The sequence below is a fragment of the Ambystoma mexicanum genome, chromosome 8 (genome assembly GCF_040938575.1).
Source record: "Ambystoma mexicanum isolate Mex_15411 chromosome 8, UKY_AmexF1_1, whole genome shotgun sequence".
Taxonomy (NCBI): domain Eukaryota; kingdom Metazoa; phylum Chordata; class Amphibia; order Caudata; family Ambystomatidae; genus Ambystoma; species Ambystoma mexicanum.
The window spans coordinates 717043236-717115324 of NC_090929.1; the positions used below are offsets into that span (position 1 = coordinate 717043236).

Below are 72089 nucleotides of genomic sequence, written 5' to 3' on the forward strand. Positions count from 1 at the left end.
CAGTTCCCTTAGTAGAACTTGATGGAACAATGTGGTTCGTTTCTCCTCAGGCCAACCAGTTTCAATGACAAGTCTGTTGAAGGTTGCAATACATGTTAACACATCTTGGCTGCTTTGGCGGAGAGATAGGAGCTTGTTGTCCAGGGCATGGCCCTGGGTGTGTCGGGCGAATAGCTTCTCCATTTCCTGTTGAAACCCTCTGAAATCCCGTGGGAGTGGCTCATCCTGGCTCACTAATGGTACTGACCAATCTGTGGCAGTGCTACCCAGGTATGATAGTACGAAAGCAACCCGCGAATGATCGTTAGGAAAGGATCCAGGTCTGCAAAGGAAATGGAGGCGGCACTGGTTCATGAACACTGGATATCTTTTTGGGTCCCCAATGAAACGTTCCGGTGGTGCTTCCTTGCTTCCTTGCAACGGGACCTGGCCAGCCTGCGTCTGAAGTAATTGCCCAGCTAACTCATCGGTTCGATCCTTGTTAACTATCAACTTCCTCCTAAGGGCGTTGGTTTCTTGCCGGGTGGAGTGCACCTTGGCCCGTAATTCCCCCAATAACTGGGCTCGCTGGTCAATCTCTGACGTTTCCATGACGCCCAGGTGAATGTTTAATTGAAACTTCGCGTTATGTTACGCTCACCTGATATCCACGGGGGCACCACACGAAGCTGGATGGGCGGCTGTACGTTTTTTTCGTGGCTTTCTCTGCTTCGTTATTTGCCTGGTGGGGGTAACGCCTATGGCAGGAGAATGGAGTAATTAGGTTTGGGTCCGTGGTGGGTGAACTCCCACCTCCCTCTGACCCCGAATTCCCTTCCCCTAGGGTTATTTCTCACATTGGGTTTATATGCATAGAGCTCTTCGTCCTGCTTCTCTGTGCAGGGGCGTGCTCTGAGTGCGGGCGTTCCGTTGGACCTAGTTTCTTCACTGATCTGTGGGCCCATGTATCGGGTCCAGACCGGCTGTGACTCTGACTCTTCTTGCTGTCTTCAGGTGGGTTATTGTTTCTTTTCAGTTTCTAATCTGTCCCTTTCTCCTCCTTCCGTTTTTGTCCTTTTTTTCGATGTTGCCTTTTTCCAACTATGCAGTCTCTCTAATAATGTCTTTTGTTTTCGCAGGGATGGTTGCGGTTAGAGTTCTTGACAAGGTGCCAGATGAAGACGAGCTTGCAGCGCCGGGCGGCAAAGATTACAGGTAAGTGTTGATGCGCAACGCGCAGCGCTGTTATTGGATTATTTGCGAGTGTTGCTAACATGTGTTCTCTCTCCTCTTTCTCACCCATACAGGTTTCTGTGATGTTCCGGAGTGGTGAGCGAGCTAAGCGTGGAATGGTTCCAGGATCTGCTGCTTACCCAGGTAAGTGTTGTTAGTAATGCTGTCCTTGTTTCTTCCACCTTTGCAGGTTGCGGTGAGGTTCCGAGATGGCGACCGAGTGAAGCTCAGAATGGCTTCAGGATCCGCTGCTTACCCAGGTAAGTGTTGTTAGTAATGCTGTTCTTGTTTCTTCCAGGTCGGTGATGGCATCCAGATCGATGGCTTCAGGATTGGGCCAGAGATAAGCAGGTAAGCAGGAGCTGGACACGGTGAGCGTTAAGCTGCAGGAGTGCATAATAAGGTGAAGCGTGTGTTCCAGCTTGGGCGTGGTTTATTTAGCCAACCACACCTGAAGGCCCGACCACACGCAAAACACTGGTCTGCATAGTTTAGTTCTAGGAACAGAACTGTGTTACAGGCCTCCATGTTGGGTTTAGACCCATGACTGATACAGAGCCTGGCGACAGAGGCGCTAGGACTGACTCCAAGTGTTCTTATTACAGTGTTTAAAGGCCCTTGGGGCCACTTTTAAGGGCTGTAGTCCCAGTGTTGCCGGAGGGCTGTTATGCTTGAGGGGGTCAGGGGCATGAATCGTGACATCGGCACCGTTACTACCAGTGCCAGTGATTCAGCCATTTATCTGCCAGTAAGGGCTGGAACTCTTGGCAGGCCGGGCATGCCGCTTAATCGCTGCACCCACTAGAAAACTTGTGTTTCCCCAGTCTGGAAAAAATGCTGGTTCCAGAATTACCAGCATTTTATCCAGACCGGGGAACTCCTAATGAGCCCTTATGTCCTTCTCAAATGTTGTTATCTCTTCTTCCCAGAATCCGCCACCAAACATCAAAGCCTGCTAACTAGAAGTTGCCAGCATTTAAAAACAATTGCTATATGGTTTTTACTCAGGTAGGAACTTGCCTGCCCTGCCCTTTTTTGCACACTATGCCAGAATGACCTGCTGGCATGTTGGTTGCAAGCATGAAATAGCGATGTGTCACCAGACTTTTAAAATTCGATACTGACAGTGAAATGGCACCACTCAGTGGCAATGTTTCAGGGAGATAGGTGAAACAGCACACACACTGATATTTGTCCAAAGTAGGGCACTATGAAATTGAATACATATTGATGCAGTGTTGAAACTACCAGACGGATGGAATAAGCATGAGTGACATTTTGGTTAAGATCAGTGTGGAGTTTATCTGAACGGTTTGTGGTCCCGGGGTCCCCATTGCTTTGAATGTTATCCATAAGACCTTGGGTCACTTGACTATCCTACAGTTTGTGTCATTACATTAATTTTACCTAACTACAGTTAGATCAATTGAAACACAGAGTGGTCGTAAATTAAAGTTGATACCAGTGTACTAGGGGACCTTTGCCAAACGTAGTTCCAGGAAAGAAAAATCGGACATCTTCAGGTTTCTCACAGCACCCACTTAGCGTTTGCTGCAGCCTGGATGCCTGGAAACAATAATGATGAAAAAAAGTAGATGCTTTGACATTCACATACTGGATCACGGTGCTGAGCATTTGCAAGTTGCTTAGGTCTCTCTAGATCACCCTATTGAATACACTAGGGGACTCGCAATACGCTTGTGGTAAACAAGTTTCAAACCGGGTCCTGCGATATGTTAACGTGGTGAGATACTGTGAATCTGGATGCAATGGGATGGAAAAGAATGCATTCTTCAAATTAATAACTGTAAAGCACATCACTTCTCTAGGGTTGTTCCATAACATATTGGCTGGATTTAGAAGTGGAAACTCTGCTACCACTAGGTTGTTCAAGGGGCAGAGATCTTGAATACATCTCCACACCCCTCCTTTTGCTTTCTTAACAGAGTAAATGGCCATGTTACATGGGGATTCTGACATTTTTATTGTGCTCTGTCGGCATAGTGCAAGGAGTGTGTCATATATACCCTTGTCTGCTTCATGTGATGTGTATTGCTTAACCCGGGGCAGCAGTACACCTTCCTTCAATTTTATTCAAACTTTCCCTGCTTCTTTCAACAACCCTACATCATGCGGCCCACTGGTCTATAGTACCTTTGGTACTTGTTTCAAATCATCCCGCAAGTAAGTTGATGCCGTGCTCACTATCGGCATCCTCTGGGGGACCTGCCCTTCTAATATGTTTATCTGGAATCAGATGTAAATCTGAAATACCATCTCCCCTCCTCCTTATCCTCTGAAAACAGCATGTCGTCTGTCAACTCTGTTAGTAATATGGGGGCGCTGTTACACAGCAGACCAAGATGGCCGCTGCCTGAAAGCTCTGGCAACAGCTGGAATAAATATTTGCTTAATATCCTACCCCTCTAACTCCCGTTCCCTGGCGACAGTCGAAGTGGAGAAACGAGCATACTGGGCTCCACCAGGTGAATCTTCATAGCAAACCGCCACCACCTCGGGAGACTACGACAGAGAAGTGCAGAGCTGCAGCGCTTGGCCGGAGTGAGCAGGGAAGGGGCAGCCCACCTCATGGAAAGGGGCCGCGGAGTGTGCAGTAGCCTGCTCACACTGATACTCTGGGAAACCACTCAGCTTAGAGCCCCGGAGCAGTGGAAGGAAGCCTTGTAGCTTGGGGGCAGCGGAGCATGCCTGCAGGGCCGACTGAGATTGCAAAGAGAGCTCTGCTACATTATACGAGGCCCGCCCCGAAACCCTCTGCTGCAACGGGACAACCTGGAGAGAGAACCACCCGCCCCGGAATGACAAACAGACCCCTCTGGTGAGCCCAGGATTAGCACTAGCGTGGTGGAGCGACAGAGAAGCCTGTCCCCGGACCTCGGGTCCTGTAACAGGCCGTGAACACACCTCTGCAGGCTGGCACGCAACCTGGAGGGAGATCGGCCTCCTCCTCTTTAGGCTGCTCAGACACCTGGGGATGCGGTCGCCCAGGGCATCCCATGCATACTTAAACTGACAACAGCAGAAGATTAAATGCTGGAGTAGATCTGCCCCCTGGGTGCAGTGCTCTTGGTGACAACCTACCGGAGATTGCAGATAGCACTGTCCTGAGACCGGGGGAATACTCTGGCAAACGGAGGCGAGGTGGGTGTCTGATCTGCTCTCGCCATTGTGCAGGGAGCTAAAGACTGCAGGGGAAAGGTGGCACTGTAAAGGCATCACAAAGCATGGCCGGATAGACTGCAACTGTACACCGGGCTGGTACAATAATGTTGCCCCCGATTTATATGACAGATCTACCCTACCCTAATCTGTATTCTGTAAACTGTCTTATTCCACTTCAGACCTCACACTCCCACTTTGTGCCTTTTTACAGCATCGACCCTACACCGCCTCTCCACGACAGGTGCTCTGACTGCATTACAGGTGCCTAAGAATGCTCTGACCTTATTCAAGTCCTGTAGTTTTCCATGCAACCCGATACTGTACAACACTCTGAGGCACTATCTCTGTATTATTCCTAGAGTCTCTGAAGACTCCAAATTTCACTAGTCAAACGTGCAACAGGTACAGCAAATGTTTTGGTTCACTTACCCATTGTATTGCTGTAATCTCCAGTCATGCACTTCATGAAGGGGAGCTCCAGGGATCGGCGCCACATGTTACTGGTTTGTCCTGCTCCCCACAATACCAGTGCTCATCTAGCTCCCTCACACTGTGTCAGGCATTCCAGGCACTCGGCACTCAGACACAAATAATACACATGGCTAGAAGCTGGGTGAAAAGCGCTGTAATGTTAACACACACCAGTGCTTAGGAGGGCTGCATTTGTCTCTGCTCCCCCAGGGTCATACTTATGTACAATGCAAAAGCTACATATTATTCTCCTCCCATTAGCCGTACATATCATAACAACAGGTCATTTCGCCGGGGGAATAAAGTACATTTCATAACATCAGATTTTCTTTGCATGGCAGCCTCTTAGCACTCTTGGGACTTGAGCCAGCAGCTTCAGAACTGTCGACTTCTCGAGGAGGGAGGACTGTTCTCATGCCATCTCTGAGGCCTGCGGCATTCCACAGATGAGCTGCTGTTCTCTGCGACATTGCTTTCAGTTGTTAGGCCAGTCCTTTGGCAAGGCCAGTCCATTCCTTGTCCGATGCATCTCAAACAAACCAAAAGAGAGTGCAGAATCAGAAATGTACCATGTAACACAGTGTGTCATGGAAGACCAAAAATAGTCCTGTGAGTACTTCTGACCCTGAACCCCATATGATGAGAAAATCAGAGAGTTAGACTTGCAGAAAATAATCTTTGAAAGGGATCATCTCGCCCACCTAGCTGAAAGAGAAAATCAAAAGATTCAGCCTAGGAAGGGCATTCTAAAAATGTCCACATATACAGATGAATGGGTGGATTCCCCCAGACTAGCTGGAAGGAGGAATATTACACATTGGTAACAGTCTGAAGAAGAGACTGTTGTGATGAATCTGGTGATATCATCCCCCTTTCCCTGGGTAAAACTCCCCTTATGTGGCCAAGGAATGGCAGAAACCACCTGACACTGACCCTGGGGGTGGCTATTTGCTGGCAGACCACCTGGGGGAGACAGTCAACAGGGAGGGGGAGAGGAGTCAAGACATGAGACAGGGTATTTTCCTTCCACCCCAAGAACCTATAACCCCCCCTTCCTTTTAAGGATACTGCCTTAATCCCTTATGCCATTCTGGTTTACTGTGACAGTGTCCCACAATATCCTGCAAAAGATGATGACAGAACTTTTACACATCTCACATTAAGGGAAATGACACAAATGACACAGGTGAAGCAGAGGACTGTAAGAGTGAAGGTCACTCGGGTGACCCGAAGTGAGCAGTCTAGTGTTTTAACTATTTTGATTTGTGCAAGTCAGCTTCCTTTACCATCGTGGGAGTTTAAATTCCATACAGCTGGAAGCCAGGGAGAAACCCTCCCTGGAGCTGACTGGGGAGATGGTAAATGGTGTGCAGAGCGGTACGGGAGCAGCAGGCAAGAGAACGACGGTGTCCTCATCCGAGATGGAACCCCAAGGGCTTTGAATGGAATTGACGAGAAGGAAGTCCAGCCCAAAGACTCCTAACCAGACTGATGAGCCGGGAAAACAACAGGAGACTGAGCTGTTGTAGGAACGCATTGCCAGCAAGGAGATAAGCCATCCCAGGCTTCACACCGGCAGCGCAGGAAAATGCAGCTGGCAGACACTGAGGCCCGGAGAAAGGAGCAAGAGAAGCCTCAGAAGCACAAAGCCAAAGTGAGCTTCATTCTAGTGGGGGGGGGGCACAAAAGCACCCAACCACTCTCAAGGAAAGCCGCCCAAACTCAGAGGAAGGTGGAGAACGGACCCAAACTCCAAGTAAGGCAGAGGCCGGACCCGAATAAAATCAGGCAAATCCAGGAGAAGGCCAACCGGCTTGTGAGATCATGGTGAAGGAATGGTGCACTGGGGAAATATGTGAAGAGATTGAAAGAAGTGGTACAGGAGTGGGGAGTGAGACATCCCTATATGTATTTAGAGTTAATCTTCATGGTTGTCATGTGCCTCTACAGTGCAGGGACATGATGGTCCCTATTGCAATGCTGGAAGCATTGCCACATCCAACATGGTGGCCGCAGTTGGCCGCACTGCCATTCCCAACATGGCGGACGCAGGTTACTGCGACTCATTTCTTCTTCCGGAAACAATTTGGCAATCTTGCCGATATCAGGTCAGCAGTGCCATGGATACTTAAGTTGCAACTTCAGGTTTTGTTGCCCTGACGCTACTTTTTAGTTTTTGGCTCCTTATGCTGTGCCTTCTGTGCATGTTCCTGCATTCCCGTTTCTTCCTTGATTCTGCTTTGTTTGCCTAGCTCCTAAGCTTACCTCCCTGTTGTCTGATAATGCTTGAGAGCTTCTTCCAGGCTCCACTCCACCTTACTGCACTCCAGAGCTTCTTCCAGCCATCGCTCTGCCTTTCAGCATCCTGAGCCTCCTCAGTTCTTCTCTGTATTTCCTGCTGTGCCCTGCAGCGCTCCTGTGCCTCTTCAGAGTGTCATCCTGCTTCCAGCCTTTTTCTGTGCCTAGTTTCCTACTACTACAACCCTTTCACATTTGTTCTCTAAGTCCAGTACCAGTCCTTCACTTCTGGAAGCCTATCTTTGTTGATCCCGTCTATCATCCACAATATCACTGTGGAGAAGGATTTTCTTCCCCAAGAGGGTTTCCCTTCCCGAGGCTTCCCAGAGTCTCTCACCCCGAGTGCTGAAGAGACAGGAGGGTCTCAGGCTCTCAGTGGAGGTCATTCACATTTAAGCAAGGCTAAAGACACGGTCAATTCCTAGGTACGTTCAATCGCTGATAATGATCCCAATACTTGGGAAAGTAGAGAATACATGTACATCAGTAAGACATGGAACCTGGGGAAAACACATGCCCCCGTGGTTCACAAAGTGACTTAACAATGCAGAAGTTCTGGAAGGAGAGTATACCAGGTGTTTTGCAAGTCTGGGACCTGCACCCAAATTGTATCAAGGAACTTTATCAGAGAATCTGGCAGAATAGTACACCAGCTTTTTTGCAAGTCTGGGATCGACACATAATTGTACTACGGAACTATGTGAGAGAACCTGGCAGGAGAATATACCAGGTGTTTTGCGAGTCTGGGACCCACACCCAAACTGTATCAAGAACTATATGAGAGAACCTGGCAGGAGAGTATAACAAGTGTTTTGCAAGTCTGGTATGCACACCCAAATTGTACTAAGGAACTATATGAGATAACCTGACAGGAGAGTATAACCAGTGTTTTGCAAGTCAGGGTCCCACACCCAAATTGTATCAAGGAACTCCATGAGAGAACCTGGCAGGAGAGTATACCAGGTGTGTTTTGAGTCAGCAAATCACAAGGAAGATTCATGCCCTTAGGATTTTGAATTGCATTTTTGGTACTTTGAAAAGAGAATCCCAAGGAAGATTCATGTTCTTAGGATTTTGAATTACATTGAATGTGGAAAAGACTTGGGGAAGGCAGTCATTTCCCCTGGAGTGGATTGCAACATGAAGAGAAGGGGGTTATCCTCTTAGGCTATAATGAACTTGGTTATTTTTTTGAACTTTTGTTTTGGGGAAGAGAACCTTGAAGGGAGTCATTCCCTGGATGGAAATGTTAACATGTGTGTTTATTGGGGAACGATTTCCTTCTGAGGTTATCACCTCAGATCGACTCCGTGAACTCAGTCCTCTGGACCTTGACTAAATGGCTCGTCAAACTAAAGAAAAGCACAAATTATATGAGCCTGAATGGCACCTGCCATCTTACTGACCGGCATACCGATCAATTGGAATTGCACTTTCAGAATAATCAAGCCGCAGAAATCACCATCATCTCTATAGGAGAACAAACTGCTGATGGGAACTCTTCTCAGCTCTTGAAAATAAACCTTCCTCCCATTTGCAAGTGGCATTCCACATTGGAAGGGGACACTTTGAAATTTTATACCGAAAAAGGAAGATGAAAAACCAGCTCAAAGTTTGACCAACATTCAGAAAAAGGGTGAAAACGTGTCTTTCCCCATTCAGATAAATGAGTGGGAGTAGCCAGTACTCACCAGAGTATGCCTGAATAATGGAAAAAGCTTAATCAGCAAAGGATTATTCAGGAAACTCCAAAAAGATCAGACCATTCCCACATTTTAATTGATTGATAAATGGAAGTGGACCTGGAAACACGGAATTCTAAACATTTCGTGCCTAGCAAGTCTAGGCTATTTCCTTTGGAAAAACTATTGTAGAACACCATTGTTGGGTCATTAGAGCTGTCCCCTTCACTTTTATTTGGGTAGTGACATTCTAAATCAATTTGCAATTGGTCAAGATTTGATCAATAACAACGTATGGTCATGACTGGGGGTAACCCCATCGACTTTGACAATGCCGATGAGCATTGTGGTCAACTCAATTACTGCCTTATGAAGTTGAAATTCAATTGGGAGAAGAGGTTATCATCCCAGGACAGGTACAACAATTAACAATTCCACTCAAAATAAAGCGAGGACAGAACCTCAAATATAAGGATGCCCATATAAACTTGAACTCTTACATCCAACATCAATGTTTACATCGATATCTGACACTATGAGTGGATCTACAACACAACACCATTCGAGAATTGGTGGATACCAGTGACCCTCAAAGTATCACTTTGCCCACGGCTACCTCTATTGGAATGGCGGTTGATGCCCAACAACTATTCCAGTGATTTAGGTAATTAATCAGGCTAATTCCTCACTACTGTTTCAACATCAGTGATGGTATTCCTCCAGAAACGATCTTTACCCATCGTGGCCGGAATTTCTTGGTGTACACTTTATGCCTTATGGGGTGCAAGAGGTAACCTGTAACATCAGGAAGGACGAGGTGGTATTAAGAGTTAATTATAACTACCTTGAATCCATGTAACATAATGTCCAGGTGAACACCATAAAAAGAGATCTCTCCCCCCAATTGGAGGATACCGCAGAAATTGCCAAGCCTGAGGACTTTCCAGGTTTCAGGCAGATGGCCGAAGAACGGCTCAATCTCGCTGATGCCTGTGATCCTGAGGTGCAAAGATAGAAGCTGAAACAGGTGTTCCTGAACTTCCAGGTTATATTTTCAGTAGCTTAATTTGACTGCAGACTTACAGCCATCCATTCAACCACCATAGCCACAGTCCCACAGATGGCTCCAGTATTTGTTAAACAATACCGTTTAACGGCGTCCATGGAGTCACCCACAGAGATGATTAAGCATTTGGAATCCCGTGGGATAATTTGCCCAATCCACAGTACCTTTAACAACATTGTACTGGGGATACTAAAACCCAATGGACAATGGAGATTATGTGCAGACCTGAGGGAGTTGAACAAACGGGTCCACATGTCTAGATGGCCCCTTTCCTACATCGATCAAGAGCTGGCACAGATACAATGGTCAAAAGTGTGCACACCCATTGATTTGACCAACTGTTACTGCACGGTACCCGTGAATACAAGATTTCCTTTATCTTTGTGAGGCAGCAATACACATGATCCCAAAAAACCATTGGATAGATAAACGCCAGAAATTAGCTCAATATCTTCTTGCATAATGCTATGCCTATTTTGGGCGAAAGGGGAAACCTGGCCTATGTAGATGATCAAGAGCTCAACTGTGGAAGAACATATTGCAGAAATTCGCTATGCTGTGGCCAAGTTGAAGAAAGTCGGAGCAAAACTATTCTTTCAGAAAGCACAGTGGTATAAAACCTGAGTGAACTTCTTAGGGCATGAAATCACCTCTGAGGGCCTCAACTGCCAAGCAAAGAAAGTGGAAGCCTTATTGAAATTAAAAGGCCCTACTGTGCTGTGAGAACTGAGAAGCCTTCTTAGACTCACTCATTATATTCGAAATGTCATTGAAGACTACGCAGATGTCACTCAGCCCTTGGTCCATTTATGAAAGGCCAGAGTCAAGTGCAAGTGGGGTCTGGAACAATACAAGGCAGTTAAACAACTGAAAAGAAACCTTCCCAAGCTCCTTGTTTGGCTTACCCCATCAAGAATAAGGAGTATTTCTGAAGACTGGGTATTCAGATACCTGCCTAACAGCGGTATTGTACTAAAAGCACCACAAGTTAACAAAGTTATTTCGTACACGAGCAAAACCTTATAATTCCACGACTGTGAAAAGGCACTCCTTGCAATGGTATTGGCATTGAAAAACTACCATCCGTTTATCCCGGTGGAGCACATCTTTGTAGAGATTCCTCTCCAAACCTTGCATACTTACAAAGTAACAGGATGGATATGGGCAGGGAATGTAAGTAATACCAGAAGTACCTCCTGCATGCTGTCCATGCAAGGCTTTTCCTGTGGAGGTCAGATATGGCCAAAACAAGAAGAGTCCTCTGGCGCAAGAATTGGCTGACTTGAATGACTGTGCTCTAGAAAACTGTCTTGATGACAAACGTCTAATGACCAAAGACAATATGGAAGTGTACCTAACTTTGCCACACGAGGTCTACGAAGAAGTTAATTGTCAGGGGATACCCACAGTTTATGTGGATGGGTCCTCCTACCATGGTGACAATAACAGTGAAAAAGAGCTAGTGGCTGGCATTGATAAAGCCTGGGTGAATGATACCTCAGAGCCCTCTTCTGGTTACAAAATAGGACCTCAAAGTAGTCAGGGGTCAGAGTTGATGGCCGTACATCAAGCCATCCTATCAACACATTGAAGACCCTGTGAGTTTTCCTCTAACAGAATCGGATTATACCGGTAAAGAGGATCTCTGGGTTTTGATGAAATTTTCCAAAAGGTTCCGAATCCAAGATGGTTTGTTGGTAAAGAGATCCTTATTAGGATGTGACCAGTGGGTGGTTCTTACCTCCTTGCGAAGCCTGATATTGAATCATGCCCATAAAATGGCCACTGCCATTCAAAGGGGTTTTTATGCGACATTGGAAATCTTGTGAGAGGTTGCATACTGGCCACACATGGGCCAGGACCTCTACATATATTTGAAGGGGTGTCTCGTGTGTGCAGAATTTCAGCCAGCTTTCCCTACACACAGAGCTCCTCTACAAAAAGGGGAATGACACTGCCTTGATCAGATTTGCAAGTCGATTTCATCGGGCCAGTGATTTGCTCCTCTAGAGGAAACAAGTACATGTTGACTGTAACATGCTTGTTTACAAAGTGGGTAGAATGTCTTCTTGTCCCCAATTGTAAGGCAAAGACAGCTGCCATGCTAATAATCAACCACATCTTCTCTAGTTTCAGCTTCCCGTAAAGGATTGAGTCAGACCTAGGAAGTCATTTTACCAGAGAGGTGATGACCAAGATTTGGGAGATTCTGTGGGTAAAAGAAAACTCCACATCGCCTACCACCTGACATCGAGTGGAGGGGACGAGAGAAACAATAAAACAATTGTTAGCATACTGAAGAGGTTTGTGGCTGACTCTGGACCCAGTTGGGACATTCAATTACTGCTTGTCCTGATGGCTATTAGGTCTACACCATTTTCTGCACAAAAATGTCTCCACTTGAGTTTATGACCAGATGAAAAATTATGTTAACTAATCATCTGCTCTATAGAACTCAGGAGCAGACGTTGATAAATGCGTCCACCACTCATGAGTACATTGAGAACCTAAGAAAGCACCTCAGCACGCATTTGCTTATGCGCAGCACAGTATAGAGAAGTTGGCAGAAGGAATTAAATGGTACTAAGACTCAAAAAACCACAAAAAAGGAGTACTAGGTAGGTGACAAGGATTACCTGTACAATTTCCAGAGAAACCAGGCCAAGGAATGGAAATGTCTTCCATCTTGACATGGTAGCTTTGAAATTGTGGACAAAATATCACCTGCCTATAAGAGCAGCATCCCAAAAGGAGAAAAGACGGAAGAGAAATAGGTCCATATCAATCAGTTAAAAACCTGGCACTCCAAATTAGCTTTTTTTAGTGACTGAGGAGTCCACTGAAGTTAGAACTGAGGAACCATCCGAGGAATGAAGATAAGATCAAAACCCTGTATGGAAACTAAAATATATAACAGATAATTAAATTCAAATGATAATTTAGAATTCATGATTATCAATGAATATTATCTGTGAAAAAAGCGATATGAATGTCTTGTTCTGAAATGTCATCAGCGAAATGGAGATTTAAACAAAAATACTTAACTCTTTTTACTCCTCGCTTTAGAACAATAACTCCTCTTCCTTCCAGCCTGAGGACCAGATGAAGCAGAGTCATGGTAGGACCCCTGGGACCCTGGAAAGGAACAAAGTGGAAAAGAGGGAGGGATTCCCTTCCATACCCTTGGAACCCAAAATCAGAAGGTGGGGACCAGATTGCCCACCCCCTGAGGAAGAAAATAGCGGGGTGTGCACCATCAAAGAATTTGATTTGTGATAACAAAAAAAAAACACTCTCCCCTACCCTTTCACACCAGCTATGTTGTAAGAATAAAGGACAGGGGGGGATCTGCGGGTTCAATATGGCACAAAAACATAGGGAAACTGAATTTGGCTGACTGGTGCCTACAAATGCAGAAATACTGTCTTGGATCGTGAAAAAAAAAACATACAGATGACTCTCAAACTGAAAAGGCAGCATTTCATTCTATTGCTACACATCAAAAAGCTGTTACAGAGCAGGAAGGAGTATAAACATGAAATGGCCACTGTGTGGAAATGACAAAGAGCTACAATTATAGGCACTTATCAAAAAAAGAAAGCTACAATGGAAAAATAGAAATAAACACATTCTGCAGCTGAGATAGAAAGGTGTGCATTTTGCAGCCTAGGACAATGAACACATGGAAAACAAAGCTCCACTGCGAGAGTAATCAGAATATATTTCAGGATGTAAAGATAAACATTGATGGCAAGAGGCGATTACATTACATAAAAGGTCTCGTGGGTGAAGAAATTGGAAAATGTAAAAACACCAGCTTTCTGAGCATGAGAAAACACTGTGTTCAGCCCAAAATGTAATTGTCTCAGGAGATTAACAGACCCAGGGCTGCACACCTCTTCCCTATCTTCTATCTATCTTAAACTTTGTTTGACACCACAGCAGTGAACAGGAACAAATTTATGGTGGGTTGGGGCTGGCAACTGGACAAATAAAGGCAGCCCTTAATGGGTTGAACTCTTAAAAATACATGGATTTAAATTCGATTTGTGGTGTGGGCCAAGACCTAAATAATAAGTGATGGGTTACAGAAAATGACCCATGAGCCTGGAGGCGGAGCTTGCCTCGCTGCTCTCATAGATAAACAACAGATAACCCATTATTTCTGGGACAAAGAATGTTAATGGATCAATTGCAGGCAGAATCAACAAAGAAGATGGTCCAGATCCCATGTTAAGTGGGAAATGAAATGCGATGTGCAATCAAAGTCAAAATATTCCTGTATGTCTAGTGATTGCCATAAGTTTAGATAGATGATCATATTTTGTTGAATTTCTCAGTAACCATACATTGCACAGAAATCATTCAAATATCACTCTAAAGGTTATAAAGAGACAGTGCTGTTAACACAACTCCCATAATTATTTGAACTTGATAACTAAAGTTACAACCTAAAATGTGTTTCTAGTTTCCAAGAAAATGCCACAAAGCAGAGAATTTGGGAGATGGCACCTTAGTGAATTAGTTAACAGTTTGTAAAAATGTGTGATACTGATTTTTATAATTTCTGAGTAAATAACAAAACACTCATTCAAACATGTAACCTCGTGCAGTCACAGGGCTCGTTGCTCATTTCAATAAGTTCTGGCATGATAAGAAGAACCCAAGTGTGTGTGTGTGTGTGTGTGTGTGTGTATATATATATATATATATATATATATATATATATATATTTATATTACACAGCCACGGAAGAGGGCGTGTAGTTATGGTTAAGTTGCTGTTTCCATGGGAAGAGCACTTTTTGGGCGGCTTATAACTTTGCTCTCCCTGGACGAATCCTCACCAAACTTTGCAAAGAAAGTATATGTTCCACTCTGAATTTTCTTTGCAAAGTTTGGTGAGGTTTGGTCTAGGGGGGCAAAGTTATAGGGGGGATCCCAAAATTTATTTTTTTACCATAGACTGAATAGCGAAAAAACTATTCTCACGCCAACAGCCCAAACCACTGGACGGATTTTCACCAAATGTGCAGCAGGAGCAGTGGCTTGGTCCCGAAAGCCTGCTTTTGTAAATTTGGTGAAAATCCGTCCAGTAGTTTTTAAAAAAAATGAACAAAAAGTAGGTCACAAAAAAAGAGTGATATCTATGTTCGGTCCGCGAACACACTTCCCTGTTCGCTCCGCGGACAGTATCCCGATTGGCTAGTCGGTGTGCGTCATGTCTGCGGACATGTGGCATGTCTGCCGATTGGATGGTGAAGAGCATGGCGTGGGTGAGATTTTTGGAAACGCCTGCTATCTTGTATCCGTGGACGTCCGCGAACAGCGCAGTGACAAATGGTGGGGAAATACAATTTTGGCAAGTGTGTTGGCTTGTAAGACTGTTTGGGGATGGTGGGGGAGTAAGAGATGGTTCAAATATTGTATCTATTTAGGTAGTAGGCACCGCTGTTGTGTTCGTTGTGTCCGCTGACAGCCGCGCTGTCCTTGATGTCTGCAATCGACCCCGATGGGGATGTCCTAAGGACACTATTCCTGTTCGTACTGTTCGCAGGCAAGTTGAAACTGTTCCCTGAACACACACGGTGTCCGGGATGTCCGTAATTAAATGAAAATGGAGGTGTCCTAAGGACACTATACCTGTCTGTACTGTTCGCAGGCAAGGTGAAACTGTTCTAAGAACACACATGGTGTCCGGGGTGTCCGTAATTAAATGAAAATGGAGGTGTCCTAAGGACACTATACCTGTCCGTACTGTTCACAGGCAAGTTGAAACTGTTTTAAGAACACACATGGTGTCTGGGATGTCCGCAAAAAAACAAAAATGGAGGTGTCCTAAGGACACTATACCTGTCTGTACTGTTCGCAGGCAAGTTGAAACTGTTCTAAGAACACGCATGGTGTCCGTGGTCATTAAAAAGGATATATGCATAGTTAAAATGTTTGATTCTATGGGTGTGATCTATGGGTGTATGTGGTGGTTGTGGACAGGGCCTAGAGTCTTGGGTGCACCCAAGACCAAAGTTCAAGACCAAAGTTATAAGTACCGAAGTTATAGTCAGTAATCAAATGAAAATGGAGGTGTCTCAAGGACACTATACCTGTCTGTACTGTTTGCAGGCAGGTTCAAACTGTTCTAAGAACATACACGGTGTCCGGGATGTTCGTAATTAAATGAAAATAGAGGTGTTCTAAGGACATTATACCTGTCCGTACTTTATGCAGGCTAGTTGAAACTGTTCTAAGAACACACATGGTGTCCGGGATGTCCGTAATGAAACGAAAATGGAGGTGTCCTAAGGACACTATACCTTTTCGTACTGTTCGCAGGGAAGTTGAATGCGTTCTAAGAACACACACGGTGTCCGGGATGTACGTAATGAAACAAAAATGGAGGTGTCCTAAAGACAGTATACCTGTCCGTATTGTTCGCAGGTAAGTTGAAACTGTTCTAAGAACACGCACGGTGTCCGGGATATTTGCAATTAAACACAAATGGAGGTATTCTAGGGATAATATACCTGTCCGTACTGTTTGCAGGCAAGTTGAAGCTGTTCTAAGAACAACCACGGTGTCCGCGGACATAAAAAATGCGCATATGGCATAGTTAAAATGTTTGATTATATGGGTGTGATCTATGGGTATGATATGCTGCGGTGGTTGTGGCCAAGGCCTAGAGTGTTGGGTGCATGGCTGAAGGTCATGCACCCAAGATCAAAGTTCAAGACCAAAGTTATAAGTACCGAAGAAGTTATAAGTACCGAAGTTATAAGCTAGCATGGGTGTGATGTTGTGGTGGTTGTGGCCAGGACCTACGCAAGACCAAAGTTATAAGTATCGAAGTTATAAGCTTTCATGGGTGTGATATGCTGCGCTGGTTGTGGCCAGGTCCTAGAGTCTTGGGTGCATGGGCCATGCATTCAAGACTGAAGTTATATGCACTGTTTGTTTTAGTTGTTGTGTTATGGAGCAGTATTTATGAGTTGTACTTATTGTAATAAACTTACTGTTTGGTTTGGTAACTGCAGTACATATATTCTTTGTCAATTTCTGTGATAAAAGAAAAGATCATGTTAGTATTGGTAGTTTGTAAGGATTTATAGCATTGAATAATAGACCTTGTTTATTCATTTTGACCCTCATATTTAGTAGATTACAAACCAGTTTACTGTGCTATTTTCTCATTTTCTGTTTTTTTTTTTCAAATAATTGGGTCTGTGGGGAAAAAAAATCCATGTCGGATTAAAAAAAAAACTTTTTTTGTTATGCTAAATTCTTCAGCGTGCACTTGTTGTTTCTGGCTAATGTTCTATCTCTTGGTTTGTTACATATTTTTGGAGCAGTTAGATACTTGTTGGTGTAGTCTAACTATTTTTCGTTCTTGTTATAATTTAGTTGTATTTATTTATCTGTTTGGTTGTTATAGAATCTTGGGGCAGTTAGATATCTGTTGGCGTATTCTAACAGTTTATAGTTTTTTAATTGAAGTTTTGTTAATGCTTAAGTACAGATTAGTTATAAAATTTTGATTTTAAAAAGATTAAAGAAGTGTTTGTAAGATTTGCTGGTAATCTGCTTTAGAATAATAGTACGATTATTACATTCAAACCCCATACACATTTCTTTTTAATATATGCAGTGTAGTGACCTGCATTGGTTGTGCCTCATGTTTGTTAGATAAAAAACCCTTTTTTTGTTATGCTACAGTCTATTTGTTTGTTTTTACTGTTCACTTGTTGTTTTTGACTAATGTTCTATCTGTTGGCTTGGTGCACATTTTTGGAGTAATTAGATACCTGTTGGCGTATTCTAACTGTTTATTTTTTGTTATAATTTCGTGGTATTGATTTATCTGGTTGGTTGCTGCAAAATCTTGGGGCAGTTAGATACCTGTTGGCGTCTTCTAACTGTTTGTTTCTTGTTATAATTTAGTGGTATTTATTTATCTGTTTGGTTAAAGAATCTTGGTGCAGTTAGATACCTGTTGGCGTATTCTATTTTGTACAAGTTGCTGAAATGGAACAGATTCACAATTAGGTATGGATACATACACGAAGCACTCATTAGGGATTTGTTCCTGTGTCATATTGTTGCAGAGAGTGCATGTATGTTTCCACATGTATGAAATCTGGGAGATTTCATTAATAGGTATGTTTTTGTTTTCCAGTACTTGTAGTAAGTACATTAGAAATTCTTGTGTCTCTTCTTGTGAGTTTATAGTGAATTTCACCGTTCCAGCACAGTAGTCCAATTCTTGTCTTATTCCATGAACATTATATGTGTTTTCAGGATTGTTTGTTGCGTTTCTATGAAGTACTAACATTTGCAAACACAATTGGTCTGTACTGTCTAAGTAAATATTCTCAACATTTGGTGGTAATTAAAATAGAATATTCATTGCTACATTTGCATAGCAACTTACACCAGTTATATTTGAAAATTTGAATGGACCAGATAGGTCTGTGTCCAAGTCATTTTTTCTGAGTTTTTATTGCTTCTTTGAAGAAGTACCTGAGTTACTTTGAGTGATAGGTTCTTCTTTGGTTGTGGTAATTGATGAAATATTAGTTTCGTTTTGTCTCTTTGGAGGATTTGAAGTGAGATTCTGTTGCATTTCTGTTTGAATTATTTTTCTTTTACAGTGTTTTCTTTTTTGTGGACCAGGATATGTTTTTAGATGGGGGGTGTATAGAGAATGTAGTCTATTGTATTCTAAAATGCAAGGAATACCAGCGTTTACTTTATTTGTATCAAAGTTGATTAGAAATAGACCGTCAAGTGTACGTAAGCGTGATAGTGCTACGTAGCTTATGCCTTCTTTAAAGACTGTGTTACCAATATCTATCAACGCTTTGTCTAGGGTAAGACCTTTGTGATTTATGAACGGTGACTGTGTATGCTAGAGTTAGAGAAAATTGTTCTTTGCTTACATACATGTCTTCGAAGAGAAGGAATCGAGCTGTTGAGCGGCCTATCCTTTTTATTTCTGAAAGTTTGTCAAAGAGAATATTGACAAACTGAATGTTATTGTCACGTGGGTATGTTTGAAAGCCAACAACTGTACCCAGTGCTCCATTAACTAGTCCTTGCTCCATGTCAAGGTTACGTTTAAGCATTACTCTACAGTTTAAGGATAATTTTAATATTTTTTCCAAACCAGCTGTTGTTGGAGATAGAATTTTCTAAGGTATTTAGTCTTGTTGTGGCTTGTTCACACAGAGGTAGTGTCATACCATGTACGTCTAGTTTGTCTGTTGTGGAAATTTCAATTATTGGTTGCATTTCTTTTTTCAACATTGTTTCATTGAATTTGGAACAGCTTGCAAGAGTTGGCATTAAGGCCATGCAATTGATATTGTGTGCTAAGTGTTCTATAACATCATTAGCACATAAGTTATGCCCATAAAGTGCATGGATGTGCTGGGTTTTTAATATTGCTTGTGCTTCTTGAGATAGTACACCATCTCTAATACCTTTTAAAATGTTGGCGTAGGTGAGTTCTGTAGACTGTCGCATGTTTTCTGTTCATTCTCTGTATTGGAAAAGTTGCCAAAGGTTGACATTTCCTATGCTACCAATAGTTTTCCGGCAGAGTTTGTGTCCTAAGGTTTTAAAAATTGGTTCACCTTTTGCTCGTGTCAATTGAAAAAGATCCCCGAAAACAATAATGTGTTTTCCTCCAAAGAGCTCTTCATAGTTTGTTTTAAGTACTTCTTGTAATCTGAGGTGAATCAAAGCCAACATTAGGCTGGAGACCATGCTCACTTAATCTATTAGTAGCATTTTCATTTGTTTTAACACTCTGCATAGTTCCATTGCAGCTTCTGTAGAAAGTTTGTAATATTCTAATTTGTTTTGGTGTTCTACTGGTAGGAGTAGTAATCGATGTAAAGCGACATCGCCTATGTTGTAGGCAGCTAAACCTGTGGGGCCAGTTACAACAGCTGACAGTTTGTTGTTTGTCAATTGTTGAAGGAACTTGCTTATGATTTTGATTAAGAATGTTTGGCCTGAACAAGCTTCACCACTGACGTATAAGAGTATAGGTTGGTAATTTTGGCAGGTACATTCTTTATTTTCATGTTGTACACCATGTGCAATTTCTTTTGTTACTTCTTGAAAAATGCTATGCTGCTCATTGTTTAGTTTTGATTGTAGTGTACCTAAGTCTTCTGTATCCTCATACTGACACATGGCGCTTTCTACTTCTGTCATAGCTAATTCTGCCTCATTTGCTATTAGTGGCTGTCCCAGTGGTTCTTGGCTTCCTGTTACAGAAGGTTCATTAGTGTCAGGAGTGTACTTATCTAGTTGAGCCTTGAGTTCTTCTTCGTGTTGCTATTCATTGTGCAACATTGTTTTGTACTGTGTAAAGTTTACATCGGTGATAGTGCTTTGATTTGCTTTGAAAGCGTCTTCATAGGAGTCATAGTTATCTAGTATTTCTTCTTCTTTTCTCCATGGTTTAACAAGTTGTAGCAGGGACATGTAATATAGTTCTTTATGTTGAGGAGTTTCTAATGACAATTTGATATGATTAATTAAACTTGGTTTGGTAAGTTTTACTAAGCTGCCTTCACAATTTGTAACACTGTATCTACCTTTTTTTTCATCGTGTTTTATATTATTTTTGTATGTGAAGTTTTGGGCTATGTGGTATAGACACATGGATTCCAAAGTGGTACTTCTGTTTGGGTAGTATGTGTCTATTAAATTGTTTTTCAAAATGTCTTGGCTGTTCAGATCATTTTTGGCTATTGTTTCTATGTCGTCGTATGATTTGAGAACTCTTTTTCTAGATTTAGCAAGACCAAGACTTAGCCATACTATATTTTCAGATTTTCCATACAAAGCAGTACCAGTTAAACAATCTGCAGCTTCATAGCAGCCACATTCTCTATGGGAGAGCATTTTTATGCCCAAGCTGTACAATTTCTGAGACAGTGTTTTGTCTGATGACAGGTCATTCCAGAGGTCTTGAAGCTCTGGTTTTTCTGCTTTTGTTAAGTAGGCTGTAACATATCGTGCAACTGCAGTGGAATTGTCTGCAATGTACTGCACATCTATGTTTGCATTCCACAATAGGGCAATGATTGCATTATAATCATTGATATATTTTGCTTCTTCTGTTCTTTTTATGTAATATGTATTTTTAGGTGATTTACCTTTAACACTATGGCCCTCATTACAACTCAGGCGTTAAGGGTTTAACGGCGCCGTCAGCGCCGTTAACCCTTAACGCCTGATTACAAGTGTCCCTTTGCGGGTTGGTGTTTAACGCCTGCTTTTAGCAGGCGTTAAAAATCCAACCCGCAAAGGGACTTTGGAGCTAATTACGGCACCGTAATTTACGGTGCCGTAATTAGCGCCTTCCCCATTCCCATTATGCCCTATGGGGGCAAAAATGGGAATGGGGAAGGGGCCATGGTGAATGGGGAATTACCGCCCCGCCAACCTTGGAATGGGGCTGTAATTCCGCCATCCACCATGGCGGAATCGTAACCTTAGCGGCATGGACCATGGTGCTAATAGCACCATGGTCCTCCGCCAAAGTTGTAATGAGGGCCAATGTCTAACTGAAGACATGAAGTTGTTCACTTCACCTGTTTTTGTAACTGGTCTAAGGAAACCAAAACACCATTTGGTGTAGTATTTCCCTTTGTTTTTGTATTTGCAACAGAAATATTTGCCGCATTTGTGTCTTTGAAATTGTACAATTTGTGCATGAAGGTCACTATTTGTTGCTTCTGATGGAATTTCACAAGTGACATATTTTTCGATAAACTGTAACACAGTGGCATCACTGTCTTGACCAAATTTAGGAGCATCTTCAATTCATAAAAGCATGTAGATATGTGGTGCTCCTCTGGCTTGGTATTCTTTTCTCCAAAAGAAGTGTTGCACTTCTCCGAGGGGAGGAACAGTTTTATTACAAATAAAGTGTAGTATAGCAATGAAGCGGTGATGGAAATATCTTGAAACATTAACAGGATCTAGAGAGCAAAGTTCTCCAGGTGTTAGTATATCTATGTTTGTTTTGTTTTTGTTTGATATGCGTAGGAAATCATGTAGATCTTCCCATGCATATTATACACAACTTAATGTAACAAACCAAGTGGGTGGGCCAAGGTTTCTTATCATGCAACGTACATCTCTGTGAAGTCGGAACCAGTACTGTTTCGTACCACGCATGTTTGCTAACAGATTTGTAATGCTTGATTGTAAAACTTCATCTTTTTCTTGCACTTTTTGTAGTAATTGCGAAGCTGACATATTTTGAAAGTGGGTTCCTGATTTTAACGTGTGTGCAACTCCGTAACATAGAGTTGCTAGTTCACTTTCAAAGAGTAGGTGGAATATGTATTCCACATGTTTTCTAAATCTGGGATCTTCAGAATACATTCGTAATGAGTGGTATTCTGATGCTGTTATCTGAGTGGGTCTATCATCGTACCTTCCTCCTTTGCCAGTAGGAAAGAGTAAAGGAAAAGCACATGCTTCTATACCTTTTTCCCATATGCTGATTGGTGATCCTTTTGTTTGTCACATTTGGTACGTTTCTAATGCATCATCTATGGTGTCTTTAGAGTGTAATGGATGAATTGTATAATGGTCTAAAATATTGGATTCTGTAGCAGGATCTAGAAGTTCATATTGACCAGTTTCTGGTGACTCTTGTATTATTTCAGTTGTTTCTCTCAAGTTTTCTTCAATATTTATTTCTTTGTAGTATTCATTATTGTCTTTTAGATATTGCAAGAGTTGTCTAACTTGTGAATCTACCAGTTGTTGCCAAAATGTTTTGTCTTGTGTAAGTACACCATTTACTAAGACAATTAAAGATTGTTCTTTTGGACGTTGCACTCTCAGAGTGTGCACATTTTCTTTTAGATCTAATGGTAAATATACTACTTTCCCGTGAATGCCTTCTACCAATTCAGAGGCAGGTAATTTTGCTGTTTTTGGTTGAAGGCGTATTATTGCTTGGAATGGGTGTACTGTTTGAATTATGATGCTCTCATATAAATTGAGTTGTTGCAGGGGTTTTGGTAGACGGAATAATTCCAAATTATTTGTGATAGCACGTGAAGGAGTTTGATTGTTGTCAAGTTTTGTAGTGCAGTGATTGCAAAGTGTTAAGGGGTCAGTTGTTTCATATTTGTTTTCTGCTATAAGGAAGAGAGCTAATTCAAACTATTTGGAATATTCGTGGTCTTCTAGTTTGTATGTTATGTCTATAGTTTTTGTGTCACTTTTATAAAAAGTTCTGTGGCAACTTCAGCGGATGTACTTTTGAATTTTAGTATTTATTTTTTGTATGTGTTGTAGAAGGTTGCCATGTACAGAATTGTTGCTAGTCTGTTGTAAAGCTATTGCATTTTGTAAGTGGTTTTCACTTCCAAAATATTTACTCTGGATATGGTTGATGGCTGTACCATGTAGAAGATTGTTATTTAAATTGGCTAGTGCTAAAGCAGGACCTTTAGCATAGTACAGTTTATAGACTAGATTTCTTATAGTTGAATGATATGTTGATATCATTTTGATATGATGGAAGCTGCTTTTGCAAATAGGTCCTGAAATGCAGGCCAATGAATGTCCTTGCAGTCCTGTGTATTTGCCCACTGGACAGGTATCCATATTTTGCAGCAGTTTTATTTTGATTTTGTCTTTGCCTTTCACATATTGATTGAGGAACTGGCGTAAAGATTTGAAAGATTTTTGGGAAATGTTACACATTGCCGTGCATGACCATTTGTATACTGGACGTTCTGGTTCAGTCAAATGGAGAACTGATTCTGAGTTCTCTGGGGATATTTTTGTAAGCAGTATTTCTTGTTCCATTATGGTATTATTACGTTTTTCATAACCTCATCCACTGCTATGGATGGCAATTGTGTTTGTTTGAATTTGTTTGTATGCTTCTTCATTGAAATATGGTTCTGTGCTTGGGGTGTGACTCCATTCACCTCCACAGATATTTAAGAAGTTATTTTTGTTGACATTCCGTTTATTGAGAAGCTTTTTTTGTAATTTAGTACTTAGTTTTGTTAGTGGTTTCATTCTGTTTAACACTAAAATAAATAACTTTCTTTTGAGAAGGATTGCACTGTCTATCAAAGCTTCTAAGATTAATTTTCTACGGTAGTTTTTAAGAGTTGTGCATGATTTGTCTCCTGATTTTATAAGATTCTGAAGGACTCTGAGGCAGAACGTTTTTGGAAATATACTTTTTTTGATATGGTCACTACCTGCTATATCAAGATTTATAGGAGCAGTTTTAGCAGTAGTGGTACCTGAATTTCTGTTAATCATTTTCTGTTTTCTTTTACATTTTGATAGAGGAGGCATTTTGATAGAGGAGTTTTTGTACTGGAAGATTGTTTAGTTTTGCTAAATGACTGTATTACCTGTTTTGTTTGAACTTTTTGTACAAACTCTACTAGAGATGGATGCTTATTTTGGACATTTTTATTTTCATTTGCTCTATTTCTGCGTTGCTTTCTGCAGACTTGCTTTCTGGTAGGCATTCTGTGGGGTCTGTTGAAACAAAAAAATATATGGTATGGGTTGAGCTGTTGTGCAATGTATGTGTGCTGTATGCATGAGTGCGTGTGTATGATTGTAAATATGTATTTGGTGGTGTGTGATTGTGCATTGAGCAGCTATAATTAGTTGGGAAGGCTACTCTTCTATTTGTGTGTTACTATACTGCGGTTCAGATGACAGTAGAAAGTGAGATAGTGGTGAGGATAAGTACTAATAGTAAATCAAATGGTATAAAATTAAAACTATTCTTTGTTTTGTAATACTAATATTCTAGTGGCTGAGTTATGTTATTTGTGTTCTGAAAAACAGGGATTTGTATGCCATTCTGTTTAATAATCCCTGTTTAATAAATGGTGATTTGTGGGTAGAATGGTACACAAATCTTCGTTTTTCTGGTGCACAAATTACATGAATCACCCGCACAGTGTGTTTGAGTAATATATTTTAATAACAAGACGATAAATATAACAAGTAAAATTATACAGTAACAGTGGAAGCAATTTAAAATTGAGAATCAGACCAGCAATTTAAAATTGAGAATCAGACCAAGAAAACAGTAAATAGACCAATTAAACTGAAAGGAAGAAGGTGAGTAGTGCAGCAGAAGTGAGAGGGAAGGGTGGGGAAGAGGAGGAGGAGGGAAACGGATGGGGTTAAAGGTGAGAATGGGGGAGAGGGAAGGGGAGGGAGATGATTAAGGAGATAAGGCAAAGAGGGAGGGGCAAGAATGTGGGAGGGGTTTCATGTTAGGGGATGGAGAAGGAGAGATTTGAGGAAAGTGTAAAATGAGGAAAAGGTAGAAATAGAGCGGAGTGAGAGAGGTAAGGAGTTCCAGTGCAGGGGGGGCTAGGAGATGAAAGAATCGGAAATGGGGTATGGAACAAGGGGAAGGAGGAACAGTGAGAAGAAAGTGGTCAGCAGAGTGAAGGGAGTTGTGAGGGAGTGTAAAAAGAGAGGAGAGAGGAGAGATAAGGGGGAGCAAATTTGTGGAGAGATTTAAAGGCTAGGCAGAGAAAGTAAGGTAGTATTGGACTTACTATTTCTTTGTGGATTGAGAAGGTTTCTTTGTAGTTGGTGTTTGTAGTTCAGATGCTGCTGTTTTCCAGGAGAGTGGTCTTCACTGCAATTGTAAAAGAAAGAAGTTAGTAATTTTGTGTGTTTATAGCAGTGATGTTAATTGAGAGATTCATTTTTATGTCTTTGTAGTAGTATTCTTGTTTGATTTTTGAACATAGTGTATGCATGCAGTTTCATTTGACTATGTACAGCCTTTATATTTTATTTGCAATATTTTAGTTGAACATGCTTTGCAAATGAGTAGAATATTAACTGTATGAAACTCACTTGGTTTTTTAAAGCTGTATTATAGGATGTTTGGAGAAAGAAGAAATAATGATATATTTATTTTGCAATTTTTATAAGGTAAATGGCAGAAAAGCATGGAATATATGCATTTGTGAAGGTGTGGGTAATAAATCAGAAGGATGTGATTTACAGGTATTGTTGTTATTGCAGCTGGGAGCTTTTCAATTATAGTGTCTATGTGTGTGAGTGTTTGAAGAGGCATGACCTTTTACTGGCTGTGTATAATTTTATAATACACTTCTAAGTGTTTTTCCACAATTATATAGTTATTTCTCCCATCTTCTAATATTATAATTTTTTAGTTAGGTGTGTGTGTAAAAATAAAATTAGATAGCAGGTTTGGAAGTGACAGTTGATTATATCAGATGGGAAAAATGACAGTAAGTTCATTTTATAGGTTCTACAGTTTAAGTGGCAGTTACTCTGTTTATATGCATTTAATAGAGTTGTACATGTACTGTGCAGAAAATATGCATACCTGTAGTTTGTATTCATGCATGTGGATATGCATGCAGCTGCAAGTAGAAATCTTGGAGACTTGTAGAGCAGTGTTTGTATTAGGTGCTTTTCAAAGATATGAGACTTGTACTCAGAGTGATCAACAGTGCATTTGAAGTGCTGAACTCTGATGATGGAGTTAGATGTAGAGGTCTTGGATGTGATTGGTGGATGGTTGTGTAACTGGTTAGCTGTATCCAATCAGGGAATGCACAGTGAAGTGGAAATGGTAGAAGGGCTGTCCAAGTTACGATATGTCCGCGGACATGGCGGTAATCCGCAGACATCGCGTATTACATAGGGGAATTTGGGGTGGAGAGGCATGTAAATGAGAGTGAGCAGAGCAATTGATTAGTTAGCAGAGTTTAGTGGGTGTATTGTGTAAGGAGAGAGTTTGTCAGAAAGTCTTTTCCCTGAGAGAAGAACAGTGAGCTGTGGCTGTGTGTTTCAGAAAACAGATTGTGTGGATTTTGGGAGACTCATGGATACATTGATTGAAGGTGCATGCAGAACGCTGTGGAGTAGCTGCAGATCTTGGATTCCCTCATGTGGAAGTGCACTGGCATGGAGTGCGTAGAATGAAGTGGCTAGACTTGCTACCTCTCTGTGCTAGTTTGGAGACAGAGATTCATCCAGACATAGGGCCTGATCACGACTTGGGTGTTACCGCCGGCAGTATAACCGCCGGCGGTAATAGCCCTACCGCCGAACTCCCTGGTGCTAATAGCGCCAGATCACGAGTTCAGCGGTAAAGTAATTCCCCATTCCCCATTGAGCCCATTCGGGAATGCCCCATTCCCCATTGGGCTCAATGGGGAAATTTCGCGCTCTTACCGTCGGTGGATTTCCCGCCAGCGGTAATAGCGTGAAATTTCGGCGGATTTCCCCCCAGCTAAGAGCTGGGCCGAAAGCCGCCGGAGTCCTGATTTGGCGGACCCTTAAATCTGGCGGTATTAGCGCTACCGCCGGATTTAAGGGTTACCGCCAAAGTCGTGATCAGGCCCAAAATTATAATTCATTGTGGAGGGAACAGTTTGGGACATGTGTCAGGAATTTCTTTGCAATTTTTGATGAAAGAAGGACTTGGGAAGGTCATGGACATGTTTCCAAATTCCCAAGTAATTTTTTCTCGTATTGCGCAGAGACAAATGAGGCTGCGTTCTTCTTCATTTGGTCCACAAATGGAGAAAGCGAGGCACAATGTCAATAAGGCTGTTTGTGCCTTTCTAAGAGATGCTGGCATGTCCTCTTTTGACAATGAAAATATTATGTTTCGTAGCACATACATTTTTCGCAGAGATCTTACTTATGCTGGTAATCAGATTTTTCTGAGAAATGTACAACATGCATTGCATCCTTTTGTGGAATTACAGCCATCTTTTTTGCAGTATGTGTTGACTATTTCAAGTTTTTCAAATACAAAAAACACAACCAAAAGGCTGTTTTCAGAGCCACCACTTCCTTCCAGAGAAAAGGTCAATGATTTTGATAGGGCAGCACCCCAACATTTTTGATGTTCGCGAACTGTCCCCGCACTTCAAAAAAATGCACAGGGCCCTGCTCCATTTATTAGTCACTTCAATTTTTAGACTGTGAAGGGCGGCTCTGAAAAGAGTCTTTTTTTTATTTTTGTTTTATATTTATTTTGGTTTTTTACACACGACACACTAGGAGAGGAGGGGAAAGGATGGTAAGGGGGGATACCAACCACAGGGATAAGAAAGGGCAGTTGGAGAGAGGAAGATGTAGGGTGGGCTTTACTTAGGTAGGTAGCAGGTCTTCTAGTGCTCTGAGACCACAGTCTCAAAAGCATTTCAAAGTCTCCCCCCCTGCAGAGTACTGCGTCGCAGTACATACACAAAACTGTGACCCTCGAAAGGTAAGGGTCATCAGGATTGTGAATGGCCTGTGAGGCAGCTGGAGGGATGCGCTCTCCCACAGGAGTGTCTCTTGTGGTGAGAGGAGTGAAAACGGAGGATGAAGTAGAGGAACTCAACCTACTACGCTTGTCGCAAGGTACAATGCGAATGGCCCCACCGTGAAACGACCATAGTTGCTTCATAGTAGTCATACCAAAGCTGTATGAACCAAGTCTCCCGTGACTCAGCACCATTTTCCACTGGTGCAGGTGACTTTGTTCGCACGCGCCTTGGGTACGTTACCATGAATGGTAAATAACCGCCACACTCAAGACTCACGGCGAGTGCTGGTAGTAGGGACTTCCACTACCTCATCCTCGTTATCCTCTTCATCCTCCTCTACATCCTCATGCCTGTTCCCCTCTTCAGGCCCTTGGGGAGGTGGTGGTGGTGGAGGGGGAGGGGGTGGTGCTGAGGCAGATATAGCACCAGGTGGCAGTAGAGGAGCCATGGAGGCCCTCAGGTTTCAGAAAAATCTGGAAGATTGGCAGCCAAAGTACACCGTGTTCTGTAAGATAGCCAGAAACACAATGAGGATGAGCTCTGGGGTGTGGCCTTTTATAGGGTGTGGGTGCGCGGTTCACGGACACCCGCCCTGTCCGTGGACAGGTCGAACATCCCAAAAAGGCTCAAAAAGTTCCAAAAAGTATGTAGAGAGTCAGGGTGATTGTCTGGGACATGTGCTATGGTGAATGTGTAAAAGAGGACGAGATATCCACCGATGGGTCCATAGGTCTGTGCTCACCCTCTTGTACTTGTAAGACAAGATAGCTGCACCATGTGAGGGATGGGGGTGCAGGATTCACTTACTCCAACACGACTCAATAATGAGGCAAAGGGAAGTCTGTTTAATGACAAGTACATCAAACAGGGAAGCAGTTGGGAATCAGCATTGTTGCGACCACCTGTCTCGCTCCAACTTCCTCGAACTTCAGTTGAACAACAATTTTTATACACAAAACTCCTCATCACTGATGTCTAATTCTAAAAAAACTTGTCATGCAATATAATTGGTTAGGAAAGGTAACTTAAATATAGGTGCTATATCTGTATATGATAATGGAGCATGCGGTTTGGATAACTCTTATTGGGTGGGCGTCTACACCCCTCCCTCTACATCACACGTGATAGATGTCACTACAAGTACGACAGCTCATTGGATCTACAATATATAGGACCCTAGATAACTTGGTCCATTGTGATTGGGCAGGTTACACCCCTAGACATAAATTTCCTCTTTTAATCAGCAGCATGCAGAATGGACACCCAGGTGCCTGGTGTCCCAAGTTTCACCCTGCCTCCCTTCCATCAATCAGTATCTTGGGTCTATGTGTCAATTAGTTGGCTGGGCATGGCCTCAAAACTGTAGCCTCTTATCTGGGGAAGTTATGGCACCCTTGGATCTTGGTGACATCAGGCGTTGGTAATTCTTTGCGCCTGTCTTGGTCACATGCCTGTTCACCATTAATCTGCTTCAGTTTCCAGCTTTTAGTGTATTTAATTCTGTTTTCGGCCTCGCCACCTGCATGGGCCTCCCTTATCTTGACCTTCATGGGGCAGGCTGGTATGCTCTGAAGTTTCGATTCCTGTTAGCTGACGCTCTTCTCCCCTTCTCTGGTTGACCTCGATTTCCCAGGCATGAGCTGCTCTTCATTGAGTTTCAAGTCCTCTCCTTCTCCTGGCTTTGGCTGGGATATGAACCAGGCCTGTTAGGCCTCTGGCCCCCTGGGCATACTTCTGCTTTTACAAAATGGAGTTGCACTTGTATAGCGTGCCTTATTGATGTAGATATAGTTGGCGCTTGCTGCTCTATTCTTCTACTATGCATTGCAAGCAGTCTTGTTTTCTTAGCTTCTTGCGTTCCAAGCCCATTTACACACGTTTAACCGGTTGGTTACTTCCATCTTGTCTCATAGCAACGTTTCCTCACGTTTTAATATGGTCTCTTTCTTGTGTCCATTACATCTATTTTCATAGCTACTCATACTGGCGTGCTATCTTCCATTGCTGCTTTTCGTTCATTCGCGAGTCTGTCCAGGCCCTTGTGTCATTTCCACTGGCCTTCCATTACAGCTCTTTGGGTCTCTTCATGGACTGTCTGTAGGTACTCTTCATTTAGTCTCAGCTGCGGGTACGGCTATCTGATAGGGTGCTGTGCTGCCCAGGGCTGTCTGGTTATGGGCGCTTCTACCAGTATGGATCTTCTGATGTACACTGGGCAGAGTCCCAGTGCAGATCTTTGTAGGTTCATCTGCTCCTCACACGTCACATACCTTGGCGAGTCCGTTCCTGGTACCTCAAAATGAGGGGCAGGGGTGCAGGCCATGTCTGGGACCTCTACAAATGTTTACTATAAAATACTGTGGATAGCCCGAAAATGCACTTTTAAAATGTTCGGGGACCCGGACAGTGCCCGCAATTCAGAGCAACCATAACTCGTGCCACCACTGTGCACTGCTAAGACTAACACCAAGGACATCAAAGATGACATCACAAATCTCATTGATGACATCACTGAGTATGGTTGCTTAGCTTACCATAACTTTTGAATTTCAGGGGTTTTTCGGTTTTACTTGGAACCATAATGTCCCTTTAACAAAGTTTTTTTTACTCAATTTCATAGGTTTTTAGTAGCACAACTTAACCATAACGTCCCTTTAACAAAGTATTTTTACTGAATATATATATATATATATATTTATCAATATATGCGACCTTCAAGATAAAAACATGTTACAGGCTACAATGTAAAGTGCAAGTGCATTAGATCATAAACGTATCACTCTCGCAGCATTGGATAGGCAGAAAAGTTTCGTAATCATAAAGTGCTAGTGCAAAATACAATATTGGAGCTTGTGGAAAATGTAAAGGCAATTTACAATGAAAAAAGCAATATCAAAAACCAAAAATTTCAGAGTACAGATACAATCGTGTATTCCCAAAATTCAAACCCCCTAAACATCAAAAAAAAGGGCAGGACAGCCACCATAGACCAACTGAACAATAACAAAAAGTTGGATAACATAAAAAATGCAAATTAAATAAATCAACCAATTCCAGGCCAGGGCGGAAAATCCAAGTGAACAAAAGGAGAAGCAGTATACAGTGGCAAGGAACCAGGATCAAATAACACGGAGCAAGAGAAAAGGAGAGGTGTGTGTAGGCGCACAAAGAAACAAAATAATTAAGTTCCCAAAAAGGTATGTAACTCCTCATCCACATTATGCCCATTGGGATACTTAGTGTCAAAGTCCAGGATAAACCTGGTTTCCAGTTGTCTCAATTTCAGAGTGCGATCACCTCCCCTCGGGCCAATCGGTACATGAGCCACAGCAATAAATGTAAGCAAATGAACATCACTGTCGTGTTCCTGCCTGAAATCTTTGGCCATGGGATACGTTGGGTCAAAGTTCTTAATAGCTCTGAGATGCTGTAAAATATGGAGCTTAAGTACACATGTAGTGGATCCCACGTACCATTTCCGGCAGGGACATGTTAAAACATACACTACAAACGGAGTCTCACAGTTAATAAAATGTTTCAACCTAAATTCCATACCAGTGATTGGATGTACAAAAGATTTACAAATAGTGGCATGAGGGCAGGCTTTACACTTTTGACACTTGGTAAAACCCTTGGGTAAGGCGAGTAGCCAATTGGTCCTGGTGGAATTTTTCTGGACAGGAGACAAATAACTGGAAACCAGTCTATCCTTTAACAAATGTGCCTGTTTTTAGGTTAATGTGGGACACTTGGGGAGTAATGGGCCAAGATCTTTGTCCAACCTGAGGATATGCCAATGTTTCGCAACAATCTTACGGACATCATATGAGGCTTTGTTAAATGTAACAATAAAGCGAGGTTCATCCTGATCCTTATTTTTCCTCCTACTGGCAGAACCATGTAGTAACACTTCCCTTGAAAGTGACCGTGCTTTGGAGAAAGCCATTTCAATAATCTTTTTTTGGTACCACTGAAGTAAAAAGTCAGCGGCAGCCAACCTGCAGCAGCGATCAAACTCTTCAATGTCTGTGCAGTTGCGCCGAAAGTGAATAAATTCACCATAAGGGATACTGTTCTTGCAGGAGAGCGGATGGCAACTCGTTGCATGTAAAGGAAGGCCAGTGTTGGTGGGTTTTTTGTGTAGGGAAGTATGAATGCCTAGGTTGTCCAATCTTACATTAACATCCAAATAAACAATTTGAGTATAGCTGTGGCATTCAGTGAATCTCAAATTCACAACATTGTTGTTAATGCTATCCACAAAAGATCCCCCACTCATTCTCATTACCCTTCCAAAAGATAAAAATATCATCGATGTACCGCCACCAACCAATAACCTGTGTAGAAAAACTAACTGAAAGTAGCTCAGACAAGAAAGTAGCCTCCAACCACCCCATGGTGAGGTTAGCATAAGATGGCGCGAAGGTACTGCCCATAGCAGTACCCCTGACCTGGTGATAAAAGGAACCCTCGAAAAGAAATACATTGTTAGTTAAACAGAACAAAAGCACATCCAAAATCATACCACTTTGCCCCAAGTAATTCAAAGAACGAGTGTCCAAAAAATGTTTGCAGGCTACCTATCCAGTTGTGTGATCTATAGATGTATAAAGAGAGACAACATCTAGGGTAGCTAACATTAAATCCTCCTCCCAAGTTATATCTGAAATGTGACTCAAAAATTCCTTGGTATCATGTATATACGAGGGCAGGACTGACACCAACGGGGACAGGGTCTCATCTATAAATTGGGCCATAGGTTCAAGGAGAGAACCACATAAAGTTATAATAGGCCTGCCTGGTGGATGGATCAAGGACTTATGAGTTTTAGGCAAAAAATATATAGTGGGAATGGTATGACTCACAGGCACAAGAAACTTCGCAAGCTCATCCTCAATAAGGCCTTTCTCGGCCCATTTGGTACATACGGCGGTGAGCTCCAACTGTATTTCGACAAAAGGATTCTTAGGAAGCCTGGAATAACAGCACTGATCCCGTAACTGACAATTAGCCTCAGCCACATAACATTCCCTGTCCTGAATAACGATATTAGAACCCTTATCGGCAGGTTTTATCACAATGTTGGGCAAATTCTGCAATTCATTAAGGGCCGATCGTTGTGGGATGGTAAGATTCTGTTTGTTGTTAAAGGGTTTTTTGCAAAGTTTACGAAAATCATTAACACACAAATCATGAAATGCCTCAATACATCCCCCCACCGAAAATTGAGGGTTGAACCTGGACTTATTTTTCAATTTAGTACGTATATCCCAGTTGGGATCAATGTCAAAGTCAACTGGATCAAATGTAGAGGGATAAAACAATTCATTCTGAAGACAGGACAAGTTAGTCAAGGTAGAGATGTCAGAAATGCGAATGTCAGTTCGGCCAAGCCGAGGCACAGATGGTTTGACTTGCGGGGGATTGAAGGAGAAGAATTTTTTTAGTCTGACTTTCCGTAGAAATTTGTCAAAGTCCAGACGTGACTGGACATAGTCAAACTGAGTGGTAGGACAGAAATTCAAGCCCAACGAAAGCAATGATGCTTGTGAGCCCGTGAGGGTGTGGGTGGACATATTGACAATTTGATGAAAATTCATATTGTCTGTTGTTGCTATTTCGCTCCAGCGCGCATCGACCTGCCCTGTTGATGTACATCTGAGCCGCTTCCCACGACAGCCTCAACGGGTTTTTTTCCTTTTGACAATTTCTGTTCGTTTCCTCTCCCTCTTCCTCTTCCTCTGTTCTTTCCACGGCGTCTGCCCCTCTTTTGTTTTTTTCCGTCTTGACATAAAAGTCTCATTTCGTCTAAAAAAATTTGTTTGATAGGCATTTCGTCATTTTCTGAAACAGAGACATCAGATTCTGAAGAAACGGTTTCTGCCTCCCCCAATTGTTTAGGAAATGATTGTGTAGTAGAGCTTTTGTGCAATGAATCAAACCGCTTGGCAAAGGTGAAAATTCGACCTGATTCATAGTCAATTTTATCTCTAAAAAACTTTCTATGTTTACGTTGTTTGATCTCCTCTTCATAGACAATAAGATCTTCTTCAATTTTACTTTGTAATTTCTTACCCTCTTCAGTGCTGGGAATATTACGTAATTCATACTCTAATTTGTCAAGATGTAAAAGTACAGCATTGCGGTCGGAATTGGCATACTTGACTAAAATTTTCAAGAACTGCGCAGAGCAGTGACTGCTGGCACCTCTCCACTCTTCCAACATGTTAGGATCCTGATCCTCGAAAGATGGTGTTATCATAATTCGTAGTCCACGGGGTACACAGCCCACATCAAGATAATTTTGCAGGGAGTGCTCCTCACACCACTTAGATAGCTCCTTTTTGCGGGATTTTTCTATTTCACAAAGTAATGTATCTTCAGTAGAGGTGGTGGTGGTAGTTTTCTTAACCCCACTAATAGGTGCCACTGTAGGTAGATCCTGCTTCTCATTAAATAAGTCCCTGGCCTGGAGCAGCCGGGCTGCCACCCTGGCGTCCTGCATGCCTGTGTGTGTAATTGCCCAAAAAAAAAAAGGGGGGTCAACCGAAGGAAAAATCCTCAGCTTATACCATAAAAAATACATATTTTAAAAATATAAATGGGAAACGACCTCAGCAAAGCATAGTAGTCCACAAAGAAGCTAGTGTGGGTCAATATGCAGGAAATGTAGAAACCGACGTAGAGTGAGTGTAAAAAGCACTATACCGAAATGTAAGCCATAGGAAGATAGGAAAAAACTGAATAGACACCTACCTGCGAGCCATTGTTCGTGCGTCCTCCAGCACACATCACATCAGCTAGCAACCGAGGGCTATCAGTTTTAGCTCCCTAGAGGGTGCCACACTCGAACTCCAGTAAACAGTCACTCAGCCGTCAGCTGCAGCGTTAGAGCCCACATATGCGATCGTGGAAAAATCGCGCATAATCCACAACAGAATATAAATTCCTGGTGCTGGTTTGTAACATGGAACGCTCCATGTAAAAATAGCGTTAAACATGGAGGAAGGAAAAAAACGCACTCCAAGCATGAGGTCTGCAGGTCCCAATGGAAAAAGTAACAAACTCGAATCCAATTAGCAAAAACGAGTTTAATAGATGGTAAAAGTAGTAGGCAAAAACACACAGCAAACAAAACAGGACGCCAGGGCAGTGTCCTTAACGACGCGTTTCGCGCTTTCCCGAGCGCTTGATCACCTTAGGGAGACATGAAAACAATGAGAATAGATATTGCAAATGGGTCCTTCTTCCATGTTGCCTACCAGCACAAGCTAACAACTTTTCGCAATAACATGGCGGCCATTTTAGAGTGTAGCAGAAGACTGCATTAACCATAAGAAGAACAGGTTAAAAATAGCAGTATAAGCAATAGCACATTAGAATTCAGCACCAAACATGTAGCAATATAATATTCATAAATAAAAGGGACATGCAGTGAGATAGATGTCAACAAATTTCACTCAAAGCAAAAATTAGCACAGATTAGCAAAAAATAGCAGTCCCCAGCTGTGACATAAAGTGCAAGTGTATTCCTATGTAAGCTTATAAAATAATGCAGCCAATAGCTAAAAAATATATATAAAAAATATATATATAAAATGCAAGTGCATATCTAGCTCAACATGACAATATGGTTATAATACATGGTGAAAACACAGCTGGGACAAGATAATGCTGTCTAATATAAACACTCCGTTGACAGTTTGAGGACAGTCAATATATGCGACCTTCAAGATAAAAACATGTTACAGGCTACAATGTAAAGTGCAAGTGCATTAGATCGTAAACTTATCACTCTAGCAGCATTGGATAGGCAGAAAAGTTTGGTAATCATAAAGTGCTAGTGCAAAATACAATATTGGAGCTTGTGGAAAAAGTAAAGGCAATTTACAATGAAAAAAGCAATATCAAAAACCTATATATATATATATATATATATATATATATATATATATTGTTAGGCTTATTTAAAAATTGAAGTTTTCCGCCACAATGTAGTTTTTCGGTACAAAACTGAAATGGTTGAAAGGGCTGTGCGAGATGGGTGGAGTCATACATTCACAAGTGTTGGTGCCTTGTAACTTTAGGAACCAACTATTGCAATGGGAGTCACAAACGAGGTGCAATCCAAATACAATCCAATCCAAATCCCTAACGAATAAACTGGCACATTCTATTTTTAATAGCTTTTATAATTTGGGGTGTGATTATCGCTTCATAAGGTGATGATACACAATGATAATTGGGGAGAACTGCCTGATTTCATCTGAGTGGGACTAACGCAAAACTGCTAGAAAAATAACATAGCCTGGGTGACAGGAATTGGAGTTAACAAGGAACAGAGACAGAAGCTGGGTTTTAGACATGGAGGAGCAAATACAAAATAAAATGATTAATGCTGTAGGCCATTCTTGACTGAACCTAGAGAGAACTATAACCAAGTCCTGATATTTCCCCTGAGTATCCAGAAGCCTTGAGAAATGTTCCTGGTCACAAAACCCCAAAGATTCTATGTAAGTAAACTTGTCCCATCAAACCAAGTTTTGTGGGGATTTTTTTGATTGAATAGTTTTCCTATTACTGATTGGGTTGGCAGACCAAGTAGATCCTTAGTATTTTTACTAAATACCTCTCCTATAGCCAACTAACACAAGGTGATTTTGTTGAAATTCGAACACGACAGCATTGCTTCCAGCGTGAATAAAAACATATCCTGTTAAGTAATTGGGTTCTCCTATTTCTCATTACCAACCTCAAAATTCCCTAAAGGGAGGGGTACATAGAAAACTAAATTCCCAACTCTTCACCAATCCTCAAACCCTGCCTTAAAGCAGAAGGATGCTGAATGTAAACTGAATATCTGGGTTTTGTGCTGGGGCAGAAAAGTGTCTTTTTTTTATTAAATAAAGTGAAGTACCTGATTTGAAAAGCACACTCTCTACTGAGAATGAGAAAGTGACTTGTTATAGAAGAGAGATTCTTCATTGAATTCTGGTGAAGGAAGGAGTCTATATATGTAGAAAGTGTTTTGTTTGTTTTTAAAGTCTGTTGTGCTCCAACAGTGCTAGCATTGCCTAGTGCGCAGGGAGATTAAAAAAATGACAGAGCCCTGCAGGTGTGAAATTGTTTTTGCAAATAGAAAAGTTTTGCATATCATTTACATCAAACTTCATATCAGGTAGAGTGCCAAGCGTGTGATCTTGTCATGTTTCAAGGTGCTTCCTGTCATTAAAAGCGAACCTCCTGCAAAGTATTTGGACTGTACATGTTGTGGGTTAGAAGAATTTGTGATCTGTGGTATCCTAATCCAACTTGTTTACAGTTTGTGTAGAACGAGAATTGGTAGCAAGGAAAAGGCATTTGGGTCACAGAGTGAGGTGGCCGATTCATGATTTTGTACAAATATGAAATGTTTTTCTCTTGGTTAATAAATATTCTTTCTGTATGCCGGCCTTGTTTTTGGCTTACCTATTGCTAAAGGGTGAAGGACCTATGTAGGTCTATTTGAATCATAGCAAGGGCTAAATTGAACATATTGGTGTAGCACTTTTTGATTGGGGAGAGAAAGAATTCCCTGTATGGATTGTTGCCGCATAAATATCTCCAAGTGGCACTTCAAGTGCACATTCTGATGGTAAGTCTTGATTAAATCAAGCTCAAAGAGTTCCCACAACAATGTGTTCCGGGTTGGGTGGGGCAGAAACTGGGTGTGCATGGCCATAGTGATTAGCAGGGCCATGGGCAGTCAATGGGTGGGCACATAACCAAAAAGCACCTAAAGGCTGTGTGCCACTCCCCCCTATCTGGACTCTAATACAATAGTTTTGGCTTATAGGTGTCCCAAATTAAAATGGTCAGTTAGGTTTGAACAGTCAATTTTGTCAGTCGACCACCCAATTTGGAGGAATTGGGGACACTGCTCTCAATACTCTACAGACACTGCAGTGGTCCCATGAACCAGGGAATGCGGATGTACTGATGGAAGCCTCAAGTCCGCATTACTTTGCTATTACCGATTGGCAGCTTAGAAGTTCCATTCTTTGTGCTAAGCACATGTTGCAGATACACACACCTCTGCAGCCTCCTTAAATAAAGCACGCTGTCTTGGGTTTGTTAGCATTGCTAGCGCTTCTGCACTTATTTCAATGGCCTCCTCCCATGGAATCCATCACACAGAAATTATATTATCATGCAGAATCTCTGGAACCTCAAGGCCTTCAGAGAACATCAGGTTCCATGCCACTCTTTCCAAAATGTAACAGAGATTGTGCACACAGACTGCACATGTGCAAGCTGAGCATTTAGGCAAGGTTCAAGGCCTCCATATACACACAATCGTACTTCCAGAGATACATTTCTCACTAATGACTAGTGGACATTTGACAACCTTTGTTACACAATGCATAAAAAGCCTTGAATAAAGGAGGTGTTTAGTATCTTTGTCCAAAGCACCACACAGGTTGCCCTGCATTTCCCTACAGCTAAATTATAAATATGTGCCACCCTTAAGCAAGGTTAAACTACATACATCTTGGATAGATAGCTATTTAATTTGAGGTTTTATTTGAAGATCCAATCTGTCCTTTTCTTATTTTGGGTTACCTGTACTTTCCTAGATGCAATGGCACATCCAGTGCGTGTCCAATGCACAAAAGGAGACGTTTTCTACCATTACTAGCTATGGTACCAGTCAATAGTGGTAATTTACTAACCCTAACTTGACATATAAGTACAGACTTCTGGCAAGTGGACATATCCATAGCAAGTAACAATGTCCAATGTCACTGACAAGGTCAATATTGCTATGGACACATATATTTCAAACCACTGACTACGACATCGACTGCCCCCGTTCGCTCCATCTACGCATTGCTGTTACATTTATGTTACAGCCCAACCTACCACATGCATTTCATAGAAAAACAACCCACTGGAGCTGGCAGTTAAGGAGGCAGGAAGTGTGCTAGAACCCCTGTGTGACTTGCATTCCAGTTACAATTAGAACTTCGTAGACGACCCATTGGCATTGTCGCTGTGGGGTAGAAGTGAGTGGGTGCGGTGCTCCTCCCTCTTTTTTGTCCTTTGATTCTTCACAGTTTCCATTCTATTATTTTAAAAAGAGATTGTTCCAGAATGGTTTCTTTTTCAAATAAAATTAAACAAATTTGGAACTCACTCATGAAACATGCCCAGATGCAGTACTGCACTGTACCGCTTTTGTGTCATTCCTTACTCGTCCATCATGCTACATCATGTAACATTACTCCCTCGGGCCTAAACAGGGGCTTTAATGCACGTGTAGCTTGAACAGGCATTGGCACTGCTTTCTTAGTGTCACCAGCCTGCTGAAAAGAGGAACATCTATTTTCTGTTTGCAGGCCCCACAGAGGCAGCTCGGGTGTTTGAAATAACATGTGCAGTTGTGCACCAACCGAATAGCCCAGCAATGACATTTGCACTTTCAAGTGTAAAGGTGACATTGTGCACTTGTTGGATTGTGAAAATGTGAGTACCAAATACTTTGGCAATAGTCCACAATTCCACAGTTCCACTACTATTTTATTCACTTTGACCAAAGATCATTGCAACGGTTTTCAAAATATATACTTTTTTTTTTTTTTTTTTTTTTGTGGTTCTTGTCTTTTTTTTTTTATTTTAATGATTTTTATTGTTAAAATATTGATTTTGATACAGATATCAACAGGTTACAGACTTTGAATAAAACAAGAACCACAAAGAAATGACATAGTAAATGATTTTGATCCTTTGTAATAGTATTTCTATAAGGCTAAGTCATTTGTTAAATTCACAGTGACTGTAATATGAACTATAATAGATATAAACAGTGTTAATATAACATGTAGTTTAGAATTAATTATATCACAGGTCTGCAACAAGTGACTTATATGTAGTGAAAATAGAGATTTGGGGGAAGACGTACAGGGAGACAGACTTGAAACATATAAGGATAAGTAGGGAAGAGGGTAGGGGGGGAATGGGTATATTGGATTATGTCATCAAAATAATCTAATCATTTCAAACATTATCAAGTTCTAGCTCTAGCATTTCTAAATAAGTATGGAAATATGAATAATGATGCTTATATAAGGGTGTAAATTTATGTACCATGAGCCGTTGCATTAAAACAGTTAAGATACCTGGTGAAATAATACCATGATATGGGGGGAGTTAGATTCCCTGACTTTAAATCATATCATCATGCATTTCTTATAAAACAATCTCGTCAATGGTTCATGGATCCTACATCCGCTGATATCCCAACCTGGTGTACATTAGAAAAACAAGTAGTTTTACCACACGAAATTACGGACTACATACACATTTTCAAACATTCAACTAAAAAGATCTCAGACCTTATCAAAGCCTCAATATCTGCTCTGCAAACCTTTCTTTTTCCTCACACTATAACTCCTAATAAGCATCTTTCCCCACTATTATGGCATAATAAGAACATAGTAATTAATAACAAGATCCTTAACCGAAAAACATGGATTCAAAAGGGTATCAGATTCATCCAACAGATTATAGATGACCCGTATGTCCTTTCCTTTCAGCAATTCTCCACCACTTTTAACATTCCTAAAAAAGACTTTCAATTTTATAACAACTTAATTAATTCCTGCCTTGATGCACTTGCCCAATTTTCCAATGAAATTCTTACTCCAGATGTCCTTAGACTAATGCACCTTACCATAGGTGGTGAAGTTCGAGCCTCTAAAATTTACAATATGCTCACATCAAATTTTAAGATTTGCCCTATACGTCTGAAATGGGAACACGATTTGGGCTTCATGTTTGAAGATGAAATATGGCATCGTCTGTTTGCTAAAATCAAACAAATATCGGTATCAGCAAATATATCACAACACTACTATTTCTTCATGCACAGAGCATTTATTACTCCGGCCAAATTGGCTAAGTCTAATCCGAATTATAATGCTAAATGTTGGTCATGTGGCATATCTCCCGCCACGTATATGCACATGTTTTTTGAATGTTCATTTACTGTTAAATTTTGGCAGGAAATCTGGAAGCTTCTTAAATGTATCTTCTGTGTTGATGTGCCCTTTTCCTTTGTTAACATATTTTTAGGAAGTATAGCCATTACAACGTATCTCCCATCTGACTCTGCAAGACTTTATGACTTATTCATCTGTATAGCTTTAAAATGTATTACGGCTAACTGGAAAGACTCTAGTTTACTTTCCACCAAAATCTGGTGGAACACCATTTGTAACACTCATAAACTAGAGATGTGCATGGCCAATAATCACAACACAATTCCTAAATATAATGCTAAATGGTATTATTTCACCAGGTATTTCAAAATATATTAACCAACCCACAAAGCGCATAATACCAAGATGTCCTGTATCAGTCACAGCCTTCTCTAGACATGAACCGTTGTTATGACATTGCATAGTTTAAATCGGACAGGTTATTGCCTATGCTCTCATTTAAAAAAAAAAAAGAATCTGCAGCATTAACCCAGGAGATAAACAAGTGTAGCTGTGGATTGGCTGGAAAGGTGCCAGTGGTAAAAGTTGCACGCTAGGGGACCTCACAAACACTCATCAGGTTATGTGCGCAAAATGTAATTCTGGTGGAAACGTTGCTTTAGTGAATGAACAGCTTCTGCAACACAAACATCTTCACACCAAACGAATAGTACATATATCTTAAGATCTGATCTATAGATCAAACTGAATGGCCTTTTACAAAACAAATAGGAGGGTTTCATTGCATCCAACGAGTCCAGCCTTACAATGAAAATCGATAATATGCCATTTGATAGGGATATGGTATGCATGCAAGCAAATACATATTAGGAGAAATGCATAGCGCATTACAGCAAACTGAACTGCCTCTAGGCCCTTCCACAGTGAGAAAAATGGGTACAAGTGCAACAAGGGGCACAGTCTCCATTTTCTTCTCAGGTGCAGGTGATTTGCGGTAGTCACATTTCAAATAATCAGCTCTAGTGCAGCTGAACAGAGGTAGGGATGCAGTGTTTATATAACTACTGAGTTACTCCTGGCCTTGCCTGTCGATGCCCTTGAGGGTGTTAGTCTTGGGAGTTAATCGAAAATCCAGGGGATGCCATGATTGAGGATGGAAACAATCAGAAACCAGGATTTCCCACAAGATATAGGGCCTCATTACACGGTAGGTGGTAGGGATTTAACGTTACCGGTAATGGAATACCGGTAACGCTAAATCCCTATCCAAATTATGACCTTGCTCACCGCTATTTGCGGCACCGCTAAGTACGGTGCCACTAATAGCGCCCAGTCCGCGGGTGCGCGACCCTCGCGCCGGTAATTTACGCCATGCCGCTATTAGCACATCATCACAAGCCAGGCGGATGTGCCAATAGCAGCATGGAAAAGCACCCAAAACCCCTTACCGGCACGGCGCTAATACCGCCATCGCGAACCACCCGTTAAAAGAACTGTGCAGTGTTACCACCTGCCACAGGTGGCCACAATCAGCAGAGGTGGAGGCAATGGAGACTGTGGCTGCTCAAAAGGAGCACAGCACACCTCTTCCCACACCCCTTCCCACACCAAGATGGTTCCAATACTAGCAGCATTACATGGCCAGGAGGACCTGATTGCAGCACAGCTGCAACAACAACAGTCAGCACAGAGGAGACGCAGGAGGAGGAGGAGGGCAAGACAGGCACAGCAAGCACCACCACGGCACCTAATCATACCACAGAGGCACCCACCAATTCCCAGGATCAGAGCCAGTCCATTTAACATAACACCTGAGCAGATACACACCCTGTACCGTCTGGACCGGGATACCATCACCAGCATCGTGGACATGATACACCACGACATTGTGAGCCTCATAGACATCAGAACTGCCATCCCCCCTCTACTGAAAGTGGTGACTGTGCTCCACTTCCTGGCCACAGGCACCTACCAGCATACAGTGGGGCAGATGCATGGCATCTCCCAACCAGTATTCTCACGCACACTGAACCAGGTACTCGATGGCCTCCTGAAGCATGCACCCGAACACATATACATGCCACGGACTGCCCAGGAGATTGCAAACACCAAAGTTGGTTTCTATTCACTGGCAGGCATCCCAAGTTGCATCGGGGCCATCGACTGTACACATGTAGAATTGGTCGTCCCACATCACAATGAAGTAGTGTACCGAAACAGGAAGCAATTCCACTCCATCAATGTCCAAATGGTATGTGACGCCAACAAGATAATCACACATTGCTGTGCCAGATTTCCCAGATCAACCCATGATTCCATGGTCCTGCGGAACTCAACTATCCCCGCTACATAGAGCGACAAATGGGACAATGTTCATGGGTACTTGGTGAGTAGCAGGCCAAGCACATGACAGTGTGCTTGGGGGGGGATAGATACTCCAACTGGGTGTGCTTGGGGGAGGGATAGATACTCCAACTGGGTCTGCTTGAGGGGGGAGAGATAGATACTCCAACTGGGTGTGCTTGGGGGGGAGAGATAGATACTCCAACTGGATGTGCGTGGGGGGAGATAGATACTCCAACTGGGTGTAGCCTGTAGTCCGTCGTCCAAATGCACATACAGATGTATGCCATTATCCATCTGGGAGGGCCGCAACGTACTTGAGATGAACGGACATGCAAGTATATGCCACACAACACAGATGACAATCCAAGTCTAGAAACATCAAACCACATCCACACTGCACAACATTCCACACCACAAAATACACAAATGTCATCCATGCCATCAACATAGTCATGCTGAATTCGTCCAGCACGACATCAATAATGCAATGTGCCCTTCAATGCATGCTAAGGGATACCCCCTAGCCATAGCAATGCACCACGAACCCATAGCACCACTGAAGTGATGCCTCTTAGCATGGCAACGTCAATGTTGGAAGGGCAGTACACCACCAGTGTGGTACCAAATCTGCCTGGGCACAGGGACACCTAAGACCTGGCCTCACACAGGACATGTCAATTACTGTTGGAGGCATTAATGGGGCATGTCTACTTGCAGGGTTGAGCCCACCTTTGCACATTGCAGTTACACAGACCATTTGCATGTATGCTATTGATTGTGTACTTGAATCTCAATGCCAAGTCAATGTTTGTGAAATGAACAGGCCACACTTGAGGTGAACAGTAACAGGACCCCATTCCTTCCCCCATATAGGTGATGCTGGCTATCCCCTGAAGAGGTGGCTCCTCCCACCTGTACGGAACCCACAGAACAGGCACGAAGAGGAATACAATCGTGCACACACCCCTACCCGCATCGTGATCGAGCAGACTTTTGGACTTTTGAAGTCACGGTTTAGGGGCATTAGCAGGTCTGGTGGCGCCCTCCTGTATGGCCATGACAAGGTGGCCAAGATCACCATTGCATGTGTCATGCTGCACAATATGTGTATCAGATGGAATGTGCCACTGCCCCCTGACGTTGAAATAGAAGCACCTGATGAGGATGATGATGGTGATGAGGATGGAGGTGAAGGGGATGCAGGCCATGCAAGAGGGGATGGCCAGGAGGGATGTGCTGTGAGACAGCATCTGATCAACCAAATATTCTGAGTAACATGTTCTCGTACTGTCACCTGGATATGGCTAGTAATGCACTGGTGTCTGTTTGTGAGCTCACAATGGACCCTGGCGTCAATAAAGTACACATACACAATGAAGTCCAGGCCTGTGTTTTGCTCAAACACCAGTGTATTTATGAACTTAAACAGGAAAATATGTATGTCCCCAAACATCCCACCACCCCTCCCTCCCACCCCCCACAACAGTCCCATCACACCCTTCCCCCCACCCCCACAACAGTCCCATCACACCCTTCCCCCCACCCCTCACAACAGTCCCTCATGTGTCTTCCACAATGTTTGCGTCCAGGCATGCATGCGGAAGCATGAACATTAACTCCCTATTGGTCATTGCCAAAACCAGCATTGGGAGGCTGCCTAGAGGTGCACCTGGTGGTGCGTGCGGAGCTTCGGGGTGGGCTTGACTGCCGTGAACTGGCAGACGAAGAAGGGGCAGACTGTCCAGGTGGTGGTGGGAATTGGCGGTCCATAGCATCTGCAATACGTGTGAGGACCTCCCGAACTCGGATAAGCTCCCCCACAGAGCCTGTCTGTGCATGCCTCCATTCCCTCCCTGGACTGCCTGGATGTCTCTGCAATCTCCTCCCTGAGACGGGCAGCCTCCTCCACGTGCTGCCCAACCAGCACAGTGAGACCCTGTTGCCGTTGGCTGATGCTGGCCAGGTCAAGGGCAGTGTTAGGCTCTGGTGGTGTGGCTGGTGTGCATTGTGATGCAGGCAGGTGAACAGATGGAGGCACTGGGGGGCTACTGAAAGCTCCCATGGTCTCATCACCATTGACGTTGGAGCCAGGTGTGTGTGTGGTGGTGATGGCTGAGGGGTTCCAGGGGGGCTTGGGGTGTGCATGCCCAGGTCGAATTCTGTTGGGACCTCCACATCAGATAATGGAGCAGTGGCTGCCGCCTCTCCTGCCGAACTGGCTGCAGCTGATGGTGGTCCCTAGGTGGCTGTGATCGGTGGTGGTGAGTGGACCTCCGGAGGTGGGGCAGTTGGCTTTGGTGTGGCCTTGGCAGTGGCGCTCGACCGATGTTTGAGACTCTGCAAATGGAGCCTTTTGCCTTTTTCCCTGGATGTTGTGGGGGTGTCCTCTGTGGGCTGTGGCCTTTTTTTCTTCTGCGCAGGGGGTGCCTGGGATGTATTCCCACCATCGTCACTGTCTGTATGTGATCCTGTCGGGGACAAGAAGGGGGATGGCATTGGTTACGGTTCGATGTACTTAATGCAGGATACATCATCAATGCAGTTGTGGGCATTTGGACTTCATTGTGAAGGATGCAGGTGATATGTCAGTTCAGTGGCTCATCCATGCAGTGTTGTGTGTGGCACTTGGCTCTGTTGATGTGTGCATGTGTGTGTGTTTGGGTCTGGCACTGACATGGGCAGGGTGGGATGCATGTGTGGCTGTTTGGCCATCCATGAGGTGATTCTGGGCTGACATTTGCGGGGACGAGTAGATTCACATTTCATGCTTTCATTGGTACACTTACCTCCAACCGAAGTGCCTGCCACGCCATACTACATCCTCCCGACTCCCTCGATGCATTCAACTCCTGTGAGGTTGGCACATGCCTCCTCCCATTCTTTTAGTTTAATTGGTGACCCCGATCCACCTGCTGTAGCAATGTTGCGATTTTCTGCCAAGATAATTTTGACCCGGAGTCTAAGGTCATCACATCTTTTCCGGCACTCACGTACATTGCGGGTGCTGGTGCCCACAGCACTTACTTTCAGTGCCACCTCCTCCCAGATTGCTTTTTTTTGGAGGAGTGTCTCCCGGCGCATGTCGTTTGCGAAGACCACTGCAGCATTTTCAGATAGGGTCTGTGTCAGCATTAGTAGCTCCTCAGTCGAAAACTTTTCTTTCTGCTAGCGGTCAGTTGTTTTCTTGAGAGCCTTGGGCATGGTAAGGGTGTTCCAGATATTTTCCAACAGCAAAGTACTACAAACAGGTCCAGGGGGCAGAGGATGGCAATGGATTGTGTTTTTAAAGATGGCCGCCGTGCTCTTTCCCGTTCCTGTGCGATGACGCTGTTTCCGGTTCCGCTATTTAACGGTCACCGCTATTAGCGGTGACCGCTATTTGCATGCTGCGTCAAGGCGGAGATGCTATCTGCACTGTCGTCGAAGCCGGTAAGGGACTATTGGGGGAGTTTAGCCGCATGGCAGTTGGGGCATTACTGGCATGGCGCGATGCTCGTGTCCGCGTACTCGTAATGGTACGCTATTAGCGCCCTCATGCGAGGGCGAACACGTTAAGGGCACCATGCCGGTAATTTGCGATTTTTAGTGCGCAACATGTAATGAGGCCCATAGATCTGGATGCAGACAGCTTGGTGATTTCAAGATGGGAGACATGGCTTCCTGTATTGAAAGCGACAGTTTCCGTGAGGTTCAGAAACCTTTACCTAAGTCTTTTCTCCAGCGCCTGTTACTTCCTATGACCTTGACTATAAGTAAAAATGCATGTCCAGTGCACACCTTAGATGGTATATGTAAGATCTATGTCTCCAAAAAAGGTAAATATGTCTTTGGTGCAAGGGGGTAATCACTCCCCTAACACATGGGCAGTATAGCAACATAGTACAAAAAGGTCTCCAACTCTATGGAGACTCCCGTCGCCTGCACACCTTTGTCCTTTCAAAAACAGCCAATACTTCATTGCTCTTTAGTGTATAATGCACAACAAATGGTTATTATACAATTTACATATGTGCACATTAATTGATTACTCATAGACTTCAGATTTTTCCATAAAGTTCTTCTTCTTTTATTTATGTTTTCAATTTTACAAAGTAAAACCCCACTGCTTTTCGGTAGTAGAGCTCCCTTCTTCAGGGGTAATCTGTGACAGTATTGAAAACAAGTAAAATAAATATTTCAATTAAGGATTGGGAAGCCCACAAACCTATCTGCACACATAACATGACAAAGGGTAAAATCGCCATAATGCGTTATTATTAGGTGAGGCACTTCATGTGCAATCTTAATATCGTGTTCCATCAATGTTCCTAGAACCATGCATCGGCCAGCAATTTGGATATTGTGTAAAGAGAGCTCTCCTGACATTAGACCGAAACACGTGTCTGGGGTAGCTGTTGGTACTCTTGTTCAGAGGAGAATTGCCTAGCATTTCCGTGCTGGACTGCCCCAGGGCAGGACAAAGACTGATATGTTTAGGATATTTCTACTCTGTGAAAGATAGTGAGCTAAAGCCTCTGGGTAAGGCTCTTGCAACCAGGACTCATGTCTGGCAGAGAGTCTCCCAGGACCCCCCTTGTTATTTGCATATTTAAAGTAGCTTTGGGTCTCACCCTAAGTTACTAGGGGAATCCAGACTGGACCTTTTGCTCACTATTCTTAGAGAAGCACAGCTACACCCTACTGATGAGGTTCAACCAGACAGAAACACGTGTCTGGGGTTGCTGTTGGTACTCTTGTTCAGAGGAGAATTGCCTAGCATTTCGGTGCTGGACTGCCCCAGTGCAGGACAAAGTCTGACATGTTTAGGATATTTCTCCTCTGTGAAAGATAGTGAGCTAAAGACTCTGGGTAAGGCTCTTGTAACCAGGACTCATGTCTGGCAGAGAGTCTCCCAGGACCCCCCTTGTTATTTGCATATTTAAAGTAGCTTTGGGTCTCACCTTAAGTTACTAGGGGAATCCAGACATGGACCCCATGCTCACAATTCTTAGAGAGGCACAGCTACACCCTACTGATGAGGTTCAACCAGACAGAAACACGTGTCTGGGGTTGCTGTTGGTACTCTTGTTCAGAGGAGAATTGCCTAGCATTTCGGTGCTGGACTGCCCCAGTGCAGGACAAAGTCTGACATGTTTAGGATATTTCTCCTCTGTGAAAGATAGTGAGCTAAAGACTCTGGGTAAGGCTCTTGTAACCAGGACTCATGTCTGGCAGAGAGTCTCCTAGGACCCCCCTTGTTATTTGCATATTTAAAGTAGCTTTGGGTCTCACCTTAAGTTACTAGGGGAATCCAGACATGGACCGCATGCTCACAATTCTTAGAGAGGCACAGCTACACCCTACTGATGAGGTTCAACCAGACCAAAACACGTATCTGGGGTTGCTGTTGGTACTCTTGTTCAGAGGAGAATTGCCTAGCATTTCAGTGCTGGACTGCCCCAGGGCAGGAAAAAGACTGATATGTTTAGGATATTTCTCCTCTGTGAAAGATAGTGAGCTAAAGACTCTGGGTAAGGCTCTTGTAACCGGGACTCACGTCTGGCAGAGAGTCTCCCAGGATCCCCCTTGTTATTTGCTGCTGACATTTGACAGCAAGTACTGAAATTAACTCAAATAAGAGAAACATGCCTTTTCTAGTATAACGACATCATACAATGGATGAATGAAAAGTAGAACAACAGTGTCCATTAATTGTTTAAGAGGGTTAAAATATTCCCAATGGAAATCCCAAAAGTAAAGAGGGACCACATTTCTCATGGTGTAGTGTCAGTCCAGTGTGCAATCCAGACTTGTAAAGATAGTTAAAGTACCTATGAAAATCAGGCACCAGCCTGTAAGTTTATAAGGCACCAGTCGTTTAGTGTATCTATAACAGAAGACTAAAAAAAAAAGAAAGATGAAAACAAATTCCTATCAAAACAAGTATCCACATCATCACTTCGTGAAAAATCAAATAATGCTCAAGGTACCTTGTATCACAAGAAAGTCGGCAAACTGAAATAAATCAAAATGTAAATATGAGAAAATTAACAAAGTAACTAGTGGAAACAAAAGAATTATCCAACGTCTGAAAACCAAGGTTCAGCTTACCTAGTGAAAGACAGAGTTCTCCACGAGTTGCAATGAAAACCGTCACTCATAGAAAGTATGCATCGGAGCACGTATGTATATGCAGTAGCTCCATGGTCACATGATACGGTGCCAACGTAATCGCACCGTGGTCAGCTGATAGCGGCTGCACGTTTTTGCCTCTCACCATGCGTTTCATCAAAATAGGCGTAGTGTGTAAAATACACTGTTGCTACTTGTTTAGGCAAATTGATTGTGGCAATTGGATTGCATCAAACCTAGCAACAAATGAAAAACCAAAAGTCATTCAATATGCAGTCATCATTGTGTGATTACCTTAATAGTAATAAGATAATGCTGTATAACCGGATATTATGCTGCAAATGTGATTACTGTAACAGATGAAAGCCCCAAATATAGAGAGAGACAGAAGGTCAAAAAGGGATGTTTTCTTAGAATGTGTTTGTTTGTTTATTAACTTATATAGCGCACCAAACCCAAAGGAATCTGGGCACTTTTACCACACGTGTTACAAGTATGCATTAGCGTAAGTTACAATGGTTACAGTAAAGAGATACATGATAAAAAGAAGATATGATACATTAGGTACAAAGTTACAATGGTTACAGTAAGTATCTACATGATAATGCAAGGCAAGGAAATTAAATATTAATGTACAGAGGAACACATTTGGCAGTCAGTGGCCTTAAGTTAAGTCATGTAGCAGCAAAAGACATGTTAAGTCTATTCCAGATATGTCACTGGGCCCTCACTGCGAGCCAGTTTATGGTCTGACGTTGGAATGAAGGGAAAGCCATGACTGGAAAACTGCTCCAACCAGCTTTCTTTAGCTTGTATCAAGGTACTGCCAGACAAAAAGAGTTAGCCATTCTGGTGGGACGTACAGTGGGACGTAGAGAGGATTTTCTGTTGATTCTCTCAGAAAGGTAAGGTGTGGCAGCATGATTGAGACATTTGTGAGTTAATGCAACAGTTTTGAAGAGGATTTTGTCCAGAATGGACAGCCATTTGTGCTGCCTCCTAGTCTCTGAAATATGCTCTCTCCTAGGTATGCCTAGTGCTGTTCTCAGAGCATTATTCTGGAGAATGTGGATTTTGTTGTTGATGTACTTACTCGCACCCAGGTTTAGGGGATTGCAATTGTCCAGCTTTGATAGGATAAGGGCTCTGGCTAGAATGGTACAGCTTTCTTTGGAGAGAAAGGGTTTGCATGTCCTAATCAACTTACAAGTATAGGCTGTTCAGGAGCCCATGGCATTGACTTGTTTACTTAAATTAAGAGCTGAATCTAAGTAGAAACCTAGGGTTTTAACCTCTTTTAGCACTTTGATGTTATTCCTGTCGATGCTGAATGCGGCGTATTTGGTACTAAGTTTGTTAAGGTTTGTTGAAGCTCCTAGTATTAGAAGCTCTGTTTTATCATCATTCAGGCAGAGGTCATGGGTGGCCTTCCATGCCTGAATGATTAGATACATTTTGTTCACTATAGCCATGTCAGTATCATAGTCTCCAGTCAGAGGAATGAGGATCTGGGTGTCATCTGCATAGTTAGTGTAGGTGAAACCTAGATGATCCAAATCGTCAAACAGTGGCTTAGTGAATCTATTGTACATTGTTGGGGAATCACAGGAGCCTTGGGGGACTCTGCATGTTATTGGTATAGGGTCCGTAGCCGCTGACGGAGAGAAGACTCTCATAGTCCTATTGTTCAGAAAAGATTGGATACATGCTATGGCGTCCTGGGAGAAGTGGGCTGCTGAGGCCAGGTGTTTGCATAATACTTTGTGGTCCACCAAATCGAATGCGGCGGACAAATCCAAGAGTAGTAATAGGGCCGACTTCCCTTTGTCTTTGATGTCATCAATCTGGGTCTTCAGGTCAATCAGTGCTGTTTCAGTGCCATGTTGTGGCCTGAAGCCAGACTGGCAGCCTACGCGAAGGTGATTGGTTTCTAGGTACCCCTGTATCTGGAGGTAGGCTACTTTGTCTAATATGTTTAGTAGGAACTGGACCGTTGTGATAGGCCTGTACTTAGTGGGAATGGTAGGGTCCAGCGATTGTTTTTTTAGGAGGGGTAAGACCCAGGACTCCTTTAAATTGCCAGGGACAGTACTGGATGAGAAAGAAACATTGATTAGTTTGGAGATAAAGGGCACCAGGTCTCTGGCGGCATCTTGAATAATCTGCGCAGGGCAACTATCTCCCTGGCACCTTGAAGGTTCGAGAGAAGAAAGTTTGTTTTCTACCCCACGGGTCGAGACTTGGGCAAATTTGAATGGTTGATTTGGTTTTGTGGTGTGAACTGGTAAGGTGTTGTGTATGTCTACGTTAGGTAAGTTTGCTCTTTTGATAGCAATTTTATTTTGGAGCAAGACAATTTTATTAGTTAAGGCAGTCTGAATATTGGTGCTCCCGAGTTTATCCTTCAAGAATGTTTCTGTCGGCGGTAAGGGGGCTTTCATTTCTCTTAAAATAACAAAGAGTTCCTTGGTGCTGGAACTCGCTTTGTTAATCCTCTCATTGCACATTTCCTGTTTAGTGCATATTATTTCTTTTTTATATTTGGATGAAACATTCAGCAGATTAGTTTCATTCTCTGTAGTGGGTACATTTCTCCAAAGGACTTCCAATTTCCTTTTTTCTGCTCTCAAGATTTTTAGTTCAGGAGTAAACCATGAGTTCAAATGGGCTCTCGGTTGACTTTTCCTCATTTTAAATGGGGCAATTATGTCTAGGGCTTTGGTCATCGTGGCATTGTACATATCTACTAACGTGTCTGGATCAATAATGAACAAAAGTAGGTTAAGGGTGGGGATTATGTGGGGTAAAATATTGTCCACAGTGATATTCCTTTTGTTCCTAGTGAGCAGGGGAGGGGCTATTAAGTTGACTTTAGAGGTGGAACTGTTAGCAGAAAGGGTGAAAGGACAGAAAGAAGTGATCTGTCCAAGATTGAGGTGTGATGGAGGTGATTGATACTTCACAGTTAAGATCGGCAACCCAATCTAACGTTCTACCTTTAACGTGGGTAGGTTGGGACACTCTTTGGATGAGACCAAGTTTGTTAAGAACGTGTGATACTGCTAGCACTTGTTGGTCATTAGGATCGTTAAAACCGAGGTTGAGATCCCGAAGCAGAATGAATTTGGAAGGTAGTTGTAGTATTCTCAGATAATATGGTGGAGATATCCTCTTTGAATAAATCAATAGGTCCTGGTGGCCTATAGATTAGGTGGTCTGTTAATGTACGAGAGTTAGAAATCGGTAATTTGACTTTGAGTAGTTCACAGGACGTGACAGTCAGCGAGGGGGCTATTCCCGTCTCTAGGTTGGATTTGGCAGTAAAAGGGCAAGACATGCCGCTGCATGTAGCCAAGACTCAGCTATTACTAGGAAGTCAAGGTTTTCCTCTGTGATCAGGTCTGCTATTTCGGTAGAATGCGCAACCAATGATCTGGCGTTGATTAGGGCGCACCTGATGGTTGGGGAATTATTATTAGTCAGAGTGGCAGTTGATTTGCACTGACTCACTCTTGTATTTGTAATGTCGCTAATTTTGGATTTGAGGAAGATGCCTGGAGCTATATTTTTATTTGTGACCTTATTGTTGTCCCTCTGGTTGTTCCCCCTGGAAGGACGAAGTAATTTTGCCTTGGGTTCTGATCAGTGGCTCATGGAGTCTAGTTAGTTGAGCGTGATAAATTAGCATGGTATATTAGATTTGAAAGTAGTACAGTTTATCTCAAGGTTTTGGTCACGGCCCACAACGCTGATATATTCAGAATCGTGGGATTTGGTATCTAATTCCAATGTTGGTAGGACTTTGGTGGGTTTGGTAGACACAGGCTGATGATCATACTTGAGCAAAGGCAGGAGTGTTGTAAGCTTGATCCAGAGTAAAGGTAGGGTGGTGTTAGCCATCATTTGCTGCTGGTAGTCTAGGTGGTAAAGGCAACAACTTTGGCCTGTTGGTATACAGCCAGCAAGGCGTGCAGCAAGTAGGTAGAGGTGTAGATAGTACAGGTAGTATGCCACAGTAACTATCTGTGGCACTGCAAACTTGAGTACGGTGAACACAAAATAGATGCAATCCCATTTGGTGCTACAGTTTAGGTAAGGTGAGCATAAAACAGATGCAATCCCACTTGGCGCTACAATTTTGGTGAGTTGAGCACAAAACAGATGCGATCCCACTTGGCGCTACAACTTAGGTAAGGTGAGCACAAAACAGATGCAATTTCACTTGGCGCTAGAATTTAGGTGAGCACAAAACAGATGCAATCCCACTTGGCGCTACAATTTAGGTGATACCGTTTAGGCAATTCCATAAAAGGAATGAAAAGATGAAAATCGTATTGCTCTGTTCGACATTTACAAACCTAAAGTGGCTAACACGTATATGTTTATTATTTCATGTACAATGAATTGTCCCTATTCCTCACGTATCAATGTTATTTATGTACAATGACCATGATGTTGAGGTGTTTTGTCCAACATTCACAAAACTGCAGTATCTAATACATTTATGTTCATTATTTCTGGCACACAACCTATGTAAGGTTGAAGTTACTGATGTACCATAACCATGTTGTTGCTTGTGTTTTTAACCAAGCAGATAAGTTTCTTGAAACAGATCATATGACTTAAAAGACAAATCTCAGCATAGAATACTCTGTCCTATATTATGATTAAAATGTTTTTGACTAAAAACCATTATTGGAAAAGTAATGTAATGCTCAAGCCGAATGTCATGTTGTCATTCATAGTATCATTATATTCGATTGATGTTGATCTCTCTTGTGTTAATGTTTAACACAGTCTAGTTACATTATTACATGATGGTTACATCTTTCAGTGTAATAAAGTGCGACAACTTTGTAATCGACTATATCTACCACATCCTTGACACAATGAACATATTGCCAACATGACCAACAAAGTTGTAACCTTTTGGTATAAATCACATATTAGCTATGTTACTAGCCATATTAGCTATGGGTCAGATATGCATATTCAAATACTCTAATATGCCCATTATAAAATGTGTTAATTCAAACAAAGCCTTTAAAAGAGAGATGCATGTTTCTAGGAACATTGATGAACGCAATATGTGTCTCAACCTTATAATAATGCATTATGGCGATTTGACCCTTTGTCGTGTATTGTGTGCAGATCAGTTTGTCTGCTTCCCAATCCTTAATTGAAATATTTACTTGCCTTTTTTCATTATTGTCATAGATTTCACTAATTACAATCGCACTGTTACCTTAAAAATGCCACATACTTTGCCCGACTCAAATGACATCCCCACTTCACTCTTCCTGCCTATGGCATGGCCACCCCTCACCACCTCAAGCCCGCAGACTACTGCGCACAAGCCTGCCCTAAGCTTCAGTAAACCATTTTCCATCAAAATCGGAAAATTAGACTTAACATATCGCCTATCTATATGCCGATTGTAGCTACAAACAACCCTCCACCCGCTCACATGCAGCAATACATGACTCAGATCTAGAGCAACATCTCCCTGCACCATGAGTGCTCATCGACATATCTTCCCTTCCCTTAACTGCAAACACAACACAGAAACATTAGGTATCTCTGAGCCCAATATCCTTGATCGTGATAATTCCACAGACGGCTCTCACGATACTTGCATGACAACTACCCTAGAAAACACCCACACCGCCTTCTCCCTAGAAGCAGTGCACATAACACATGCCAATATCCCTGTGAAACCCAAACCAGCCACCCCTGCTAGCCCAGAACACCTTCCCAACAAGTCTACCCCTTCTGTTGGCACAGAATGAGGTACCACAGCACACCTCAATGGAGCGCTCGCCAATTCCAGATCCCTCCTTGCCCATGCCCTCGACATATCTGACCTCATCACATCCAACAACCTTGATTTCCTAGCAATCAGGGAAACTTGGCTACATCCATCTGCTGGCCCCTCCCAGATGAATACATGATCCTCGGGAAAGACAGACTGGCAACTAAAGGAGGCAGAGTAGCTTTATCACCAAAAACCTCATACCCACTAAAGAAACCTCCAACCACACTACCCACTCAGGCAAAGTGTTCTGGGTCAAAGTCTCTATATTGGTTACAGCTACCCTTACGAACCACTTAATTTACAGTCCCCTGGCACACTGCTTTCCTTTGAGGAACACACTGCACAACTTCTCGCAACCAACACAAAGCCTTCTTCTGAAATCATTCTTCCAGGGAGATGTTAACTTAAGTCTTAACAACCCTGCCAATCTCCACGCACTTGCCTTAGCCAACTACATTGAAGCCTTAGGCCTCTCCCTTCGGATCTCAAGCCACACTCATAATAAATAATAATAATAAAGGTTGCACACTAGATTGGTTAGCAGATCTCAATTGCAACACCAAGACTACACAACATTCCTTGCCCCTGGCCAGACCATAATGTCATCACTTTCACTAACACTGAGTCAGTACAATCGACTGCCTTGATCCAACCAGCACTGGCTTCTTTCTCGAGAAACTCACGCAACATTATGTCAGTTAATCTACTCCCCCTGTTGAGACCACTAACAGCCCACTCACACACAAACACTGACCCTACCTCAATGGTCGAGCTTTATAACCAAACTCTCCTAGAAACCATTAACAAGATAGCACTTTTGAGCAACCGCAAACCTAAACGAAGAGCCCACCTAAACTCCTGCTACACTCCTAAGCTCAAAGCACTGCGTTCCACTAAAAGTGCAGCACAGACAGCCTGGAAAAAAATACCCTCTGACGTGAACAAACAGCACTTCACAGGCCTATCCAAAGAACACAAACAGGCCATTATTCATACCAAAAGTGCTACTTACAATGAAAGAAATGAAAAAGCAAACTCAGGTACAAGAGAACTCATTGCTATTTTTTGCATTGCTAACAAAATCTCCCTTGTATAAACCAAAATAACAGCTAAAAATAAAAACTCCTGTCAGTTGACCAGCCTGTAGACCAGTCGCCACCACCCATTATCTCCACTTAGTTTGAATTCACCCCGGTCACGACCACTGGAAGCACCAAAATTATCAAAGGCTTAAAACCACCCAGATGCCAAGGAGACATATGCCTGGCCTCTCTTCTAAAAGATTGTGCTGAAGAGTTTGCCCCTTTCATCACGGCACTGATCAATAACATATTTGTATTTGTATTTATTTATTTATAAAGCGCAGCCTGGCCCGGGGGCATAAGGGCGCATAAGGTAAAGCTGGTTACAAGTGAGCGGTTAAGCAAAGTTATGTTGCAGATACAGGGAGGTTACAGTTACAACGGTGTGCATTCAAGACAATACAGTCGGCCAAGTTCCAAAATGGTTACAGGTAGGAACAGGCATAATAAGCAAGTGCATGCGCGGAGATAATAATTCCAGGAGAGTGGCTCAAGATCAAGAGGCTAAGTTAGGCTGTCAGAGGTCCGTGTTATGGAGCCAACACTTCGTGCTCTGTTTGAACCGGTTAAATGAAGGTTCTGCACGAAGATGTGGGGGGATGGTGTTCCATAGTTTGGATGCTTGTACTGGGAAGCTGGCTCCACCTGAGTTGTGGAGTTTAAATCTTGGTATGGTTAAGGTGTTGGTTTGGGCTGCTCTAAGAGGTCTCGAGGCAGAGTGAGGTCTGAAATGGTTAGTGAGGTATGCTGGAGCAAGGTTAGCCCTGACTTTGTGTGTTAGGGCAAGCGTTTTCAAGGATATTCTGTGCTTGACAGGGAGCCAGTGTAGGTTACGTCTGGTCTCGGATATGTGTGCTTTTTTGGGAATGTTAAGGGCAGCTCTGATAGCATTGTTTTGTACTACTTGTAATTTATTAATGTTTTTGAGGCTGGTGCCCAGGTAGAGGGCGTTGCAGTAGTCTATTTTGGAAAGGATTAATGCTCTCGCGAGAGTGATACAGTTAGGTGCAGAGATGAATGGTCTACAAGCAGTGATAAGCTTGCAAGTGTAGGCAGCTGATGAAGCTACTGCGTTAGTTTGTTTAGAGAGGGATAAGGTAGCATCAATGTAAATACCAAGAGTTTTAGTGTTATTAGAGACAGAGATGAGATTACCATCTATGGTAAAGGCTTTGAATGCAGGGTTGAGATTTTTAAGTTTGGCGTGAGTGCCCAAGATGATCAGCTCTGTTTTATCGTCATTGAGACACAAGCCATGGTGTGCCATCCATGCTTGTATAACGGAATAGATTTCATTGAGGGTCGTGCTGTCTGTTTCATAGTCACCCGTAATAGGAAAGAGTATCTGGGTGTCGTCCGCATAATTGGTGTACGTAACACCCAGATAGTCTAGGATATCGAAGAGGGGTTTCGTGAATATATTATAGAGTGTCGGGGACACGCATGAACCTTGCGGGACACCACAAAGTACTGGGGCCGGCTCGGCGGAATCGGTGGGAGAGAAGACCCTCATGGTTCTGTTCACCAGAAATGAGCTGATCCATGCCGTGGCTGCATCTGAAAAGTGGGCTGCGGATTTCAGGTGTTGACAGAGTGTTTGGTGGTTAACCAAATCAAACGCTGCTGACAAATCAAGCAATAAAAGGAGTGCAAGTTTGCCATGGTCTTTCAAGGTTTGGATCTGGGTGGTAAGGTCAATGAGTGCAGTTTCCGTGCCGTGTCTTGGTCGGAAGCCTGATTGCCTAAGCCCTAGGAGGTTGTTAGCTTCTAGATAGGCCTGTATTTGTAGGTAAGCTGCTCTGTCCAGTATTTTTAATAGGAATGGTACCGTAGTTATAGGTCTGTAATTAGATGGGTTGGCTGGGTCAAGCGTAGGTTTTTTGAGGAGTGGAATGACCCAAGCGTCCTTAAGATTGTCCGGAACTATTCCAGATTTGAACGAGGCATTGATGAGATTGGTAATGAATGGCGCCAGATCGTGTGCAGCTGCTTTAACAATCGGGGCAGGGCAGGCGTCACCTTGGCAATTTGAAGGTTTTAGTTTCCTGATGATGTTTTCTACTTCCCACGTGGAAAGGGGAGAGAAGCTGAAGGGTTTACAGGTCGTGTGGAAGGTTGGAGGTATGTTAGGCAGATGTTTGTAGTTAGAGTCTGCAGAGAGCACAGATTTTTTTGCGTTAATTTTGGATTGTAGGCGAGCTATTTTATCTAGTAAGGCTTTCTGGATGTTGCTACACCATAATGCGTCAGTGATACCTTTGTCGATAGGGGTAACAGGGGATTCTAATTCTTTGAGTATTTTGAAAAGTTCTTTAGTATTGGATTCCGCTTGTGTAATCCTTTTGTTATAGGAGTCTTTTTTGGCGCAGAGTATGGCTTCTTTGTAGCTAGAGGATACTAAGGTTAGTTCAGATTTGTTATGAGCTGTGGGGTGTTTTTTCCAAAGTGCCTCAGCGGTTCTTTTGGCTTTGCGTAGTTCTCTCAACTGTGGTGTGAACCAAGTGTTAAGGTGACGCTGTGGTTTCGGTTTCCGCAGTTTTAACGGGGCAATGGAGTCCAGAGCTTTAAGTATAGCCTGGTTGTAGGTGTCCACTAGAGCTGTAGGGTCTGTATCTGAATCAATGTTATTCAGTATGGGGAGTAGTAAAGGTAGGAGTTTGTCGGGAGTGATGTCTTTCTTGTTTCTCGTTCGGATGGCAGGGGCGATGGTAGGCGCTGAATGAGTAGTGTAAGCTTTGATAGCAAAGGTTAGTTTGTGGTGGTCTGACCAAATGCAAGGGTCACTAGATAGGAGGTCAATAGGGCAATTGATTTGTGAGATCCAGTCTAGAGTTCTACCTTTGATATGGGTGGGTTCGTGGATGATCTGCGTGTGACCCAAATCAGATAATGAATTAGCTAAGTCAAGGGCGTTAGTGTCTTTAGGATCGTTGAAACCGAGGTTGAAGTCCCCAAGTAAGATGGTTTGCGAGTTAGGTTTGGTGTTTATGGATATAAGTGAAGCAATGTCCTCTGAGAAAGAGGAGATAGGTCCAGGTGGTCGATAAATGAGGTGCACGGTGACCGTATTGTTAGGTGAGAGGGGTAGCTTAATTGACAAGGATTCGGCAGACGGGATTTGCGCATCTTGGATGATTTTGATGTCGAGAGTATTTCTGTATATGAAGGCAAGTCCACCTCCCTTTGTTTGAGTGGTGTTTCTGTCAGATCTAATGATGGCATAATCAATAGGTATTGCGAGGGCCAGAGATGGGCCTGATGCGGCATTAAGCCAGGTTTCGGTGACTGCAAGGACATCAAGGTTTTCGTAGGTTATAAAGTCAGCAATGTCGAGAGCGTGGGCAGGAAGGGACCTGGCATTCACTAGTGCTGCTTTGATGAGTTTATCTAGTTTGAGGTTTTTTTTTTCAGGTGTTGGCGGTGGAGTGTGGGCTAGATTGTTGACGTCAGAGGGGGGAACAGCATGATTATGGGCAAGATGCAAGTGTTTCATGGTGCGGGCCCTTAGTCTGGAGTTCCTGCCTAGGATACTAGGGTGGTGAGAGTACGGGGCGGTAGGTGGACTGGTTCGGATGTTCAGGCTAGTATTTCTCTTCAGTGTGCTGGGGTGGAACGTGTCTGGGTGGTTGGCTGGTCTAGTTCTAGAGTTCAGTCTAGAATTTCTGATGGTGATAGTGCAAGGTTGGTTAGGTGTTGGTTTGGAGGCAAAGTGACGTATCCAGAGTGCTGGGTCATCCAGGTATAGATTTGCGGGTGTCGTGATGCTAGGCCTCAGGGAGGAGGTGGTGTGTGCCATGCCTAATCTAGTGGAGGTGTATTGTTTAGAGAGTAAGTTGGGCTGACTAGACCAGTAACTACTGTAAGTGTACAGTAGGTGGATGAGCGTTGATAGGTACCAATACATGATGTTTAAGGGGATACCGGTACACAGGAGGACAGGGGTGGTCTATTAGCGAATAGAGACACAGCATAAATTAATTGAGTTTGATCAAGGGGTAGCTATGCAAGGCATCCTAATAGTCATCGTGGTCTGTAGGCGACCAAATGACCAAGGCACAACACAATGCTAAATGAGGCGACCAAAAGGCACAGCACAATGCTAAATGTGGTCTAATAGGCGACCAAAAGGCACAACACAATGCTAAATGTGGTCTGATAGGCGACCAAAAGGCACAACACAATGCTAAATGTGGTCTGATAGGCGACCAAAAGGTACAACACAATGCTAAATGTGGTCTAATAGGCGACCAAAAGGCACAACACAATGCTAAATGTGGTCTAATAGGCGACCAAAAGGCACAACACAATGCTAAATGTGGTCTAATAGGCGACCAAAAGGCATAACACAATGCTAAATGTGGTCTAATAGGCGACCAAAAGGCACAACACAATGCTAAATGTGGTCTAATAGGCGACCAAAAGGCACAACACAATGCTAAATGTGGTCTAATAGGCGACCAAAAGGCACAACACAATGCTAAATGTGGTCTGATAGGCGACCAAAAGGCACAACACAATGCTAAATGTGGTCTGATAAGCGACCAAAGGTACAGCATAGACCATAGACATTAAGAACGTGGAATAGTGAAATGTGTATTGACCAGTGCTGTAAGACATCCGATCATCATGGTTCAGGGGCGGCATCAGTGAGTGTTTGCTAGGAACAAGTGCATAGGCAGCAATGGTGTTGAGCGCGCTGCACGAGCAGGGTACGCATCATGTGATTGGACACGGGCTGGTGCACCCTAGGAGCAAGTTTACGGCTGGCTAAGAGCGTCCAACATGTGGTGGGAGGATGTACCGTACGTGTGTAATATGCGGTGAGCAGAAGCACATGTGGGGCTTTGTATGAGTGCAGGAGTGAGGGCACAGATCTTACCAAGGTGTTCACGTAGCTCTCGTAGCTTTAGCCAGTCAGAGCCTGCTTGGCGGTGGGCGGCACGTGTGTATTGTACCAGATGGGGCAAGGTTCCTCCAGGATCGCACTATTAGGAGCGAAGCAGTGTCCCGCGCCGTGCCGCAGGTGCGGACAGGGTGCAGACAGGAGGGGCCTTGTGCTGCGTGGGCCTTAGGCGTGGTGGGCCGGCTTCCGCCTCCGGCTCACCTTCTGGCCTATGAGATCGGCGAAGGAAGGTTGCTAAGCAACCAAAGTAAACAAAAATAGGAGGATGCAGGCGGCGGCCATCTTAGGATCGCGTGGAGCAGATCAGCTGCTCCTCGTGGCGAATGGTGGATGGGGCCTCACCCAAGCTTGTAGAGGGGGGGTGTTGAGGCTGAATGGCATGCCCCATTGCTTTGTGGGTGGGTCAGGTCGATCCGGCTCTGCAGGGCGACGTGTGCACACCGGGCACAGGGTGCTGCTAGCCCTGCAGTAGGGCGGCTTCGACGGCGGTTCAAGCGGCTCGGCAGAGCAGCTTCGGTCTTGCGGGGCTCCTGCCCTGGGGAGAGTGGGCTGAGGGTGCAGACAGGAGGGGCCTTGTGCTGCGTGGGCCTTAGGCGTGGTGGGCCGGCTTCCGCCTCCGGCTCACCTTCTGGCCTATGAGATCGGCGAAGGAAGGTTGCTAAGCAACCAAAGTAAACAAAAATAGGAGGATGCAGGCGGCGGCCATCTTAGGATCGCGTGGAGCAGATCAGCTGCTCCTCGTGGCGAATGGTGGATGGGGCCTCACCCAAGCTTGTAGAGGGGGGGTGTTGAGGCTGAATGGCATGCCCCAGTGCTTTGTGGGTGGGTCAGGTCGATCCGGCTCTGCAGGGCGACGTGTGCACACCGGGCACAGGGTGCTGCTAGCCCTGCAGTAGGGCGGCTTCGACGGCGGTTCAAGCGGCTCGGCAGAGCAGCTTCGGTCTTGCGGGGCTCCTGCCCTGGGGAGAGTGGGCTGAGGGTGCAGACAGGAGGGGCCTTGTGCTGCGTGGGCCTTAGGCGTGGTGGGCCGGCTTCCGCCTCCGGCTCACCTTCTGGCCTATGAGATCGGCGAAGGAAGGTTGCTAAGCAACCAAAGTAAACAAAAATAGGAGGATGCAGGCGGCGGCCATCTTAGGATCGCGTGGAGCAGATCAGCTGCTCCTCGTGGCGAATGGTGGATGGGGCCTCACCCAAGCTTGTAGAGGGGGGGTGTTGAGGCTGAATGGCATGCCCCAGTGCTTTGTGGGTGGGTCAGGTCGATCCGGCTCTGCAGGGCGACGTGTGCACACCGGGCACAGGGTGCTGCTAGCCCTGCAGTAGGGCGGCTTCGACGGCGGTTCAAGCGGCTCGGCAGAGCAGCTTCAGTCTTGCGGGGCTCCTGCCCTGGGGAGAGTGGGCTGAGGGTGCAGACAGGAGGGGCCTTGTGCTGCGTGGGCCTTAGGCGTGGTGGGCCGGCTTCCGCCTCCGGCTCACCTTCTGGCCTATGAGATCGGCGAAGGAAGGTTGCTAAGCAACCAAAGTAAACAAAAATAGGAGGATGCAGGCGGCGGCCATCTTAGGATCGCGTGGAGCAGATCAGCTGCTCCTCGTGGCGAATGGTGGATGGGGCCTCACCCAAGCTTGTAGAGGGGGGGTGTTGAGGCTGAATGGCATGCCCCAGTGCTTTGTGGGTGGGTCAGGTCGATCCGGCTCTGCAGGGCGACGTGTGCACACCGGGCACAGGGTGCTGCTAGCCCTGCAGTAGGGCGGCTTCGACGGCGGTTCAAGCGGCTCGGCAGAGCAGCTTCGGTCTTGCGGGGCTCCTGCCCTGGGGAGAGTGGGCTGAGGGTGCAGACAGGAGGGGCCTTGTGCTGCGTGGGCCTTAGGCGTGGTGGGCCGGCTTCCGCCTCCGGCTCACCTTCTGGCCTATGAGATCGGCGAAGGAAGGTTGCTAAGCAACCAAAGTAAACAAAAATAGGAGGATGCAGGCGGTGGCCATCTTAGGATCGCGTGGAGCAGATCAGCTGCTCCTCGTGGCGAATGGTGGATGGGGCCTCACCCAAGCTTGTAGAGGGGGGGTGTTGAGGCTGAATGGCATGCCCCAGTGCTTTGTGGGTGGGTCAGGTCGATCCGGCTCTGCAGGGCGACGTGTGCACACCGGGCACAGGGTGCTGCTAGCCCTGCAGTAGGGCGGCTTCGACGGCGGTTCAAGCGGCTCGGCAGAGCAGCTTCGGTCTTGCGGGGCTCCTGCCCTGGGGAGAGTGGGCTGAGGGTGCAGACAGGAGGGGCCTTGTGCTGCGTGGGCCTTAGGCATGGTGGGCCGGCTTCCGCCTCCGGCTCACCTTCTGGCCTATGAGATCGGCGAAGGAAGGTTGCTAAGCAACCAAAGTAAACAAAAATAGGAGGATGCAGGCGGCGGCCATCTTAGGATCGCGTGGAGCAGATCAGCTGCTCCTCGTGGCGAATGGTGGATGGGGCCTCACCCAAGCTTGTAGAGGGGGGGTGTTGAGGCTGAATGGCATGCCCCAGTGCTTTGTGGGTGGGTCAGGTCGATCCGGCTCTGCAGGGCGACGTGTGCACACCGGGCACAGGGTGCTGCTAGCCCTGCAGTAGGGCGGCTTCGACGGCGGTTCAAGCGGCTCGGCAGAGCAGCTTCGGTCTTGCGGGGCTCCTGCCCTGGGGAGAGTGGGCTGAGGGTGCAGACAGGAGGGGCCTTGTGCTGCGTGGGCCTTAGGCGTGGTGGGCCGGCTTCCGCCTCCGGCTCACCTTCTGGCCTATGAGATCGGCGAAGGAAGGTTGCTAAGCAACCAAAGTAAACAAAAATAGGAGGATGCAGGCGGCGGCCATCTTAGGATCGCGTGGAGCAGATCAGCTGCTCCTCGTGGCGAATGGTGGATGGGGCCTCACCCAAGCTTGTAGAGGGGGGGTGTTGAGGCTGAATGGCATGCCCCAGTGCTTTGTGGGTGGGTCAGGTCGATCCGGCTCTGCAGGGCGACGTGTGCACACCGGGCACAGGGTGCTGCTAGCCCTGCAGTAGGGCGGCTTCGACGGCGGTTCAAGCGGCTCGGCAGAGCAGCTTCGGTCTTGCGGGGCTCCTGCCCTGGGGAGAGTGGGCTGAGGGTGCAGACAGGAGGGGCCTTGTGCTGCGTGGGCCTTAGGCGTGGTGGGCCGGCTTCCGCCTCCGGCTCACCTTCTGGCCTATGAGATCGGCGAAGGAAGGTTGCTAAGCAACCAAAGTAAACAAAAATAGGAGGATGCAGGCGGCGGCCATCTTAGGATCGCGTGGAGCAGATCAGCTGCTCCTCGTGGCGAATGGTGGATGGGGCCTCACCCAAGCTTGTAGAGGGGGGGTGTTGAGGCTGAATGGCATGCCCCAGTGCTTTGTGGGTGGGTCAGGTCGATCCGGCTCTGCAGGGCGACGTGTGCACACCGGGCACAGGGTGCTGCTAGCCCTGCAGTAGGGCAGCTTCGACGGCGGTTCAAGCGGCTCGGCAGAGCAGCTTCGGTCTTGCGGGGCTCCTGCCCTGGGGAGAGTGGGCTGAGGGTGCAGACAGGAGGGGCCTTGTGCTGCGTGGGCCTTAGGCGTGGTGGGCCGGCTTCCGCCTCCGGCTCACCTTCTGGCCTATGAGATCGGCGAAGGAAGGTTGCTAAGCAACCAAAGTAAACAAAAATAGGAGGATGCAGGCGGCGGCCATCTTAGGATCGCGTGGAGCAGATCAGCTGCTCCTCGTGGCGAATGGTGGATGGGGCCTCACCCAAGCTTGTAGAGGGGGGGTGTTGAGGCTGAATGGCATGCCCCAGTGCTTTGTGGGTGGGTCAGGTCGATCCGGCTCTGCAGGGCGACGTGTGCACACCGGGCACAGGGTGCTGCTAGCCCTGCAGTAGGGCGGCTTCGACGGCGGTTCAAGCGGCTCAATTCTCAACTCGCAACGTTCCAGAGAATGTAACAGAAGCCTGGGAACTCCCCCTTCTCAAAAAGCACACATTAGACACCAATGTTCCCACTAACTACCATCATGACTGTAACATTCCTCCTTAAAATACTCGACAGAGCACCATATCTGCAAATACAAAACCACCTGGAAACTCACAAACTCCTTGGCCTGCGCCAATTGGGCTTCTGCCCCGGACATGGAACTGAATCTGCCCTCTTGGACCTAAAAATCCAAATGGATGAAATCAAAGACAAGCGTAACCTGGCCATCCACCTCCTACTCGACCTACCTCTGACTTGATCAATCACCAAATCCTCTGACAACACCTCTCCTCAGCTGCCCACTTTTCGCGTAAAGCCATAGCCTGGATAGAGTCCTTCTTTTCTAACCACACTATGAGAGTGTTCTCCACCTTAGCGGCAGCACCTCCCCAGAAACAGTCACCTCCGGATTGCCACAAGGCTCACGGGTCTCATCGGCACTATACAATATCTTTAATAAAACCCTCTTTGACTGCCTAGATGGCCTAGGTGTCACCTACATTAACTATGCAGATGACACCCAAATCTTCCTACCTATCTCAGTAAACTATGACGCCGACTCCCATGCACTAAGTAAAATATACCAAACCATTGAAGCTTGGATGGCACAACATGGAATTTGCCTAAACCATGAGAAAACGGAATTACTACTTATTGGTACACAATATCGCCTTAACAAACTCAACGACTCCTACAAATCCTTTATTGATGATGGTAATATCATCACCATCGCTAAAAAGGTAAAAACCCTGGGAGTATACCTAGACGCCACGCTATCCCTAAATAGACAGGTAAACGCCATTGCATCGGCAGCAGCTTACACCTCAAAACTGAATAAATGCCTGCAGGCCTTTTCTGACCACTAACAGCGGCACCACTCTCGCTAGAGCACCTATACTATCCAGGAATGACTACTGCAACATACTCTTTGCAGGCTCCAACTCCCGCAATAGTAAAAAGTTACAGGTCATCCAGAATAACAATGTAAGTGCCATGCTAAACATCCATAAAAAAGACCCCATTTCCACAGCTATATGAAATATCCAATGGCACAAGGTCCACGCACGATTATGTTCAAAACGCTGTCTCTGACCCACAAATGTCTCTCAAACACTGCCCCACCCTATTTGTCTTGAAAAATGACAAAGGTTCAATCCACCAGACCTTCGCAGGAGGACGATTCGCCATTCCCAGATACAGAGCCAGAAGGCTGGGGAAAGCAGCTTCCCTATGATCGGTGCCAAACACTGGAATGCCTTGCCGCCAGCTCTAAGAGCTGATGCCTCCCTCTGGTCCTTCCGCAAGGGCCTCAAAACCTGGCTCTTCTCCCAAGACCTACAAAAGCTATTTCAACCTCTACATCTCTGCAAGCACTTGGCATCTGTCATCTCCGCAGAGACCAAAAAATGCAGATTTATGCACCACCATGTTTGTATGGACTATGTATGTCTGTAACCACCTGTAATCAATACTCAGTGTAAACTAACGTACCACCCATGATCATAATCATTTGTAACCACTACTGTCATGTAAACCAGCACCTAGATGCCCCTAGGTTCGGTGCGCTATATAAATATCAAAATAAACAAAATACAAATAAAATAAAATCTGAAGAAGGGAGCTCTACTCCCAAAACACGTTGGGTTTTTACTTAGGAGAATTGAAAAACACAAATTAAAAGAAGATGATTGTTATGGAAAAATCTGAAGTCTACGAGTGATCAATTATTGTTCTTATATATAAATTGTATAGTTGTGCATTATACAACTAAAGAGCATTGAAATATTGCTTGTTTTGAACAGGGCAAAGGTATGCAGGGGGTGGGAGTCTCCATAGAGTTAGAGACATTTTTGTACATCAAAAGACCTTGTAAAGAAGATCTAATGCAACAGAGGTGAAGGGGATGAGGGAAATATTACCATTCCTAGCTTTTAGTCTGGGTAACAAATGCAAAGCTGAGCTACTATTACTGCAAGCCTATACAACAAGCATTCAGCAACTCCTGCATAATATTGCAAACTCATTAGTTGGGGCCTAGGATATCTAGGTGCAAATATCCCTTATGTGATGGTCAAAAAGCATTTCCCATGAACAAGGGGCACGAGGAATAGTTCCATTTTAAAAAGCAGTAAAGCATGAAGTGTCTTTAAATCCATTTATACACGTTTTGGATGTGATGTAATAAGCTGAATGGTCTTCTGGAAGGTGTCTGGAAGGGGAAATAGGGTGGGATGGGGTGAGAATGAAAGTTATCTATGTATTATTCTTGTTCTGCCTTTGCTTGTTTTAAACGGGGCTTAAGTGACTTTGCCAATGTTTGTATTTAACAGGACTTCAGTTAAGGACACAGAGAGTGCTTATAAATCATGTGGCTCAAGGCAGGCTACAGCAGTAGTGTGTTTATAACATCAATGAATTAATGAACTCTCAGAAGATTCCTTTGATTAAACACTGGCATTCACTTTGAATGGCAAAGCGTGATGGTAAACTTTGATTAAAGCCAGCTCAAAGAGTTCCCATGAGGAGGTTTTTTGGACGGGCAGAGGTAGGAATGGGTGGAAATGGCCATAGGGATTAGCATGGCCGTGGGCAGGCAGTGGGTGGACACATAAACAAACAACACCTACAGACTCTGTGTCCCTCCTCATATGCTATTCCTCCCTAGCTGTACTTCAATGAGATAGTTTCGGCTTATAGGTACCGAAATCGACACCTAATCGCCCAAACTAAAAGGTAGAATGCAGGGGATTCACCGCTAGTGCCCCCCTCTGGAAAAAGTCAGCAACTCCAAACTAGCAAAATTAATAGAAAGAATCAAAGGTTTAAACATTACAGTAATTTTGTTGATGCGATGCAACCTTGCATCAACACAATATTTGTACATACTCTAGTTAGAAGTAATATCTATCACAATACATTGAAAATGTATATCTTGCCATGCTCTGAAAAGATAAAAAAGGGCAAAAACGCATAACTTCACCAAATCTGATTGCACTACAATCATTTACATGTCTAATGGTGAGCACTGACATCTAGATCACAGCGATATAGATTTTATTAAGGTAGCATATTTTAATAAAAAATTAGGGCCCAAAAAGGAAATTACACATTTTCATGAGGATTGGCAAAGCCCTCCAATCTTGTCATGGGCTAATAAAAGCAACAGCTCTATGACAAGATCTGGTGGGAGGAAAAACAATATATAATTGCTTGCACACCGGATATTAAGAGTATTTAAGCAATATAACCCGAGCATGGGGGCATTTCCTGACAAGTAAGCCGGGGTACTAATAGTGTTTTTAACTAAAGTTGACAAACAGCGTGTTTGTCGTTTCTAAACTTGAGATAAAGCTTGAAATCAAGATGGCTGCCTTGGATTGCCTTTGATCGGGGAGAAGGGAACTACATGTAGCCCCTTCTTCCTTTCCATTGCAGCCATTGCTGTGACAGAGACGCACCGGCGAGGGTCTAGGCGGCGCCAGGTAAGTGGGGCGGGGGTGGGATGGGATTGGATATGTGAAAATAGGGGTGGGGGTTGGGGTGAAGGAGAAGGAGATGGGGTGGACCGTACTTATCTGATTCCTAATGAGGGAAGATGGTGGCCCCTCGCTCTTAGGGGTCTCAGAACGGGGGCTTTACTGTATGCTAAAGACCCCATTTTGAGCCACCTCATTGGCTGGGAGGCCAGCACACCCCCCCTCGCTGGGTACTAATATAGAATATGGGGAGATGAACAGAGAGAATTGAAACACTGGCTCCATGCTGATTGAAGACCAGCACATATATGAAGGATGAACAGTCTATGCTTGGAAACGGATTTCCGAATAGCCACCTCATGAGAGTGTTTGGTGAAGGAATGATTCCAGGCTCACTGAGTCCTCTGCTGATTTTGCAAATAAGAAGCCACGTTACTAATAGGTAAATTAAACCACAATCATTGCCAAACTGTCCAGATTGATTGACCATTAACGTCTGGTAAGATAACGGGTGGGGAAATACGAAGAATGCAATTTCAGAGCAGGAACACAGATGGTAATATGTTATAGAGCCTATGTCATCACAGTTTCATGGGACACCAAGTGATTTACTTCTTTAAAGCCCAGTGTACTTTAAATTGAAAAACTAAATTTTAAACAGAATGTATTTGGAGCCACTTTAAGGTGTGACCGCCATAGTAAAATTAAATACATTTTACATTATACTTGGTGGATTAAGTCGTTCTAGAGTAATTTCTGGCTATAGTATTGTTGTAAAATACCACTGCTTAGGGTGATATTGTGCATTAATGCAGTGTGGGAGGCCATAGTCATAGATTAGCTGTTTGGCTGTTATTAGCGCCAAGATGCCCCTTCGGGGGTGAACGTGCGCTTAACAAATACACCTATTATGTTATGTTAAGTTATATTATGTCATGTTGCGCAAAGTGTTAAACCCTGCGGTCCCTTATCTTTAAATGCACAGATGCATGTATAATGTGGAAGGGAAGGGGTGTTTTTCACATTGTACGTAGTACTTGAGGAATTGTGTATCCCTAAGCCGAAAACACATGTAGGCTGAAAAGTATACTATAGCCCACTGAAAACTGTGCATGCATATACAGAATGTGGCACGTGAAAATAGTGCACACATGCAAGTGAATTTAAAGCTGCTCACACAACTATATTCTAAGTCATACACACACAATCACATATAGATGGAAAGTAACCCTCTCATGTTTAGTGAAAGTCACACACACATGTACAGAGAAAGTTGCACCCAAATATTCAGAGATAACAGCAAACATGTGGCTTCAGAACAAGTTAAACAAATCCCTGAGTATATTTTCGAATTGATACCTACAGGAACCAATTTAAGTTGACCATTGTCTATAATAAGTGACCTGCACATAGCCAATGCAGTCACCTTGTCACACCTGCACAGAGCAATTGGTGGATTGTACATGTACTTTGAATGTTAATTGTTCAAGCAACTTTCTCAGACACCATACTTGTCTTGATAATGGAGAGAATCAAATGTTGTTAAACACAATTGCCTCATCTTGAAACATTATCATTGAGTTAAACTATGTTGTCTAGAGAAGCCAATGTAGAATACAAATGTGTAAAATGTCTACTGTCTTTTAGAGTACAATATGTATATTTACAATTGAGAGTGAATGCCTGAATGACTATCAATAGTCATGCAGGCAGGTAAATGTGGTGAGCACTGTTTTTTGGATACAGACACCATTGCAGTGAATTCCAGGATAAAGCTGGAGACCATTTTGGTTGAAGTTACTTTATTCTTTTTAATACATTTCGCATTTTGAGAAATATATTGTCTATCTCATTGCCGGTAATAATTGTGGTGGGACTGGATTAGCTGAGCATGTTAGACCACTGGACCACACCAACGTGAGCCTAGAATTTAATAAAATGTATACAAATTCAAATCTTCATACAACGTTTACAGCTGAAACTTTGCAATAATGTAGTGATATTTTGCATGGTATTTGCAGTGGGGCACAAAAAGGCACTTTTGAAATATCTGCATTGTTAAACTATATATTTGAATTCGGACATGTAAAATTCCACTTGCACCAGGGACATGTTTCTGTTATAAGACCCCAATTACACCAGTGCAAAGTTTCTGCTATATGACCCCATAGTGAGGAACTTTTTTAAATTAATAAATACACTACCACCCACCAACGTCAAATTGATTATCATAGAATGAAAAGCTATTTCTGTTTAATGCATTAGATATTGATTCTCATGGCGCTCAAAAAAGTCTCCTTCAGCATTCTTTAATCGTGTATCTTTTGCCAGCATCGCCAGGCGGTGAAATGGATTATAAAAGATGTGGGAATCAACATATCCCTTTTTGGAGTCCACATGGCTCCAGGTGCAATGGCATCTATATCATTCTTTGTGGTGGTGGGCTGGAGGATGTCATGAGAGCCACATTTGATCATACCTACGTACAAGTTTCTCTCAACAAGGTTAACAAGCTTTAAACATTCATAGCAAGAGGCCTTTGTGAAGCAATGCATAATTGCTCCACTAGACTTGTGATTTGAGGGTGCGATTCTATTAAGCCCAAGCAGATGGTTATTATTCCTCCAACCCTCTCCTCCCCGCCCCCCCCTTATTTGCGGTGTACTTCTGTCATCTCTGCATAACGTAGTCTTACTCATATGGGAGATGTTTGCTGTCAAATGCTTGGAGTTTGAGTTTGGGATTCAAGTTGAAGATCTATTCAGTGTTTTCTTAAAATTAAATCAACTGCAGATGGGGAAGGTCAGTGTCCCCACTCAACTTTCCTATCCTATTCACATTTCCATAACAGCACAGCCCTTATAAAACAGTATAGTGTATTCTACAATACAGTCTGCAGTGTATTGTCGCATATTGTAGTAACCTACGGAGGTCTGTAAGATTTTCTGATAAATGCTATAGTTCAAGGTTTGCAAATTGCTGTGTTTGTAAACAATCAATGGTATATATTATAGTTTACTAAACTATTCATAGCTACACTGCAATAACTCCTGGTAAAAACTGTAGTGCATACATTGCCTCTCTAGTTTACTACAACACATTCTACAGAGAAGAGTAGTATACTGTACAGTAAATATTGTATGGAATGGATTACAAACTGCAGTTTTTCTAG

The 72089-nt window shown here is 43.8% G+C and overlaps 1 long non-coding RNA gene across 1 annotated transcript; it reads right to left on the reverse strand.

Annotated features, from left to right (window-relative positions):
* Positions 1-5133: 5133 nt before the first annotated feature.
* LOC138473655 (uncharacterized) lies at positions 5134-49870 on the reverse strand. The gene is made up of 3 exons (XR_011268831.1): positions 49666-49870; positions 49545-49569; positions 5134-5571 (listed from the first exon to the last, which is right to left on the reverse strand). It is a non-coding gene; the product is annotated as an uncharacterized lncRNA (long non-coding RNA).
* Positions 49871-72089: the final 22219 nt, after the last annotated feature.